Source organism: Choloepus didactylus, chromosome 11, assembly GCF_015220235.1.
Source record: "Choloepus didactylus isolate mChoDid1 chromosome 11, mChoDid1.pri, whole genome shotgun sequence".
Lineage (NCBI taxonomy): Eukaryota > Metazoa > Chordata > Mammalia > Pilosa > Megalonychidae > Choloepus > Choloepus didactylus.
Window position 1 is genome coordinate 50223887 of NC_051317.1, and position 72089 is coordinate 50295975.

At 36.9% G+C, this 72089-nt stretch overlaps 1 long non-coding RNA gene across 1 annotated transcript; it reads left to right on the forward strand.

The window, feature by feature from the left end:
* Positions 1–38774: 38774 nt before the first annotated feature.
* Positions 38775–43687, forward strand: LOC119505900. Its single transcript, XR_005210898.1, has 3 exons — positions 38775–38916; positions 43035–43281; positions 43408–43687. It is a non-coding gene; the product is annotated as an uncharacterized LOC119505900 (long non-coding RNA).
* The last annotated feature ends 28402 nt before the right edge of the window (positions 43688–72089 follow it).

The window sequence follows — 72089 nt, forward strand, 5'->3', positions numbered from 1 at the left end:
GTCCCAATATAGGCATTTAAAAAGTCAGTGTATAAACATTTGGAAGACAATATACTTGAATCTCAATGAGAAGTAGATCATTAGGATGGGCAGGCACCATTTATTATAACTGAACTCAGTGATAAATGTAAGTATTAGAATATTGATTACTGGGGTAGTTTAGTTATGTATTAACTCAGTTAAGCTGAAATCCTTTTGGCAACCCTTCCTTCCCAGTATGGTCCCATTTGATGGTGGGCTACAATAAAAATGTGCACAAGATTTAGAAGGTAGGAGTGAAGCAGCAGCAAGTAGTCTCTGAAAGACTGTGCAAGAGTTTACGTGTATAATTTCTTGCTCAGCTGCTGTCTCATATAGTTTCCATGGGATGTCAACTCAGACCCCAGCTCATCCACCTCATGTCAGGACTCTTCATTTAGCTTCAGTGATATTTGTGTCAGGTGCAGCTCTGTGGTAAAAGCAATCAGATTCTTCTGCAGGTCACCCAGATCATCAGTGTTAGAGCTGACAAGCAAGGATGCTCTGTTGTTGTGGATTTCAGATTATTCTTTTGGGTTCCAGTTTGTCCTCGTGTGTTCCAGTTTTCTCTTATTGGTTGCGCTTTTTCACTGAAGACGCTGGTTTGTTTTCACAGGCTCCAGTTTATCCTTGTAGGTTTGGTTTGTCAGCAGTTCACGTTCCCCACTTCTTGCCCCGTTTTCTGTGCAACTGTTGGTCATGATGACCCATAGTAACTGTAGGCCATCTCCCAGACATGGAAGCAAGGACTTCCCTAGATTTCTTCAGCAGTTCCTATAATCATGCAACATTTACTCCCTAAAATAAGTTCTGTACTCCATATTACTCATGGTGGTTGTGCTTTTTTAATCCAGCCCAAACTTATTTGTCCCCTTACTTAACAATTTCCCTGCTAGATTATTTTTTCAAATAGGGTGGCAATAATGCCCAAGATTTTCCTGCCTATTAATCAGAGTCAACTTTATTGTGGTCTTCATTTATAATCTCACCCTCCACTACTTCTGGCCTTAATACTTGTGATTGTAATACTCCCATAGAAGTTCTTTCCAAAAAGCTAGCCTCTGAATTCCTGTAACATTTTATGGTTCCAATGATCCTGTAGTCTAGCCTAATCATTCCAACGTTTCTTTTTACATCACTCATTATCCATAAACTGTTTCAAGCAACACATTTTTTAACCGCCACCTCCTTTCCTTCTTATATTTTGGTTTCAACAATGCAGACAATACTAAACCATTCAACAATTTGACACTAATATATTTTTATTATTGTTCATCCTCATTATGTGAATAATTCCATGTTCATTTAGAAAAGCTGCCAAGAATACTTATACTCCTTTGTACATACCAGAAACTCACTCACTCTATACCCTTACTCGCAAATTATCTGAAAAATTTAACTCATGTCCAATTCTTCATCTGCACCTACAGAAAAACTCACAACTCTGCTCTTCCATTTCATTTAAAATTCCATGAGCCCTGATTTCAAGGCAGTCTTTGGCACTGCCTTGGAATTTTTCTGTACATCCTAGTTCTTAAACTCCACATTCCCTGAATCTCTCTTTCTGCTACCTTCTCTTTTTTCCATCTGCCAACATCTCATCTTCTTTTCTTACATTCTTCTGGTGGATTTTTCACTTTATTGACTAAAAATATAACAATAATTTTTATAATTATTACATTAGAGATGATAGCAGATAAATTCCTTTTGTTCTCTTCTTACATTTTCCATTGTCTTTCTAAACCCATACCCATATTTTGTGCCTTCAGTTCCATTATAATGATTAAGTTCTCCATGATTCTAGGTGAAGAAGGCACTTCTTCTGTACACAAAAGTCTATTCCTCCTCACATTTCTCAAGTACTCAGTTGCTACAATAATTTCTTCTGTCATCTACATCTTCAGATTTTCGCATTTTAATGGATTATTCTCATTGGTGCACAAATATGATGTACTGTCTCCCATTAGAAACACACAAACACACAAACACACTCTTCTACCCAGATACTGCTTTCTTTCTCTGTGTTCCTTTATAGCAAAAGTCCCTCAAGAGAGATTCCTTTATTCAATCGATTCACTTTCGCTCCTGACATTCTCTATCGAGCATTGAGATCACCCCTTAATTACTGCACAACACTGAAACTTTTATTATATGATTATTAGTGATTTCATCTCATCAAATCTAAGTGTTAATTCCCAGTATTCCTCTCTCTCAACCTACCTGGATCTGATGGAGTTGACCATGTTTCTCTTACAGTATTTATTTTCTTGCATGCTAAAATAACATTACCTTTTGGTTCTCCATGTACCTTATTTTGTGTTCCCTTTTAAACATCTTTGTTTGATTCTCTTCATTTCCCCAACTTGATTTTGGAGTAGCCCAGGAATCAGACCTTATAGAATTTCTTTCTATCCATGTTCATCTACTAAGTTGTCTTCATTAGTCCCATGGTTTAAAATATGATTGTGCTGGTTTCCTGGGGCTACTTTAACAAATTATCATAAAATGAGTGGCTTAAGCCAACAGAAATTTATTCTCTGTCAGTTCTGGAGACGTAAAGTCTGAAATCAAGTCATTGGGAGGGCTACACACTCTGGAGGCTCTAGGGGAAAATCCATTCCTGACTCTCCTAGCTTTTGACTGCTAGAGGCTTTCCTGGACTTGTGGCCTTTTGATCTCATCACTCCAGTCTCTTCCTCTGTAGTCACATCACCTCTTCCTCAGTGTTTCTCTGTTCCCTGTGTGTCTCTTGTAAAGATCCTTGGATATAGGGTCCACGCGAATAACCCAGGATGAATCATCTCAAGATACTTAATTTAATAGTTCTGCAATAAAGCTATTTCCAAATAAGGTCACATTCACAGGTTCCAGGGATTTGATGTGGGTATCTTTTCGGGATCATTTTTTTGGCCTATTACAATGATTTATAGAACAATGATTCCAACATGTAATCCTGCAGTATATACCCCTCCCGTGAATTGCAAATTCAGTTTTCAAATATTTGTCTGACATCCTGATTTGTAAGAATCATAAGTATCTCAAGAAGAAGAACAGTAACAATACCCATCTTTATCGGTCAGGGTTCAACCTGAGAAGCAGAATAAGAATATAGGTATTAGGAGAGTTATCGCAAGGAATTGGCTTACATAACTGTGAGGGATAGATTGACAAGCTACAAACTGTGTGATAGAATGAGAGGACAAACTGGAACTCCCAGGTATAAGCTGAAGATGCTCTCCATAGGAGAATTTCTTCTTAATCAGGAAAACTTCAACTTTGTTTTAAAGGTCTTTCAGCTGAATCACTCTCACTAAGATTATCTAGCATAATCACCCTTTCACAAAGTGAACAGATTACAGACTTTAATGACATCTACAAAATTCCTTCATGACAACACTTAAATTAGTGTTTAATCAATAACCGACTATAGCCTAGCCAAGTTGACACGATCATCAAACTAACACTATTCATGATTAAATCTGCCCAATTTAAGTGCATTAGAACTCAATTTTTTCTCTTTCTCCTGCTAAAAAACAGGGCCTCATTCTTGACAATTGTCTTGTTCTCACATCCAAATCACCAGCAAATGCAAAACATATCTAGTAATGCACAACTTCTTAGCATCTTATCAACATCTCTGTTGTCCAGGATTCCATAATCACCCCCCTTAGATGATTAACTATTATTTATAAATTATATATAAACTCCCACAGATTATACACAACTCAGAAGCTGCTTTGATTCTTTCCAATGATTTTTTTCTCTTCTATTTCAAAACCATCTTACAGGGTCCCATTTCATTGAAAACAAGATTTCTGACCTGATGTCATATCACTCTTCTCCTTCTCAAACTTACTAAATATGAGCCTTACTCTTCTTATAAAATTTCCATCCTTTGCATTAATCTCTTACCTAATACATTTTTTTTATTTTTAATATAAATTATTTTTCCTGACCCTTTACAGATGGAATCAATTGTTCTCTATTTCACAGAAATACAAGAGAATCATGGTGAGAGCTGGGTTGTTGATACTTTTTATACTAGTTATGTCTCCAATGCCTAGAAAAGGTTTTTCAAATTAATAAAATAAGTAACAGCATTCAAAATCATATTAAAGAAAGTTCCTACATGCAGTACACTGTTCTATCAAATTTAGCCTGGTCTACATTGACAGTAACATAGTATAATACATGTGTTAGATCCCCCATATAGGACCATGGACTCATTTTATCCCTAAAGTGTGATGCTAAATTTTGTTATTTTTAGAATATTTAATAACATTGTTATTTTATCTAGTGTTTAATGTAAATAAATAGTAAATTTTGTTTCTTCTTGTATGATTTACAGACATAATTTATAGTTAAGTAAAATTTTGTGTGCATGCTTGCCTTAAATTGAAAACATTAAGATTTATTAGTTGATTTTTCACCTTAATGATAAAAAAAAACTACCCCATAATATTTTAATTTGAATCTCCTTTTAAATTTCCAAGAATTTCAATATCCACAGTGACTTTAAGCATTATTAACTTTCTAATGCTCCTTTCTACATTATGCTTTCCACTTTAAACATTTTTAATTAAGAAATTAAAAGTAGTAAATAGGTAATTTTATAACATTTAAACATTTACAATTATGTATCTATATGCAGAAAATTACAGTACTGTAAGTTATTCTTTAAAGATAATTTGGAAAATAGAACCTACACCCCCCTTCATCTGTGCATCAAATAATCATTGACAGTTTATATGAAAAGTCTGTTTCAAAAGTCTGTTTCATGAGAACTTATCCATCCCTTCCATGGATTAAGACAGGTAAAATGAATGACACAGATGCTATGGTGGATGTAAGTTAATGTTTTATAGTTAAAAATACATCAGATAAAATGGATAAACTGTAGAAAGTTAGTTGTTATTTCATATAACATGATCAGGGATGGCATCTGAGATACACTGACATTTGAAAATGAAACTCAAGGAAGATAAAGATTGAACCATGACATATCTGGGGTCAGGAATAGCAAAGAGAATAGTGTTACTGGAGAGCAAGTTTGAGCAACATAGCAAGAAATGAAGTCAGAGAGGTGCAGGAGGAGATTCTGATCATAGAGGATCTTGAATATCATTTTAAGGATTTGCTTTTAGACTTTGAATTTTGACCAAAGGCCATTGGATGGCTTTGAAAGGGGGGGGGGTGACATGATTTATTTCATATTTTGAGATGATAACCAGCTGTTAAGTTATAGATGTATGATAGCAAGTGTGGAAGAAGGAAGATTTGTTAGGAGTTTATTGTGATATAGCTAACTAAAGTGGTATTGATTTAACAGGAGTCACTTATATAGGCTAATAATAGTATATTATTTAATAATATGATCCTAGCAGTTCATAACATATTTGGTATTTTATTTTCCAAATTTTGGTTTTAAAATAGCAACACACTGAGCATTGGGTCAATAATATTTAAACACATGATAAGACATATTGAAACATTTATTCAATGCGGGTGACTGAGCTTGTACCTCGGCTTGCCAGGCCTGGGCCAGGGGACCTGATATCACCCCCTGGGGAGGGTAGTAGGTACGGGCGTTAGTGCCCTCTGCAGCCCCCCCGAGCCTGAGGAGCGAGGTCAGGGCAGCTCCCTTTTCCTCACCCAAAATGTCACGGGCAGGGGAGGCTTGCCGGAGGAAACCGCCTTTCTCCCAACCGCCCTTTCCTCACTTCCTTATCTTGCCCACACACTCCCTTGTGCCAAGGCCACTCCTGCCACCGCCAGCGCGCATGCACCGTGGCCAGAACAACCCCCGCCCGCTGCAACGGCTCCTGCGTCCTCTCAAAACCAATCCTAGCCTTTATCCCCTCAGCATTGGCTTGTAACAACCCCCGCCCTCTATGCCAGCCCATATAACCTGTGCTCACCCCGGAATAAAAGTCCTTTTGTTCTACCCTTACTGGAGGAAGAGTGTCTTATCTTTCCCTTCTCGCCGCCCTCCACACCTTGCACGCCTCCCGCCGGGGACCTGGCCAAGTCCCCCGCCTCGCCCTCGCCTCCGGGAAAGAGCCCCCGCCGCCGGTACCCTCCAAGCAACGCCGATAGCCGAGGGTTCAGCAACCGGCCGCCCCCCCCCCCCCAGACGAATCAACTGCGACCGCAACTGGCGCCCAACGTGGGGCCCCTGGAATTAAAAGTCCTCTCCACGCAGCGGTCCAGTAAAACCACCCGCTCGCCCGGACGCCTCTCCAGCTTCCCTTCTCCTCGCCTGCAAGGTAAGGGCCGCCTCTCCCTCGCCGCTCCCGGAGCCGCTCCTCCCTCGCCGCTCCGTGTCAGGGGCCGCCTCTCCCTCGCCGCTCCGGAGCCGCTCCTCCCTTCCCCAATTATCCCGGCTGCCTCTCGTCCTTTTCTTCTATGTCCCCCATTCCTCCTGACACTCTTCCTCCAGTAACTCTCCCTCTTCCCCTCCATTACTTTGCTGTAGTCCTTTGTGTCTTTGTTTCTTTGTTTGGCGCCCTGTGCCTCTTTGCAACCGCCCCCCCAGACTGCTCCAAGATGGCGAACTTCCTCCTTCTTCTTCCATCGAGGGGAGGAAGTGCTCTAGTAATGACGTCAGCCCTAAGCCCTGCCGGAAACTGCATGCGCTTTACCCCGCCCTTTCACAGGGCGGAGCTAGTCCGCCATCTTGTGCCTTGGGCCCTGCCCTTTCGCAGGGCGGAGCTAGTCCACCATCTTGTGCCTTGGACCCCGCCCTTTCACAGGGCGGGGCTGGTCCGCCATCTTGTGTCTTGGCCACGCCTACCGCGCCGCCATCTTGCGACGCTTGGGGCCTCCCATTTCCGCCTTCCCCTTCGACAAGCTCCCCCTCGGAGCCGCTACCGGCAGCTGCCGCCGCTCCTCCCACCCTGCCGACTAACAACCCCTGGCTGCCTTCTACACCTCAAGGCAACCCTTGGGGCAACGCTGCCCCTACCCCCACTCCCGCGCCAAGCCCTCTACAAGCGCGTCCTCCTTTCTCTCGTGCTTTTCGCTGCTTTCCTCTTAACCTTGCCCCCACCCCACAGAAACCGTATGACTGGTATCCCATTAACTCAGATACTATCAAGCAGCTTCGCAGGGCCGTCAAGGAGGACGGGTTAGGTAGCCCATATGCTTCCCAAATACTGCAGGATCTCGCCATGAACTATTGCCTCCCCCAAGACTGGGCCTCGCTTGCCTGTTCAATTTTTAACCCCGGTCAGTTTGTTGACTGGCGTGCTCACTTCCAGGCAGAAGCAGCTAAGCAAAGTGAGCAAGACGCAGCCATTGGAGTCTATCATCCCCCCGAAGCCTATTTGGGCACTGGAGCGTTTCTAAGTGCGTCTGCTTATATTAATGCCCCTGCTGCCTTCTGGACTGTCCTCAGAGGCATCGCCTTACGCGCGTTTGCCAACTGCTCTGCCCGTCGACCTGACAAATTTACCAAGCTCCTCCAGGAGCCAAACGAACCTTTTGCCACCTTCGTTTCCAGGGTTGAAGAGGCCTGTGCTAGAAAAGTTACTGACCCCCAAGCCCAGCTAGCGCTCACCCGGGAACTCATTCTAGAAGGGACTAACCCCCCCTGTAAGCAAGCCATTCTCCCATTGCGGGAAAAAAGTCTAAACGACTGGGTTCTCGCTTGCAGCGCCTTTGACCCAGCTGCCGCGTCCCTAGCCCAGGCTGTCTCTGGCGCTGTCACTGCCGCCTTAGCCGCCACCACCGGTTGTTTTAAGTGCGGGCAGAGCGGTCATTTTGCCCGGGAGTGCCCCAATACAGAGGTCAAACGCCCGCCTCCCATGCAACGCAATGGGCGCCCCCCTCCCACTCCATGCCCGCGCTGCCAACGTGGTTATCACTGGGCGCGCGATTGCAAAAGCAGCCACAGAGACCTTAACGAGAAAGATTTAAAAAAAATTCTGCTATCCCTGGTACCCTGATGGCAGTCAGCGCCAGAGCACTGGGCAAGCTTTAAACTCCAAGCGGGGCAAGCCTCAGCCCCGCCCCTAAGAGGCAGCGTGCCGGCCGGTTCTAATAAAACTAATCACTTCACCGGCAGTAAAACGCTTCTCTGGACAGTCCCCATCACTCCAGAAAAACCTACTCGTAAGTTAAGAATAGAGGGGCAATGGTACACAGGCACGCTCGATTCAGGGGCAGAAGTCTCTTGCGTGCCCGCTCAGTATGCCACCATGTGCATGGTTCTTGATGGTCCCTCGGTAGTGGGAGCCACTGGTACCTCTACTTCTCTTCAGGCCATAAGACCCATTAAGTGGGAGGATGGAGAAGGCCACTCAGGTACCTTCCGCCCGTTATTTCTACACACCATAGACCAAATTTTATGGGGCCGTGACATCCTCGCCGCCTCTGGGGCAGTGCTTACCACGCAGCCCCCCCAATAATGAGCGCCACTGCTCGTTTAACACCTCCAGCACCCGTTCCTCTACAGTGGAATACTGAGAAACCTATATGGGTGGAGCAGTGGCCCCTTCCCACGCATAAATTGGTAGTACTCCAAGCCCTTGTACAAGAACAATTGGATGCTGGCCACATAGAGCCTTCTACTAGTCCCAATAATTCGCCAGTATTTGTTATTCATAAAAAAACCACAGGGAAATTTAGGCTCCTCAATAATCTGCGGGAAATCAATAAGCATATTCTTCCCATGGGTTCCCCACAGCCTGGCCTCCCCCATCCGGTGGCCATCCCGGCCCATTATCATGTAGCCACCATTAACATCAAAGACTGTTTCTTTTCCATCCCGCTACATGAGCGAGATCGCCCGCGCTTTGCCTTTACAGTCCCCGTCCCAAACCACGCGGGCGCAACTAGCAGGTACCAATGGAAAGTCCTCCCTCAAGGGATGCGTAACAGTCCGGCCATCTGCCAAATGTATGTTGATCACGCAGTGGCCCCCCTGTGAAAGCGGGCCATGCTCATCCATTACATGGATGACATCTTAGTGGCCTCTGAAGACGCCGAGGCTCTTCCTCTAATCCTAAAAGACCTTACTACTAATTTAGCTGACCTCGGCCTTACGATTCAACCCGATAAAGTTCAAATTGTGCCACCATTAGCCTTCTTAGGGTTTAGTATTGATAAAACCATTGCTCCGTCCGCTCCCCAGCTGGACATACCGGACCGGGTCACTATCACTGAGCTTCAACAGCTCTGCGGTCAGATCAATTGGCTCCGCTCTGCGTTGCCGATCACCACAGCACAGCTACAACCACTCTTTATGCTACTGAGTGTCCCCGAAGCCCCGCCGCTAGCAATCTCCCGGTGCATTAAGCTCACCCAGGAGGCAAAGGAAGCCATTGCCGCAATTAACAAGGCACTCGCTGCCTGCTGTCTCAACAGGTTCAGCACTAAAGAGGGCAATCTTATAGCACTCATCCTCCCTACGCCCGGCACACCTATGGGCTGCCTGTGGCAGGAAGGCCCTCTACTTTGGGCGCATCCCGCTAAAAGTCAACTTAGGAAGATTTGCCCTGCAGTGCGGCTCTGGATCAGCCTAGCTTCAGATCTAGTTACCTTGGCTGTTCATGTATTCGGAGAGCCGCCAGAAAAAATTGTTTGGCCCCTAGACACAGGCCAAACCCGCCTGCTTATACGTGACAACCCGGACATGCAAATCCTTTTAGAAGGATTTCAGGGGGAATTCAGCTGCCACTATCCCAGCCATCGGCTGTTACAGGGACTCGCCAAGCTTCCCTTCCGCAGCCCCTTCCATCCTTTCCCCTCCTCTGCACCCATCCCGGGTGCCACTACCGTCTTTACTGACGCCTCCAAAACCCGTTTCGCCTTCCTCTCTTATTCGCAGGACCATCCAGAACCCCGCCTATTCAGTTATGTCAACCTTCATTCGGTCCAAGTGGGGGAAATTCTGGCAGTGTCATACGCACTAAACGCCCACTGCAACCACCCAGTGAACATTTTCACTAACAGCCTCTACACGTATCAAGTCTGCCGAGTCCTTGCATTTTCCACCTTTTTCCCCGGGAGACTCGGCCATTGATAAAGCACTTTCTGACCTCAGAAGCATCTTAGAGCATAGACAGGATCCTTGGTTCGTTAGCCACATTCGTAGTCACTCAGGCCTTCCGGGGCCCTTGGCTAATGGCAACAGTATAGTAGACCAAGCGGTCTCAGCTCAGACTACCCAAGCTATGCTAACCCACACAGCGGCCCCTCCGGGGGACGCTGTTAACCAGGCCAAGTTATTGCATTCCAGGTTTCACTTTTTGGCTACGTCGTTACATCATTTATGTGACCTTCCCCTAGACACCTGTAAACATCTTGTCCGCAATTGTACAACTTGTGCGCCCTTTGCGCCGCTTGGCCCCCTGCAACCTCAGGGAGTCAACCCACGAGGCCTAAAACCAAATTCTAGATGGCAAATGGATGTAACTCATGTTCCGTCCTTTGGGCACCTTAAGTATGTACATGTAATAATTGACACCTTTTCAGCTATGTGTTATGCTCTCCCCCTCGCCGGGGAAACGGCCAAACACTGTATCAAGGCCCTGAGACAAAGAATTCTCTTCATGGGAATCCCCTGGAACCTAAAAACGGACAATGGGCCTGCCTATCGCAGTGCCTCCTTTGCGGCCTTTCTTCAGTTATATAACATCACCCATCATTTCGGCATCCCCTATAATCCACAGGGGCAAGCCATTGTGGAAGCAGTCCATCGCCGCTTAAAAATACAAATTGAAAAAGAAAGGGCAATGCTCCCCCAGGCAACTCCAGGGGACCTTGTTATAGCAGCCCTTATTCACCTTAATCTACTCACATTCAATAAGGAAGGGCTTTCGCCCCTACATAAACATTGGGGGCCCTCGTATAGGCCCACCCAGGCCCCGATGGTTTACTGGAAGGACCCGGAGAATAATACCTGGAAAGGTCCCTCCCCACTTCTCGCCCAGGGGCGCGGGTTTGCTTGTGTTTTCCCAGATGATGCAGCACAATCAATATGGATCCCAGGAAGGGCAATCCGGCCCGCCACCAGCAACCACGCGTCCAACGAGACGAGAACGCCGCCAGCTCCGCAGCGTGACGCACCAGATGACAACAGTACACCTGGGCCTAGACCCCAGTCCGAGTGAACCCTCTTTTTCCACAGCCCTCCAGCCGCACCTCAGCTCCAACCAGCCGCACCTCAGCTATATCGCAAACCCCACCACCCCAGCCTCCTCTACCCCCCTCTCGTTATTCCTCTCCCCTCCTCAGCCTCATTCAAGCAGCCTTCACCTCAGTAAACTCCTCCAACCCCAATCTTACCTCCTCCTGCTGGCTCTGCCTCTCCACCGCCTCCCCCCTGTATGAGCCAGTTGCCTCCAACCTCTCCTTTTCAGAAAACACAGAGGACAGCCCCTTGGAATGCAATTGGAATACCTCTGCCGTCCCCCTAACCTTTCATTCAGTCTCCTATACGGGAAAGTGCGTCCGCCCTCGCTCCAGTAACTCTCCCAACCTCACTGCCTGTGCCAGCTACTCATCTCCCAGCAGCTCGGCAAAATTTCTCATTCCTCATAACTCCTCCCAATGGCTCTGCTCCTCTACAGGACTTACCCCCTGTCTCAGCACGAATATCATCAGTGAATATAAAGAAACTTGCCTCCTAATTGTCCTTATCCCTAGGGTCTTATACCACAGCGAAGAAGACTTCTTCCTCCGCCTGGAAAGAACTGCAGCTCCTGCCCTTCTGCAAAAGCGAGAGCCCATCACCGCCCTCACAATTGCCTCCCTCCTAGGTCTTTCCGGCACTGGCACCGGAATCGCTGCACTAGCCAGTCAAGGCTCCGCCCTACCTCACCTCAGGGCGGCTGTTGACGAGGACATTCGTCACCTACAAAACGCTATTTCCCATCTAAAAGATTCTGTCAATTCCCTCTCTGAGGTAGTGCTCCAAAACCGCCGAGGTCTCGACCTTCTCCTCCTCAAAGAAGGAGCCCTCTGCGCCGCCCTAGGAGAAGAGTGCTGTGTATATGCCAATTCCACAGGTCTCGCCGAGGACAGCCAAAAGAAGGTCCGAGAGGGACTGGAACAACGTAAAAGAGATCGTGAAGCCACCAGTTATTGGTCCAGTTTTTTCACTCCCATCCTCCCATATATCCTTCCTTTTCTTGGCCCCCTATTAATAATTATTCTAGCTCTCATCTTAGGACCCTGCCTCATCCGCAAAATTGTCCAGCTTGTAAGGAAACAAACGGATGCCATTTTTTCCTCGTTCGTGCAAATCCAGTATCAGCGACTCGCCACCTCTGACGCCCCCCACTCCAAGATGACAGCCAACCCTCCGCGACCTCAACGCCACCGGTCAACCCGCTGACCGCGAGGCCCTTCTCAATCACCTGAACATCGCTCTCGCCTCGAGTTCCAGCTTCTTTAAACCCCTGAACTTTAAACCCCTCACCTTCGCCCAGCCCGCTGCAGCGAAGCCCTTGTCAAGCGCCCGGGCACCACACCAACACTAAGCTCCAGCCTCGCTGAGCCACCGTCAACCCCTTTTTTCCCTTCCCTGACCTCCCCCTTCCCTCACCCTTAGCGGGCCTCTCCGGTAAAGCCTCTTCCTCTAATTAGAAAAGAAAGGGGAATTGCGGGTGACTGAGCTTGTACCTCGGCTTGCCAGGCCTGGGCCAGGGGACCTGATATCACCCCCTGGGGAGGGTAGTAGGTACGGGCGTTAGTGCCCTCTGCAGCCCCCCCAAGCCTGAGGAGCGAGGTCAGGGCAGCTCCCTTTTCCTCACCCAAAATGTCACGGGCAGGGGAGGCTTGCCGGAGGAAACCGCCTTTCTCCCAACCGCCCTTTCCTCACTTCCTTATCTTGCCCACACACTCCCTTGTGCCAAGGCCACTCCTGCCACCGCCAGCGCGCATGCACCGTGGCCAGAACAACCCCCGCCCGCTGCAACGGCTCCTGCGTCCTCTCAGAACCAATCCTAGCCCCTCTTCCTTCAGTATTGCCATTTAAGGCTACTTCACCTCTTCTCCAGCCCTACCCTTCTTACCAGCCTATATAACCTGTGATCACCCCTGAATAAAGCCTCTTTGGCGCATACTCCTACTGGATGAAGAGTGTCTTGCCCTTATCGCCGCCCTCCACACCTTGCACGCCTCCCGCCGAGGACCCGGCCAAGTCCTCCGCCTCCCCCTCGCCTCCGGGAAAGAGCCCCCGCCGCCGGTACCCTTTAAGCAGCCCCGAGAGCTGAGGGCTCAGCTACCGGCCGCCCCTCCCCCCAGAAGCAGTAACCCCGACCGCAATTCAACACCCACATTGTTGCACTTAAATACTTTCTTTTATGTCTGCATTTATTAGTAGGTTAATAACACAAAATGGTAGTTATGATATGCAATAAGGAACAATTTGAAATGCTACTTTCCATAGCTACAGAATAGCAGATTATAACAGACTGGTATAGGGTGAAATCATTTAGCCACTGGATTTGATGTTATAAATTCTTTTCATTATAGTTTAAATGGGTACATTCAAATGATTAGAGTGGCTAGTGGGGTAAATTGATAAATGAGTGAATTTCTCCACCATCACCAAATTTTCTCATTATGCTTAAGTACTTTACAGATCTCTGAGCAGCGTATACTCTTTTGTAATCATAATGTAATTGGCTCTTTTAAAGCTTTACTTTGGTTTCCAAAAATACTAATATTGAATGAAATAAATATAATATTACTCACATCCTTCCAGTATATGAGGTACTCCTTGAAAATACATAAATAAGTTTACAGGTTGCTTTAAAATTTTTGAACTAACAGGACATCATTAAAAATGGATGTATAAGTACAGAAATGTTCTCTTTATATCCCAAAAGAATTAAGCTACCTCTTGAAGCTCTAACATTTTTAATGGAGCGTGAATCAAAACCAGACAAAATTACTGTGACTGAAAGAAAGTACTCTTTAAAAACATTTAAAAAATCATGACATCTACATTCCAGTTTGTTCATTTATTAAAAAAAAAAATTTCTTACACATTATCCTTAAGGTTAAATACAGGAAAATGGGAGGCTAATACTGACACTACTAAAATTAATAATATCAAGTATTATAAAGTTTATTAATAACTTATAGTCCACATATAATGGTAAGCAATATACATGTGTGCTTAAGTATGTAAAATCATGCTTATTTCTTACAGTAATAATTTGATGAGGCCTTGTATTGTTATATCCAATGGTGACTTGACCTGTGATTTGACCAAGACTATAACTTTAATAAATGCCAACTCTGGAGTTAGGACTTTAATCCAACTTAATCTGCCTCTAAAATTCTTTCTCTGGGTACTATCTAAAATTACTGGATGGAAAGTGGAAATATATTTCTGCATGTTTTTCTTTTTTTTTTTTTTCTAAGTTCAATCAAATTATTAAGCACTGAAAACTGCAAATTTGGCTGAAACATCTTTTTTTTTTATTTGATCTTGGTAAATTCTCAAAGTACATATTATTGAAAAATAATTTCATGAAAAATCATATTTTATACTGACTCAAAAGTCCATGTAAGAGGAAAGTCTCCTTCCTTTATTGACTGAAGTTCAGAATTTGAGCAGTGCACTGATTGTTCATTTGCTTAGAAGATGAAATTGGCAGAGATGTGGGTCTACATTGATTCATGAACTGTGGCTATTGCTTTGGATGGATGGTCAGCAACTTGGAAGGAACATGATCAAAAATTTGATGACAATGAAGTCAGGGGAAGATGTTCATGAATAGACATTTGCAAATGAGCACATGATATAATATTTATGTTACCATGAGAATTCTCACCAAAGGATAAATACAGCAGAGTTTTAATAATCAGGTGAATAAGGTGATCCATTTCATGGATATCAGCCTGATTCATTCATTGCTCATTGGACATATAAATCATAGTGGCAAGGATGGAGATTATGTATTGGCTCAACAAAATGAACTCACACCCACAAATGCCATAGTAGAGACCAACATAGATCACCCATATGACGCTATTCCCTGGTGAGATAAGCCAGGTACCTGAAGACACGGTGATTACATTGGGCCACTAGTATCATTGAAGGGGCAGCACTATTCTTAACAGAATAGAGACTTACTTTGGATATGTACTTGCCTTCCCTGCTTGTAATGCTTCTTACAAAACTATAGCGTATCATATCCACCATTATTGTATTCCACACAGTAATGCTTCTTAGCAAGAACTCATTTGACAGCAAATGAAGCGTGGCAATTGGCCCAAGCTTACACAATTCACAGGGTTTACCATTTTCCTATCATTCTGAGGCAGTTGGCTTAATATGATGGCGGGATAGTCTTTTGAAGATTCACTGATGGAGCCAACGGGGTGGCAACACCTTGCTGGTTGGAGCAATGTCTGCCAAGATGTTGCATATGCTCTAAATCAGCATCCAATATATGGTATTATCTTTCTTATAGCCTGGACTCATGGGTGTTGGAATCAAGGATGGAAATGGGAATGTATCTTCTTCCCTACTAGTGATCCAGTAGCAAATGTTTTTTCCTCTTCTCATGACTTTAGACTCTGTTGGTTTAGAGTTCTTAGTTCCAAAGAGAGTAAGTAATACTTTCATCTGATGACTGAAAATTGGAAATTGAGACTGCTTCTTGGACAGTTATTGCATCAACAGGCAAAAAGGGATTATTTTGATTCTGCCTGATTGATTCTGATCATCAAAGGGAATTGGACTGCTATGCCACAGTGGTATAAGGAGAAGCAGTGTTTTATTCATACTCCCAGAGGTGACCATGATTGTCTTCCCAGGAATTTATTTGGATGTCAACACAGATGGTGCAATACACTCATTCATGAATGTTTTAGTTTGCTAATGCTGCAAAATGCAAAACACCAGAGATGAATAGGCTTTTATAAAACGGGGGTTTATTTCGCTACACAGTTACAGTCTTAAGGCCACAAAGCATCCAAGGCAACACATCAGCAACTGGGCACCTTCACCGGAGGATGGCCAATGGCGTCCAGAAAACCTCTGCTAGCTGGGAAGGCAGCCGGCGTCTGCTCCAAAGCTCCAGCCTCAAAACGTCTTTCTCCCAGGACGCTCCTCTCTAGCAAGCTTGCTGCTCTTCAAAACATCACTCCCAGCTGCACTGAGTTCCATCTCCTTGAGCCAGCACATTCATATGGCTCCACTGATCAAGGCCCACCCTGAATGGGTGGGGCCACGCCTCCATGGAAATATTCCATCAGTTATCATCCACAGTTGGGTGGGGCACATCTCCATGCAAACAACCTAATTCAAACGTTCCAACTTAATCCCCACTATTCTGTCTGCCCCACAAGATTGCATCAAAGAATATGGCTTTTTCTGGGGGACATAATACATTCAAACTGGCACAATGAATATGAATAAAGTGTATTTAGTACTTGCAAGGAGCTGGGAATTCCCAGCAGGGGAAGGGCTCATGCCGGGATCTGATAAAAAGGAGGATAAAGTACAAGGGGCGGGGAGTGGCTTTGAGTTTTTATTATGGTTAGGGGATAGAGCTGCCTGGCAAGGGGAATTCTCCTGTGTGGGGTAGAGATTGTACTAATTGAAACTACTATCAATAGGCTAAGGGCATTCATGGCCTTCTTTTCCTGGTTGCCTAGTTGTGGGACAGACAGGGATCTTGATATTGATCAAACACAGGGTTCTCTGATGCACATAACAGCCAATCTATGACACCAGGGTTTCAAAGAGAGTAAGAGTTTATTGCTTAGCATGAAATAAGAGATCAGTTTGCCTACTGGCCTAAATATCTGTCTCCCCAACTAACTCTGAGAGATTGAATATCAAAAGATGAGCAGGTTTTAGGATAATGAGTAAAATGGTTCAAGATGACAAAGTTAAAGATGATCTGATTATTGAGCAGGCACAAATTGATTACATGCTTAGTTACAGAATATATGTAAGAAAATGGCAGCCTTACTATGAAGATGGACATGACTTTTAGTATTATAATGAGGTGTAGGTCACTAACAGGTTAAAGTTTAAGCTACTGCACATTTCAGGTGGGCCAATTTTGGTTAGATCCAGCTTCATCTAGTAAGATAGTTAAGGAATTGAGGTTGTTTATTTCTGAGCTGACTCAAGTTCCTTCATTAATAAACATCAGTGGCTGTCTTTTGGGATCATAAGACTCTAAAGTTGAAAAACAGGATAAGGGGCTACAAGTGGGGCCAGTCGTAATTTTTTTATAATCATACGGTAACAGTTATATAGTTATTCAATTATTATCAAAGATTGAGGGTGTTGGGTTACAGTTCAGTAATTTCAGGTATTTCTGTCTGGCTATTTTAATATTCTAAAAAGTAAGAAGAAATATTTATATAATGATTAAGTTATCATAATAATTTGTTAAATCCTAATTTCTTGATTACAATTTAAATGCTGACAATTGCCAAACATCAAAAGTGGACTCAGTCTCTTTATTACAAGGACATGCCCTAGGACACCTATTAGTAATCCCGTGCCTGTGGTTAAAGTCAATGAAACAGTACAACAATCCATTTCATGCAGGGCTAATAATGGCTCAGAACCTTTAGGAATAAGTATTTCGTTCACCCTACCAGGTAAGGAATTACAAACCAACTAAGGTGATTGCTGTGAGTATCATAACTATGCAATGAGTCATGGAAGATGGTAGTTATAAATGTGAGTTATGACAATGTAACCAGTTGCAATAATGAGCACTGTAGTAGCTATGACTACTTCTTCCTTATTTTGATTTGAAAGTGTCTATGTATAAAACATATATATGTAATATTTTCTTCCTGTCTCTTGTTACTTTATCATATATCACAAAATCTGTTAACAGTAGATGACTTTCTTCCTCAATACTTGTTATAGGAAATCAATGTGAGTCAACTAGAATAAAAGAAAGTTTCCAAAGAGTAAAAGCAATTTGTATCCTCTCCAGGGGAAAATAATAATAATAATAATAATAATAATAATAATAATAATAATAATAATACATATGTGTGTTTGTGTGTGCTTTCAATTGTACATGGGATATTTGTGTCATGTAAAGTGAGAGAATGACATTGCTGTCCTTATTTGGAGAATAAGTTTAGTTTGAATAAATGTATATTGGTACCACATTGCTAAGGGGTGGACTGTAGTGTGTTTGTCACATGACAACTTGTCTAGGCTGGACTACATTTCCCAGAAACCCCCTATCTGTATATTTCTGTTTAGACTGGGTCACAGTAGATATTTACTTAAGAAATTGGGATTGTGTTTGTGAAACAGCAGCCATTTTTGCAGCACACACAAATGTTGTCACCTCACCAACTTGAACAGTGACCAGGCCTGTGACTGTCCAGCCTTTCTAAGATCTTCTTTCAGTTTCCCTGAGTCCTGGGCAAAAGCAACATTTTTAGCTCCATGATAAAGTTGCCTGGCTTCTGCAAGACATGTATGCCAACCAAACAGGGCAGGGGCAATCAGAACTGATATGGATTTGAGCTCATACTCATGAACTCCAGCTTGTGTTTGTGAGTTCAGCTTCCTTTCTTCCTTTCTTGCTCTTTACATTGATCTTTTCTTTCTCATTTTTAGTCTGTGGATATATAATAATAATATAATAATATATAATAATAATAAATTATTAATATCAAAGATATTTTGATAGCTAGCTCACAAAAAATATATACAAATAGTCAACAGGTATAGGAAAAAAAGATGCTCAATATCATTAGTCATCAAGAAAATGCAATTTAAAACCACAAGTTGCCACTTTACACATTCACCAGAATGGCTAAAAAGAAAAAGTCTAACAATGTTTGCAAAAAAATGTTCAGCAGAAATTCCTGGGAATTTAAAATAGTGCATCAATTTTGGAAAACAGTTAGGCACTTTTTTATATGATAGATATACATGAACCATATGATCCAGCAATTTTACTCCTAGGTATTTACCCAAGAAAGGATATATACATAGGTCTGTGGACAATTTATAAAAACAAGGTTTCATTGCCTATTGGTCAAGGAAATGACTTCTATAATTCTAGAAAGGCTTGACATCCCAGAGTCACTCAGAGTTTTTGCCCCCTTCTCACTTTCAGTTTTAAAGCCAGTTGTGAGGAAACACCACATTTGATTTTAATATGTATTAGACAAATGCTGCTATAGTGGCAAATTTCCTCATTTTATACTAGGAAATATTTACTATACAGATCATCGTCATTTTACTTTAGCAAATTATTTCAGAAGTTTTTTTCACCTTGACATTTGTTTAGTTAAACAATAATGCCAATAGAGATGTATAACACTTTCAGTTGGTTTCTGTATATTTAATTTTAAAAATTATTAAACAATTACAAAATTACATATAAAAAATGACACAAGACTATTTATCATGCATTGCCTGAAATAATTGTCCTTTTATTTATTGTTTATTGTTTTTGTTGTGTTAAGATGGATAATACCTCTGAAGTTAAATTTAAAACTTGAGTATAGAAGTAGAACTTTAGACCATGATAGATAAATGTTAAAAAATATTTCTCAATATTCTTGAGTGAGAAAATGTGGGCAAATATGGATTGAATTGTGTTCTCCCAAAGGACACATTGAAGTCTTAATCCCCAGTACCTCAGAATGTGACCTTATTTGAAAATATGGTCCTTACAGATGGACTTAAGGTGAGTCAAAACGAGGTATTCTGATTTGCTAATGCTGCCCATTATGCAAAATGCCAGAAATGGATTGGCTTTTTAAAGCATGCTTATTTGGCTACACAGTTCAAGTTTTAAGGCCATAAAGTGTCCAAGGTAAGGCATCAACAGTTGGATACCTTCACTGGAGGATGGCCAATGGCATCTGGAAGACCTCTGTTATCAGGAAAGGAACGTAGCTGGCATCTGGTGATCCCAGGTTGAGTTACAGTTCCTCTCTCAGTTCCTGTGCATCCTTCAAAAAGCAGACTTTTGCTCCAGAGACGCTAGGAGAGGACAAACACCCCAAGAGCAACATTTTGAAGAACGCACAGGAACTGAGAGAGGACCTGGAAATGTCTGTCTCAGCTGCAACTCCTCTCCAAAATGTCACTCTCAGTTGCTCTCTAAGATGTCACTCACATCTGCTCTGTGTCTGGGCCTGTGTGGCTCTTTTTAAAGTACTCCAGTGATCCAATAAAGACCCACCCTGAGTGGGTGGGGCAAAAGCTCCTTGGCAATAATCCAATGAAAGGTCTTGCCCACAGTTGATTGAGTCACATCTCAATGGAAACACTGAACCAATAGGTTTCAGCTTAATTAACACTAATAAGCCTGCCCCCACAAGATTATATCAAAGAACATGGCATTTGGGGGGACACAATACATCCAAACCGGCACTTGAGGTCATACTGGAGTAGGGTGAGCCCTTAATCCAATATGACTGGTCTTCTTGTAAGAAGGAGTTTGGACACAGACGACAAATGCAAATATGTCATGAGATGCTCAGGCAGCTATCAGTGATATGCTGGGTGGATTGCTGGCAAGTCACCAGCAGAAACCAGAAGAGCAGCATGGAACAGACTTCAGAGGAAGCTTGATGTTCCTTAGGTAACTTCCAGAATTGTGTCTATAAATTCCTGTTTTAAAACATCCAGTTTTTGGTACTTTGTTACAGCATTCCTAGGAAACCAAGACAGACATCTATTGAATATATTAGATTCAGCTTGTTTTATAAGAGTATATAGTGTAGCTGACAGAGAAACATCAAACTGAACCATATGCCTGAATCTTATTTACAGCGTTAAAAATAGATCATCATGCAGTATTCACATTTGAATATTGGTTCAAATCACTGTAAGTCCATCAGCTAGAACTTACAGAATTCTGACAAATTTTTATTTACTGCTTGGATATTCTGAAAAGAACAGGGAGGAAAGACAAACTGTAATGAAAAGTGTATTTAGATATTTAAAATATATAACGCAATAATTAAATGTAAAAATAATATTTTTAAGATTTGCAAATATAATATGCTCCTAAAACTGTACATAAGAAATCAAAATTTTAAAGTATCAGATGCAATTGGGATGTATGGTGTGTGTAGATTATAACTGATTTATGTTAGGTTCTCAGAGTAAATCTATATTTCAAGATTATTTGTGCAACTCAATTTCTTAGTTTCAAAGCAAGAGGGTATTTCTGTACTTGTCTAGGCTCTTATGATTCAATCCCAAGTCAACGTTACTAAAGAGATGGGGATATTCAGGCTTTGATATATATACATATATATTTTATGTATGTACATATATATACATATACATATATATATACTGGCAGTATTCTGAGAGTATTTATGAATTCATTATCATTCATGCAAAAAGGCAACATGACAGCTCACATCATCAGGGTAAAGTTGATCACAGAGAGATCTAGATACTCATGGCAAGGACACCAGTTTCCTTGCATAGTTATGGAATAAAACTTATGGTGTACACTCATCAGGACTGAGATTCAGGACTTTATATAGTGGAAAATCGACAGTTAGTGAAACTCCCAGGTAGAAGCAACCATTCAGTCTTTGGGCATTTTCTTTACCTTTCACATTTTTCTCTCAAGGCTCCAATGACATTGTATTACCCCCTTTATTTAAAGGTGTGTTATCTCTAGTGATTAGTGAGCAGCTAGAGAACAAGACTTCTTTTTATTCATTTTTAAACTCTACTTATAATGCAGTGTCTTGCCTATAGTTGTGCTCAATATATCCTTTGTTAACTAAAAGGAAAAGTAGATAAATGAATAAATTTACAGACATTTCTTCAGGCAAAATAGGAGTCTTATTTATGGAAATATATATTTTTTAATTTTTAAATATTTTTATTAAAAAGTTTGTAGGTTTACAGAAAAATTAGGCAGAAAGTGCAGAGTTCCCACATACTATCCCTCCCAATGCCACAGTTTTCCCTATTATTAATATTTAGCATTAGACTGGTACTTTTGTTACATTTGATTAAACAATATTATTATAATAATAATTATATTATTAACTGTAGTCTGTAGTAGTCTGTAATTTACCTTAGGGGTTATAATGTTGTACAGTTCTATTTTTTTCTCTTTAATTTGTTCTGGTAACATATATACTTGGTACAGCATTTCAGTTTGGGGTGTTGGAAAAGTTTTGGTAATAGAGCATAGTGATAGTAGCACAACATTGTGAACGTAATAACATTACTGAATTGGATATTTGAAAGTGGTTAAAATGAGTTTTTTTTAAAACTATTTGCTCCATGATTCATTTGAAAGATTTCAAAAATAATAGAAACTTTTTTCTTTCTTTTGGAAACTAACTTCATTATAATAGCTTATGTTAAATTATTTAAATTACAGAAAAAAAATCTGAAACCAGGCTTAGTTCTTTCTTCAAATATTGACTCTTAGAATTTCTACAGGGATAAAGTAAAATTAGAAACACATGCACATGCACAGGGAATTCATATTTATCCTCAAAATTTTATTTAATTATTTGTAAATTTAATGTATAAATGCTAAAACATCCTAGGAAAGAAAGCAGTATACTGTTTAAACACCATAGTTTGTGCTATAATATATACAGTGAGCTGTATAATTATTTGAAAGTATGCTTTTAAATATGGTGTAAAAGGTCATGACTGTTAGACATTAAAATGTCACTAAGTTTTAGTTCAGATATCTGCTGTTATCAAGACAAGTTTCTTTTAAAGACTAGATTTAACCTCTTGGCTATAATTAAATAACCACTTCTTATCTTATGTCTACAATACTGCAAATTTTTAAAACTTCAGTATTTAGACACCCTGTTGCCCTACAATAATTTCCTTTTCAGTCAAAAGGGTTTTAGACTGCAAGAGCTAGAGTTGATCACATAAGAAGTACACCATTAACCCACACATTTACTATGCTCTCAAGTATAACATATGCAAATCTGCAAGTAAAAATGCAGTGTACATACTTAAAATAAAGTAATGTAACTGAAAAGATGTCAAATATGTTTTGTCTCTCTGGAAGTGTGTAAGATAACAGTAGGTATCTCACCTACTCCCCACCAATTGAATTCTTAGGGCTAAGGCTAATACCTAGTGTGGTTTACTTTCCCCCAAACTATACTTTACAAGAAGCAAATTTTTCAGGATAAAATAAGCCCACAGGCCAAATATAATATAATATAATTTTGATCAATGACAAATTACTGGATTACAGAATCTCTCAGAAGTAGAAATATTAAAGTGGAGGATACAAATTTAAAATCAGTCGAATAAAAATTAAAGAAGATGAAATAATACACTTTTCTGGAAATAAAAATAACTAAAAATAGCTAGGAGAAATATTAGTTATGGAAAATTATAGTAGTTGAAATAAGGAGCACAATAAGTAGCAAAAAAAGCAGAGTGGATATCATTAGAAAAAAATTGGCAAATTAGAAGAGAAGACTGAAACAATACTTTAGAAAACAGAAAACAAAGAAACAGAAACAACATCAGATTTCTAACAGCAACAATGGATTCAAGAAAAACTTCTTCCAAGTATTAGGGGAAAAGATTTGAGAAACTACAATATGATAAACAGCCAAACACTGTTTAAATGTGATAGAGGAATAAAAGAATTCTCATGCACACAAGGTTTGAAAAGCTCTACAACGAAAGATAGACATTGAAAACAACTTGAAAGGGAATACATGAAGTAAAGAATGTTCAATTCCAGTAAGTTTTGCAAGAAATATTTGAAGTAAAAGTGATCAGAAACCTTGACAAAAGTTTACTGTTGCTGTTGTTAAATTTTTGTATTCAAAATTAGCAAACACAAAATAGAGACATAATGTTAGAAGATTACCAGTATTTACATATTTGAAAAATCTAAGTGTAAAATTGATTCCTAAAAATCAAATTAAAAATAAATAATACAATTTTAAATAAAATATATATGATTAAATAATGTGTTACATATAAGATAAACTGACATACTATATTAAGATAACAGAAACAAGTCAAAATATGAAAATATGTCAATAATAACACTAAATGTAAATGAATCAAATTCAAAGGCAAAATTAATATATTGAACAAAAAACAACCAGATTCAAATAGATTCAGATAGATGTTGCTGTTTCCACCTGTATTACTAGTGTCTTGAACAGTACCTGGAACATAGGTTGTATACAAATATTAACTCAAGATGGATCATAAATTCAAAAGTAAAATGCAGAAATCTAAAACTCCTAGAAGATAAGAGAGGAGAAAATTTAGGTGACCTTGAGCTTATTGATGAGTTTTTAGATACAACACCAAAAGCACAATATATGAAAGAAAAATTCATGGATTGTTAAGAATAAAAATTCATGATAAATTGGACTACATTAAATTGAAAAGCTTCCTATCTGCAAAAGACACTTTTAAGATAAGACAAGCCAAGCCACAGACTGAGAGAAAATATTTGTACAGCATGCATCTGATAAATGATTTGTATTCACAATGTACAAAGAATACTTAAAACTCAACAATAAGTAAACAGCAACCCAGATACAAAATGAGCAAAAGACCTGAACAGACACCTCACCAAAGAGGATATCCATATTATAAATAAGCACATGAAAAATGATCATCATATGTCATTAGGGAGTTGCAAATTAAAACAAAATGAGATACCACTACACAAATATTTGAATGATTAATATCCCAAACACTGACAACACCAATGAGGATGAGGATGTGGAGCAACAGGAACTCTCTTCTCATTCATTATTGGTGGGAATGTAAAGTGGTTCAGCCACTTTGGAAGACAGTCTGGGAGTTCTTTATATACCTAAACAGGCTTACTATATGATCCAGCTTCTAGCTTTCTACCCAGATGATTTGAAAACATGCGCATAAAAAAAACTACAACCAAGTGTTTATAGCAGCTTTATTCATAATTGTCAAACATTGGAAGCAACTGAGATGTATTTCAATCAGTTAATGGATAAGCAAACTGAGGGAAATTAGCTATCAAGGGGTGAAAAGACAAGGAGCCTTCTTAAATGTGTATTGCTAAGGGAAAAAACCTGTTTGAAAAAACAAATGTCAAAACCCATTAGAGGCAATGACTATGACAAGTAGCAAGAATTTTCATAGCAATAATGCTTACATTAGGAAAGAATAAACATAGAAACCAAACAACTGACAGAAATTGAAGGATTTAGGAAAACAAAATAGCATAGAAAAACAAAGAACAGGGAAGTCAAAGACAGAATTTGATGGATGAAATTATGTTGTATTAAATACTTTGTAAAGACTAATAAAACACTAAAATCTAAGGCTCTTCATATCAATAAAAGAATGCTATGAAGAACTTTATGTTAATGCATTTGAAAATTTGGATGAAATGAAGATATACATCGAAAGATATAACATATCTTAACAGATTTAAGAATATGTACAATGATTTAATATTTCATATATATATTAAAGAAGTAAAGCAGAACTTAAAAAAAAATATTCTCAGAATGAAAACACAAGTTCCAGATAATATTTCACATAATTTCTTCAAAACTTTAAAGGAAACAATCAGTACACTTTTATTTCTGTTCCAGAGAACATAAAAAGGAACATATTTTCTAAATTATTGTATACCTAATCTCATTCTTGAATATGATTAAAAATTGAATCCTGTAGTATAAAAAAATGATAATTATAACAAAGAAATGTTCAATCCAGGAATATAAGGGCAATATAACATTAGAACTTCATATATAAAATATACTTATATATACACATTGTGTATACTACAATATCTATTATATGTTTAATATAAAACACATAAAATATGCACATGATGAACTTATGGTGTGTGTGTACCTATACATATATTGGATGTACCATAAGCTCACCTCATAAATTCAGAGAAAGCATTTGATAAAATTCAGCACCTGGCCAAAATAAAATATCTTAGAAATCTAGATATATACTGATAAAATGTCTACATTGAATGAACAAAGCATCATTTATACCTGGAAAATATTAGATGTGTTTACTTTAAAGCATCATTTATACCTGGAAAATATTAGATGTGTTTACTTTAAAAATGAATAATGAAAAAAAAACCACACAGGTATCTTTCATTATTACTTTTATTCATCATTGCATTTGAATTCCTAGACATTGAAGTAAGGAAAAAATCAAGGCATAATTATACAAAAAGAAGAATAAAAAACAGTATTTTCAAATAGTATAGTTCTCTATACAGAGAAGCAAAGATAAAGACTGTATAAGAAAAGTTTTATAACCATTAAAAGAGTTAAGCAGGAGACTTTCTAGGATCATTTAAAAATGGCAACTTAGTTGTACTTCTAAACACTAACAACAAATAGTGTGAAAATCTAATTTTAAGCTTTTTAATTTAAATTGAAAAAGTAAATCTACCAAAGTACAGTTGAGACCTGTAACAATATATTTTAAAACTTGACTGTAAGATGTTATTTGAAACTTGAATATTGCTGACAGGGCGGTGCAGGAATGAGACACGGACACAAAGCTAAGAGTTAAGGGAGCAGGGGACCCACTGCCTCTAGGGCGAGTGGACGCCAACGCATTTTTGCTCCAGCTATTTATTAGAGCAGATCACGTGCATATGCTAAAGATCCCCGGGCTCCGGAGAGCCCACCAGATACCTACATTTACATCAGATGCATTTACATCAGGTGCGTACATCTTGTTTACATCAGGAACGTCAGTCACAAGTTACATCAGGTGTATATCATAGTCACAAGACACATACATCAGGTGTATATCGTTATCATAGTCACAAGGCTTACATCTTTACAGGGCGGGCCTGCATGGCATTCTATGCAGGCCTGCGGCTCCGCATTCTCAGCCACCACCCTAGATATGCCTCAGGCAGCATGGAAGACTCAGTTTCCCACACTTGAATAAATAACTAAGATAACTCAGTTATAATATTGTCATTTCTCCCCAAATTGATTTATACAGTTAATGCAATTTTAGTTTATTCTAAAATAAATGCATTAGCTTTTAAAAAAATTCATATGAAAAGTGAAAGGATCAAAATAGCCAAGATCCTTCTGAAGAAGAAGCCAAAGAAAATTATACTTTTAGCTTTCAAGATGTTAATAAAGCTATATTAATTTTTTTAATTAAATTCAGTTTTATTGAAATACATTCACACACCATACAATCATCCATGATATACAATCCGCTGTCCACAGTATGATAACATAGTTATGCGTTCATCACCACAATCTATCTCTGAACATTTTCCTTACATCAGAAAGAACCACAACAAGAATAAAAAATAAAAGTGAAAAAAGAACACCCAAATCATCCCCCCATCCCATCCCATTTGTCCTTTAGTTTTTATACCCATTCCTCCATTCATCCATACACTAGATAAAGGGGGTGTGATCCACAAGAACTTCACAATCACACTGTCACCCCTTGTAATCTACATTATTATATAATTGTCTTCAGGAGTCCAGACTGCTGGGTTGGAGTTTGGTAGTTTCAGGTATTTACTTCTAGCTATTCCAATACATTAAAGCCTAAGAGGTGTTATCTATATAGTGCATAAGAATGTCCACCAGAGTGACCTCTCGACTCCGTTTGGAATCTCTCAGCCACTGAAACTACTTCGTTTCATTTTGCATCCCCCTTTTGGTCAAGAAGATACTCTCAGTCCCATGATGCCGGGTCCGCATTCATCCCCGGGAGTCATACTCTGCGTTGCCAGGGAGATTTACATCCCTGGGAGTTGGGTCCCACGTAGGGGGGAGGGCAGCGAGTTCACCTGTCGAGATGGCTCAGTTAGAGAGAGAGAGGGCCACATCTGAGCAACAAAGAGGTACTCAGGGGGAGACTCTTAGGCACCATTACATACAACTTTAGACTCTCCTTTGTGGTAATGAGCTTCATAAGGGCAAGTCCCATGCTCGAGGGCTCAGCACATCAAACCGCCAGTCCCAATGTTTGTGACAACATCAACACCAGTCCAGGTGAGGATGTCCAACACATCCGCACCTTCCCCCATATCCTCGGGGCTGGGGAGGGGGAGGCTGTAAATATATTTTTTATTATCTGCCCAAATTACTCTAGGATGTGTCACTATTTCACTCCAGCCTATACTAACCTACCATATCTCACTTCCTATTCAAAGTTCCATGCAATTGTGGTGTTTGAACAAATCAACTGTAGAGTTGTACCATTTAGAAAATTTAGATCCTGTACCAAATAGATATCTATTCCCTTGGTCTCATATGAAAGTTGAAGTTTTAAAATGCAATCAGTTTCAACCTTTACCCTTTGGCCTGGCTTGCCCTGGTCTTAACCACACCTGCTTCATTCATATCACTAATTGAAGTCTGCGCTCTTTTTCAGCTTTTTTTTTTTTTTTTTTTTTGACAGTGGCTGTATGCACTAATACTAACATTCATATCTGCCAAGCTCTAGCTCTGAGTTTCAGGTGTCTCAGAGATATGCATTGTTCCAGAGACCAATCAGGTTATATGCTAGGGGATCAGCATCTCAAAGTTTAGAGATAGGCCTTACAATTCAGGGATAGAGTTAACTGCTGTAAGAGCTTACAATCTAGGGACTATTACAATTATTGTGTCCATGTTAGGCTATGTTCTAAGATTCAATTCTGAGTTTACACATTGTAGTTAGTCCATAGTGGTGAGGCATCATCCCTCTCACCATGTTTTCTCCAGCACTTTTACTCCTATATATATATTTTCCCACAATTTTATAGAGTTATGTTCACATACCATACATTTATCCACAGTGTACAATCAGTTGTTCATGGTATCATCATGAAGTTGTACATTTATCACCACAATCAGCACTTGAACATATTGATTACTACAAGAAAATTTTTTTTTTCTTAGCAATAAGAAAAAATGATAAAAAGAAAAATAACATGTCATACAATACAATATACTACTAAGGACAGCAAATAACACCACTACCAAGAATCCCATATTACTCCCCTATATCCCCCTCTCATATACATTTAGCATTGGCATATTGCCTTTGTTACATTTAATGGAGGTATATTACGATGTTACTGTTGACCATAGACTCCAGTTTGCTTTGATTATGTTTTTTCCTGAATACCATCCCTTTTTCAAATTTCTACATGGTTGACATTCATTTGCTTTCCCACATGCAAAAACATTTTTATATTTGTATATTTAGTAACAGTCATTGGCCACTCCAGTTTTTGCCACACTGTACAGTCCCAGTCTTTATCATCTATCTTTACCTGTGGTGTCATACATTCTCCTGTCCCACCTCTTTCAGAATAAAGCTATATTAATTTTGAAAGTAGGGCATTGATACAAGGGATTGATGCAAGGCAATTGGCCAATGCAGTGTGTTAGAGTGCCCAGAGAATGACACATTCATACATGATACTTAGATCTATAATTGAATTGACATTGCAGATGACTGGGGAAAGGATGGTTATATTATCCCATCTGCTGTAGATAACTATAGACAACTATAGTTCCATATGTAGTGTGATTTCCCTTACTGCAGCATGTAACAAACTTATCCCTCCTGAATGTATTGGTCTTTGGCTGATGAACATATATCAAATTATTAGAAAGAATATTTGATAATGTTACTGAGGTTACATAAAATACATCTTTAATCTGAGGTAAGGTCATGCTGAAAAATTTAGACTTGCAGTATCACCATGTGTTCAACCTTCATTTCCTTTCATTTCCTTATGATTGAAAAGAAGGATCTATGGTTTCAGCTGAGTCCTAGAAGCTAGTTAGTGCAGGCTCACACACTAATGCTAGACACATTTCTATGGCTCACAAGGTAGAGCAAAACTTATTGTATGACCTTTATGTATCATCTCTCTCCACCCTATTCTAGACATGGAATAGGTTTGATCGCAAGTAGAAAAAAAGGTTGGTGTGTTTCCCAACTCTTGTTCTCCCATCCACCTCTAGCCTTATGAAGATTTCCTCAGAAGAAAGTCAGGGTATGCTGGGAGGAGAATAAACATCTTTAGCAGTGGATGGATACTCACTGCTCTACAGAATCATGCAAACTCGGTGTGGTAGACTGTGAGTAGACTGTTGTGGGTTCCCTGGTGTTATATTCTTGCCTTTCCTTGGAAAATTCTAAAGGCAAGAGGCTGTTTGAAGTTCCCCATGACCACAGAGCAAAGAGAAAGTGCTGAAGCAGGACTTCTAGCTGCCATCTCCAAAAATGGCAACACTGCATGTAATATAAATGTACACCACACAAGCTATACATGGAGATACTCAGAGAGAACCTCCTGTTGGAACAAGCTGACAAAGGCAAAAAGGCTGATTTGGGTAGGTTGCTGAATCAGATTACTGAAAGGCAATCTTGGGAGGTCAGTTAGACACTCTAGGTCTCTGGACTTCAGTGTAGAAAATCCCAATCAAACCACTCAGATATAACTCAGGATAAAAAGAGCCAGTATTTGCTTTACCGAAGGAATGAGTGAATCTACCAGCATTCATCAAGTAAGACCTAACTTTTCATTTTATTGCTGGAGGAATCATGTTCTGCTAGCAATTTGGGGAGAATTAGAATGAGAAGTGGAAGATCCATGAGGAGGAAAGTGACGAAAATACATTCTACTTCCCTATTTCTGGACTCTGGAATTCTCCATGGAATTATAATAATTGCAAACATTGAGTGAGTTTTACTAAGTCCTGGACATTTGGCATGTATAAATATGTTTAATCCTTGCAACAATCCTTTCTGGTGGTAATTATTACCCCCATTTTAAAGTTGAGGAAACTAAGAAACATAAAAGTTGAATAACTTGCCCAAGGTTATACATATAGAAAGCATTATAGCTGGTATTCAGTTTTGAACAATCTGTGTCCAGATCGTATCTTTTTAAATACTATTCATTACTCTATCCAATAGTGATAGCATCTTTGAACAAGATGAAATAATGTATTTAAATTTTGTTTATATGAAGAAACAAGACTCCTCAAACATCATGCAGCGCCTGGAAAAGGTTCTTAGAATTGCCAAGAAATTATCAAGACAGGGTGGGAGACTCAGGCATGCCTTTTACATGCTATGGTGTAAAAAAACATAAAATAAAACCTTTGTTTTTTCCTATTAGTGTATGCCCAATATATTGATTTCCTATTAAAAAACAATGTGGTTCATAGGAATCCTGTATTTTATGCATGATTGTTCTATAAATCCAAAACTTCTTTATTAAAAACAAAAATGCTGCAAGGTTCAATGTTAATCTGTGCACTTATATTAAAATTAAAGTAGAATACTGCAGCACTTACACTGTAATGAAGCCTCCAACATTCTGTTTTATCTAATGGAGATAGCAAGTTCTTTTGCTACTTAGTGTTTTTTTTTTGTTTTTTTTTTTCAGGAAAGGGATTGAATTTTTCTTTAGTAATCCTAAGGGCTGATTTAAAAGGAGAAATATGATGGAATTACTGAAAACTTTAGTGCATAATTTCATTGTCTTCAATTTTACCCCTGAAAGATTTCTGAAAATACTTATTAAATCAATCACATAGAGACCTTTGTCAATCAAAATTTCAAGGTAGTATGTTTGTTTGTTGTGTATTTCAAAAGAAGCTTCTGCGAAGTTATCATTCTATGCACCTAAAACTAAGGATTTTGAGGATTCTGAGCCTGAGCCTATATATATCTCCTTTCAGATAGGAGCCGACACAGGTATAGAGAAATCATCAGGAATTCAAAGAGTGTAGTTACAGATAGGTCAAATGGGTGCATTTGCCCAGGGGGAATACAGATCTTCTTTATTATATCTTCACAGCCTGATTTCCTGAGTCTCCTTTACTTTCCCAACAAGCTATGTTGGGCATAGGGAAGCTCCATAACTGGTGGGCTGAAAACGTGATCACATTCTTTTGTCAGACAGTCAGCAAAAGGGTGGTGTGCACATATTGGAAGAGGCAGGCACAGAGAAGATGTAATTCTATTTAGAAAGTCTCACTAGTAAAACTTATGTACAATAAGCATCCCATAAATTTGGCCAGCATCGGCATTTAACCTGTATCTGGACGGTTGTCTCAGTTAACCTCACAGGCCCAGCTTTTGAGTCAATGCAGAGTCGCAAAGTAAAAGAAGTAGGAGAAAATGTCCAGACTCTTAAAGTGGGAACCATAAAAACAAACAATCAAACAAAACAAACAACATAAATTATATTTCACACACCACAGCTGGAAGCCTTTAAACAATTCAGGAGGAATGAATATCTTTTACTTTTAGAAATGGAAACCTAATATGGCAGGCTACTCCAGGGAAGGTTCTCCATGCATGTATCAATTTGTGATATGGTCAGAGACTTGACTGTATATTCACAGGGTACTTATTTTGACCTTGGTTTATTTATCACCCTAATCCTCTGAAGTGCTTAAATCAGGAATTGCTTATATGTATCTCCTGCAGAGAAATCAAAATTCTTAGCTTAGCGTGAACCTTAAACTGTTCCCACTTGTTTTTTTTCCTTCTTTTATTATACCTGTTTCATTCCAAAAAAATATTTTTGAGGCAGCAATTTATTGTTTACTTATAGCATTTTAAGTTATGTTTGAAAATTTAGCTTCTAGGGAGGTTGCTTTAGAGGTAAACCAAGAAATGAATGCTTAAGGATCTTCCTTACATGAAAGTATCCATAAATGTGTTTTAATATACTTTAAATGAATAAAATGAAATAAGCAATTCTAAAGAGGAAAAACATAATTCCTATATTTTTATCTTCTTTTGAACATTCATTATCACCTTTATACATGCTAATAAAGTTGAATCAAAATTCTGTTACCTGCAGTGATAGCTATCCAAAACGGTACCAGTTTTACAGTGTATTACAGTGTATTAAATTTTGAGAAATATAAATGTTTCTGAAGGACCATAAAGAGGTAAACACAATTTTTAGTAGAATTATTTCATAAAATATTACTCCCTTAAAATTTCATGTTTATTCCTCTACTAATCCTATTTATAAAAAATGTACAACTCTTTTTAATGCTTTTATTTTTTTGTAAATTTAAAAATAACTGCCATTTTTTCTCAATGTATGTTATTATATTTATTGACAATTGTGTTTCTGCAATTGTATTTTTTGTCACATTCCTTAAATTCCTCAGGGTGTTTTAAGAGCTGTCTGTTGGCTTTGTAATTACAGAAACTCAGTTTTATCTGTTCTGCCGGGAATTATCAATCTTTAGAGGAAGGGAAATTAACTAACAAAGTGAATCTGAGACTGGCTGTTGTGTTAGAATTCCAATTTGCCCACTTACAACATGATACAATTGTCATCTGATAGTCATCTTAACAAGAGTGAAAATCTCTAAACTTAAATTCACACACACGAGTTTTGCAATACCTGGACTTGACGTTTTGTAAAACCTGGAGATAAATCAATTGTGGTTTAACTGCACAAATATTTACTTGGTCTTTTAACTTGTAAAGGAGACATATACATATTTTAGATTTACAGTACATTTTAAAATTTGTGCTAAGGAAAGAGATTGCCTCAATTTATATTTGGTATACTAATGTCAAGAGAGCTTTAATGTGATGAATTAGATTGTGCTGGTTTGAATCTGTTATGTACCCCATAAAAGACTAGTTTCTTTTAATCCACTCATGTGGAGGCAGACCTACTGTGGGTGGGATCTTTTGATTAGGTCATTTCCATGGAGATGTGACCCACCCCATTGTGAGTGGGACCTTTTGATATAGATTATTTTTATGGAGATGTGACTCCACCTTTTAAAGGTGGGTCTTAATTAGTATTTGGAGTCCTAAAGAGAGCTCAGGGAGAGAGAGCTCAGAGATGACACAGAACCAGAGGCTTGGAGATGCAGACAGAAAGATGTTTGGGGATGCTAAGCTGAGAGATAAAGCTCAGAGTTTGCCCTGGAGAAGCTAAGTGAGAACCCACAGATACTTAATGAGGAAGCCACTGGAGACAGAAGCCGAAAACAATGTAATCTAGGAGTGAAGAATCAGCAGACACCATCCACGTGCCTTTCCAGCTGACAGAGATTTTCCAGATACCATCAGCTGTTCTCCAGTAAAGGTGTCCTCTTGTCGATGCCTTAGTTTGGACACTTTTGTGCCCTTAGAACTGTAAATCTGTGAACTAATAAACCTCCATTGTAAAAGCCAATCCATTTCTGGATTCAGCCACAGATTTAGAACCATTTATTCTGTGTCTCAAATGTTAGGTAACTGTTTTTTCTAATCAAAATTAATCTTGTGTGATTCTCTAAAGAGGGCTAGCTGATGAGATGAATTAATGACAGCATGTGCTGAAAACACCTAAGAAGGAAGCATTATTCTGAAATATATTTACAGAAGCCTACCCTAGACCTTTCTTTGGATTAAGAAGTTGAAGATTTCTATTTTGCTTTTACTCTTAACTCATGCTTAACATTCACAACACCGAGAAAAAGAAGTCAGACTGTGCAGTCATAGGCTGAATGAATTCAGAAAAAAATTGACATTTTTTTAATCAATAACTCTCATTTCTTAATTTAAATATAAAGACTAAGGCATGAGGAGACAATGAAATCTTTTCAATAGGAAGAACCTGTTAAACTATATTTATAAATATACCTAACACTTCTACTAAGTGTTAATTCTTTCTCTATTGAACATCTCCTATAGCTAAGCAGCCTTTTTCCTTCCCAAGTCAGATTAGTCCATGTGTGGGATACTCATACTATTTAAAGGGATTAAATGATTTACCAAAGATCAAAAAGAAAATTAATATCAGAATTAGTGCCTATTAGTCTTAAATAATTCACATCAATGGAAAGTATTATGGCAAAATTAAATATTAATTCTTTAATTTAAAATACTATATTGATTTGGAAGATGTAATAGTTTGGTTTGGGACTGGATAAGGAAAGAGCAATGAATTATTTTAATAATACCTCAATGTATAGATCAAAGTAATTTTACTTGAATAAGGATTTTAAAATAATATTGAAATCCATCAGAATATTGTCTATGCTATGAAGAAAGCATTTTCTAACAACTTTCATGCATACTTGGCTATTAAAAAAAAACTTTATTTGTAGTACTGGCTGAGCAGGGAATGTTAATTTTTAAGATAATCAGAATGGCTTTCTTATGATCCAATGTAACCATTTTCTGACCTTTTGTGTTGCTTTGGTGTGTTTCCATCTCCTTTCTTTTGCATTATTTGTGTATAACTACTTCTAGAGTGTCATGGAGGAGCACATTATGTCTTTTTTCTGCTCATGAAACTCTGCACGTGTTCTGTCATGAGGACCTAGGTTGCTGCAATGTTCTCTGAAATGCTGTTTTGTTGGAATAAACATTATTTGATACATAATTCTTAGAGGCAATTCTGGCAAAACTGAACTAGAAGTCACTGGTGATGATGGATGATGATCATACAGTTTAAAACAATTCTTTGTAATTCTCTTATATTATTCTCTAATTCTCTCTTCTTCCCTTTTCCTCTTCCCACCCCTCTCCTTCTTATCTTCTTCAGCAGGGCTTCTGTATTTGGCAATGCAGATTCTGAAATAAAATAACATACTTCTAAATGAACAGATGAGGTCCTAAGAAAATAAGCAAAATAACTGGAAGCAAGAAACGAAGAGGGAAACTGAAAACCAGAATAATAAGTCACTGTTCTCGGGTGTTTCTGGTTTGGAATACTAGGGGATTAGATTTACATTGAAGTCAGAGATGAGTTCTTGGGCCCATGGGGTAATTATAGCTGGAACAGAGACATCTGTTCAAAGCTAAAAACTTCAAATTGTTAAAATCTTTGCACATTTGTTGGGGGGTAGGTTTGGAAAAAAAATCTTTCCATTGGTACATAGAGAAAACAAATCTTCCACTTACAAATAGGAGGGAAAATCAGTTTCTCCTGCAATTCTTAACTTTAGATCATCCAACCAGTATCTTAGCTTCAAATACATGTAGGCCAGCAATGTATGCCAAGAAATGACAATAAAATACTGTATTTGGAGGATAGTAGCTGTGTTTTTCCTCGCAGAAAATGCAAAATGTTACCAGAAAAGACACAAAGTTAAAAAATTAAAATTAAAAATTTTTTTAAAGTTAAAATTTTAAAAATTAAAAATCCATATATAATGTTTCACTGCACATTCATTCAATTTAGAAATAAAAACATAAGAATAATTCTTATATCATAAATGAAAGTTAATAGACAAAAAACAAAATAGAAGATCTTTGAGAATCTTTAGGTACTAAAACTATCATGTATTGAATAGTTCATATATTCATATTTTGAATATATGAGTAAATATGTTTAAAATAAGGAGGCTGAGGACACCATTAAAATAGTCAGGTAAATTTGAAAACAAACTAAAAAGAACTCTTGTAAATGATGAATATTATTTATTTTTAATTAGATGTTAGATTTTAAAAATGTTTTAAATTAAATTGTGGATAAATTTAATGAACTGTAACACAGATTTGAGAAAATTATCCACAATGAACAATAAAGAGAAAAATGAGATAAATACAACAGAGTTATTATGCAATATGGAGGACAGAATGAGAAGTTGCAACATATATCTGAGTTCAAAAAGATGGAATAGGAAAGAAGCAAGAATTGATTAATTGAGGCTAAGAATTTTTGGAAGCAGTAAAATTACAAAATATTTGCGCTCCAAACAGAATAAATGAATGAAAGTAAAAATTAATATGTACCTGAAACATACGATTGAAAATGTAGACTACCAAAATAAAGCAAAGGGAGCAGAAAAGTAGATAATTACATCATAATATTACTTAGACTAGCAACACACTTTTCACTTGCAAGAACTGAAGTCAGAAAAGAAAGGGTCAAAAGGAATTTTCAACATGGAATTGTGTAGGCAAATAAACTATTTCAAGAGTTTGTATACAATTAGGAGGGAAAAATACATTGACATAAAAGAAACAAACAAACCAAAACATAAGATCATTTAAGAGGGGAGAAGAGAATAACACTTACCAAAATAAAAACCAGAACATCTATTTCATGAAGAAATAAATTGAACCCAGAAAGAAGAGTCAGACTCAAGGTGGAACATTATCAATGTAAAGACAAACATTTTGGCATTTATTCTTTATAACAAATGTTAGAATATTAGCTACACCACCTCCCTCCTAATCAACTATTTATTTGCGTGAACATATGGGTAAATCTAGCTTGTCTATCTCTGCACATGATGGCATCAACTTGTTTTGAAGTCAGGGTTAAAACGTGGCAACTCAGATTTTCATTCAGATCCTAACACCCAGAAAATGCATATAGGCTCCTTAGTAAAATGCTTCAATCATCCTGCCCCAGGCACTGGCAACAACACTTTTTGTAGACAGGGAAGATAAACAAATAGTGAAACTGCAGCAAGTTATAGAAACCAAGGCCAACATTTTCTCTCAGATTCAAGTACTTGTTTTTATATTAACCAGAGTTCCTGATTTTCTGCTTTCGGTAAAGTGCTCCTTTACCTGCCTGTATTCTAGACCTTCCGGGAATGAAACTCCAGAGGACTAAATCATTCTAGAGATTTGACTTTGGCTATCTCATTGTTAAACTATGTCACTCGCTTCTCTCACAAATACACACTCACCCCACACATACACACTCATATATACATACTTACACACCTTATAATGCCAGTAATATCCCACCTTCCATTCTTCCTAGTGCCTGATGTCAAACACCTCTGCAGCTGGGCACTCCCCCACCCCAGGCCCATCTTCCTGCTAGACCACTGTGATACCAACCACCCTGATTGCCAAGGATGTCCCTAGTCTGCTTCCAAATTACCCTGAAATACACAATCTACATGCACAAAAAGGCTATCCCTATTGTGTGTTGCTCAGAGTCTCCTGGAATACTTCCCCACATCCTGGTTCTTGTCAGCATTTGAATCCCAGACATTCCTGAGCTGTCTAAGCCTTCTGCCAGTGGAGCCCTAGTTGTGTCTGCGAGTACAATGGAGATACTTACTGAGCTCCAGAAGTAAGAAACGGAAATATTTTTGAAAGCAAACATCAGGAGAACTTTGGAGGAAAGGAGTGGACAATTAATACATATTACTCCCTCCTGATTTTATTTCTAATCCTGTGATTGGACCTTATTTGTGTCCCTAATTATTAAAAGGAGGGTGAGAAAAGAATGTACTAAACATTATTAAAATGGACATTAGTATAGTCTCTTTTGGATTTGGCTGTAGCTAATATTTTCCTATGTAGCTGGCAGGAAAAAGAGAGGCCAGGCTCTCAACTATCCATGAAGTTGTTCTTTTCCCTGCTACCCTCTAAAAACAAATCAGGCACCAGTCACAAAAACCGATGCATAGAAGGATAGTTTAGGCTAATGTCTCCAGTACAAACAAAATGTACTTTTCCCCTCAATGTTCCTAATTTGGATGTCTTACCTTGCCTTTGAGACAATAATGTTATACAAACTGTGATTGCCATATGGACTCGTTGAACAGACCCAAGGAGGCCACTGGTTCTCTTAGGCTTCAGGCTTGCCTTTTGTCTACCTAGAGAAGTATTTCTTACCACAAGAGATCCAGCTGTATCTTTAGAAATTAAAAAATATGGTAGTTTAAGGACATAGTCCAAAAGAATTAATTTGCTAATTGTGCAATTGCCTGGAATGCCGTCTGGTTAATATGTGACAGTGGTAGATGACAGATCAAGGATTCAATATTTGGAATCAAAGCCACATGCTTTTCATCATTGGATTGCTAGACCTGATTTTTAAAAGCATAGAAAAAAGCAGCATCATTTTGAACACTCAAAGATATATGGGGAGGACAAATAGAAGTTTTTTTTCTTATTTGCTTTCAATTGCTATGTTAAATATTGTCTTCCCAGAAAAAGAAAATCTAATTGTATGAGAATAGGAGATATTACCGGTATGTACAAAAAAATCTATCTTGCTAATGCAGAGAAGTAAGTAAAATTGCCTATGGAAATTTCCTATATGATAATACTGGAATCTTAAATTATCTTGGAAAGGATGGTGTTTTTTATAAATGGTTCTGGAATAACACAGTTAAAATTAGATCTGTTCCTTGTATCATACGTAAGTAAATATATTTCAAGTGGATCAGAGATTTTAATGTAAAATAAAGTCATGCAAGTGCTGGAGGTAAAATTTGGTGGATTCCTCATGGAAAGTGTGTGTGTCTGTGAGGGGAATATGGCAGTATTTCTCAAACTCACTGGTGCTATTTAAGAAAAGGGATTGGCAAGTTTGACAACATACAACTTAAAAATAAAAAGAGGTCATCATAGAGTTAAAAACCAAATAAAAACTGGGGAAATAATTGTAAATTATATCCTTATTATATACGAGCTTTTAAATGCTAGAGTATAACATGGATAAAAATATGCCAGATTACAAACATATAATGCATAGAAAAATAAATGTAAATTGCTAATATGTGTGTGATTGTTCATTCCCTCTCAAATTAAAAGAAATTCAAGTTAAAAATACTGCGAGAAATGTGAATGCTTTAATTTTGGGAATAAATGAACTAATTGAAAGAGAAATTCTGAAAGTGTTGAAAAACACTAATTACAAGTGATCATGCTAATAAGTAGAAATTTTGAAAAATATGTTTTTAGCAATTGCTGCCAGAGAAAATTTTAACTTTTTTCATCATTGAAATAAATTAACATGAAGAATTAAACAAGTCTTATACACACTACATAGTTATGTGAAGAAGACTTAAGTGTAGAAAGCACTGGAGATATTTAAGAGGATGGCCTTAAAATGTTTATGCCATCATCAGTAATTTAAATACATATTGATGTTGAAACCAAAACATACATAGATACCATATAATGTTTTTAAATAAAAAAATCTAAGAAAATTACCATTTCTTTTTTTTTAAATATATGTGCTATTAAAAGAACATTCATTCTTATATATGGTACATATTTGCTAGAAGAAAAAGTATGATCCTTCCTCAGGAATTGGATTTTTATTTTATTTTAGAGCAGGAAGAGATTTAAATATAAGTTTCATTCAAATTATTTTAAGTTAGCTGGTATACCAAGAGCCCAGCTTGTTCAAATTTCCACACAGAAACAATGCCTAAATTCAGATTAAGGTATTCTAAACTTCTGGATTCCTGTGTCTTCTTCATTAACTGGCTTGCCTCTCTTCATTATACACTTATTTATGTTTTCTTAAAATTATTTTCATTAATTCTGCTAGTCACGTATGTCTCCCATGCTTTAGCTGTAAAGTTCTTTTTGAAATATTCTTGGCTAATAATATCACCATTTGAATTTTTGCATGATTCCTTCTCTTGGGATCAACTTTAATACTGATAGAAAATTATCGCCTTAATTCTAACCTCCTCTAAAGAACTTGATACTTGTTTGGTGATATATTTCTGTGAAGTACAAAATGTGAAGTCATAGGAAATGTGAGAAATTACCATAGTACATAGTAGTTTTTGTTCCAAGAGTGTTTCATAGGTATTTTTTTTATATCAGGAGGCACCAATGTCTAGTTGTCTTTTATTTTTGATGTTGGAAACAATTGATGATCATGCCTTAGATCCATTTTTCTCATTGGAAATTGCAAAATCATGATATTCCTCTTCTAATTTTTTTAAATTCATGAATTCTAATAATTACATAAAGAGACACTTTTTTTTTTTTTTTTTTTTGGAAACATGGAAAGGATTTTTTTTTTTTATCTTCATTTTATTGAGATATATTCACATACCACGCAGTCATACAAAACAAATCGTACTTTCGATTGTTTACAGTACCATTACATAGTGGTACATTCATCACCTAAATCAATCCCTGACACCTTCATTAGCACACACACAAAAATAACAAGAATAATAATTAGAGTGAAAAAGAGCAATTGAAGTAAAAAGGAACACTGGGTACCTTTGTCTGTTTGTTTCCTTCCCCTATTTTTCTACTCATTCATCCATAAACTAGACAAAGTGGAGTGTGGTCCTTATGGCTTTCCCAATCCCATTGTCACCCCTCATAAGCTACATTTTTATACAACTGAAAGAGACACTTTTTGATTTAAAATATTGATGCATTTTGGGAGTCATTGATCCACTGAGCATGCATCCTATGGCTATCCCATCTTTGGAACATTGAAGTGGAGCACATCAAATAATGTAACATCCCAAGCCAAAAAAAGTAAGCGTTAGATCACTCATTTTAAATTAAACTACAAATGATTTACTCACACCTGTATTTTTCTTCATATTTTATCTTTCTGTTGAAATGGCAGACATGAATTTTCCTATATTTAATTTGCTGGTGTATATTTAAACAAATACCGCATTAGACAATTCTCTGAATAAAACTCAAGTGTCTAATTCTAAGATCCAACTGCTTTCATTAAGAAAACAAGGTCTGCATAATAAAAATGTCCTGTGGCAATTCATTTATCAAGAAAAGTCAGTGTGAGTCTTATCTTAGAATTAAGGACAAAACACTGTGATATTAGTTATGACATGAATTGCAACTCCATGGATGATCTTCAAGCAAATTTCAAAATACATTATTTCAATCATAAACATGTTAGTATATAGCTGTAAAAAATAAAGACCCATAAAATTAAATCTGGAACACTATTAACAAACCTAAAAACAAAAAAAGGATAACATAACACCATCAAAATCCACTCTTCGTGTATGCATTGAAATTTATTTGCTAAATATACTGGATATAGTTACCCCTAATATGTTTTTTTTGTTGTTGTTGTTTGTTTTTTTTTTTTAATTGCATCCCTGTAGAATTGTTAAAGAAATTCATTTGTTATCACACTATTTGTAAATTGGTAGTTGCGGTTAGGTATATTATAGGATACAATATAATAATATCCTTTCTCTCTCCCTTTTTTATTTTTGCTCCAAGAGTGTTTCATAGGTATTTTTTTACATCAGGAGGCACTAATGTTTAGTTGTCTTTTATTTTTGATGTTGGAAACAATTGATGACCATGCCTTAAATCCATTTTTCTCATCTGAAATTGCAAAATCATGATATTCTTCTTCTAATTTTTTTTTTAATTCATGAACTCTAATAATTACATAAAGAGACACTTTTTGGTTTAAAATATTGATGCATTTCAATCAAATCCATTGTTACTCTTATTGATAATAAAGTTGTCCCATCGTTGGCCAGTAGGAACATCTTCAAATTGACTCCTGAGAGCTTTATAAATGACTCGAGTACACTTTGATAACTTTCTTGTTTTCTGCTATGGCAAGATTTATGGGGATTAATCCAATCTAAATAATAAATTGTGTGTTATAAATAATAAAATTTGTGTTATTAAATAATTTAGTCAGGGCAAGAGGCATAAATCAGGAATTCCCTGGAACAACTGGATTGCCACTCTAACTTGCAGTTGCATTACCTTTTTAATTTTTTTTATATCCTTTGTGATAACTAAGAATTTTCTTATTCATTTAAAAAATGTTCTTTATTCCTATACTTTTCCTTTACAATCATCTTTGACAAGTCAGGGACTATATATCAGGCTTGTAAACAAATTCACCCTATCCTCAGAGTGGTTAAAGAAAATATTCTTTTTTCTCTTTTATAATTTATTATCATAAGCTCCCATTACTGGGTAATAAAAAAGAAATTGATTTTATTGCAATGAAGTTCAAAACTGGATCTGATTATTTAAATGTCCCTTTTAGTAGTAGAGGAAATCCATTTTCTACCTGTCCTCCATCCACTCAATCCCTCTGTGAAATAGTGCTGGTTTTTCACAATTGCATATTATATAGTGAAGGGCTTCCTGATCCACATGGCATACAGCTTTCTCCTCTGTCCTTTCTTGATCCTGAGACCTAATGTGTCCCCAAAGTTTAAGTGGACAGCTGGTATAACATAGTTTAATCTTCCTCCGTTTTATAAATGGCAGCTTCATATTTTCACTCTAGCTTTCTCATGAGCCATTTGAAACTATGTCATATCCTCCATGACTTCATTAATTCACCCAACTGACTCACCCTTTATCATTTTTTCAGTAGCTCCCTTTCAGAATTTCTTCATCAGAAACCTAGAGAGTTTCAAGAAAAAACTACAAAGCTTTACTCCACCTAACCACGCTGAGCTCCCAAGTTTACTTGGATATGGACATATCAGGTTCAGAAACAGAATATTAAGTGTGAATTGTAATGTAAGGTCCTCTTCCTTGGAATTGCTTCATCACTCTCTTAAAGACCAACTTCTGCGTAATTTTTACCAACGAACAGCAGATTTCAGAACGCAGAGGTATGGAATTTTCTTTGCCTTGCAATCATTGTTACATTTTCCTACCTTTGGCTTTGGCTCTTTAGGATAGAAATGGGTAGACATTATCTAAAATAGTGTCTCCTTTTTCCTCATTCCATCCCTAAGGTGAAGATTTAATGTTGGGCAGATGGAATCTTCTCTACCCTATGGGAAGAACTCTACGGCCCATTCTAGCTGTACCAGGTCTATTGCCTTGCTTAAGATGTCAAATCCTTCCTTCGTCTGATGACTCAGTCTCACAGACGAGAGCTGTGAGTAGAAGATCGTTTTAGCCAGGGTGGGGCAATGGGATTAATATGCATTTCTTTAAAATTTTCTCAAATGTAACACCCATGTTAATGGTAAATCCCAGAATACCATTAGTACAGAAGTCAATAAAGCTCATAGTCACAAAAATGTAGTGTGTGTGTGTGTGTGTGTGTGTGTGTGTGTGGCTATATTGTGTTAAAGTAAAAATTCCTACTAGAAATGACATCAGTTCTTCCATAGATTAGATTAGATTAGATTAATAGCAGTTTTTCATACACAATATCACATGATAAACTAGAACCAGGTGATGGTTATAAGAGAAAAACACAATCATAGCAAAAGAAAAGTACTCATATGATGGCCAGCTGAAAATTGGAATTGTAATCAAAATGAGGGCTGTGAGCATCATTCTATCCTATCATAGTATTAAAAATATGATGGTTATGAAAAAAATAAATACAGCAGGATCAAACACAGTTATAAGATAAATTATAATGCTGTATTTAAAAATAATTTCAGAAGCAGAAAAAGGGGAATAGTATTTGGGAGGTTCAAGCAAGGATATATCTCTCAAAATGATGTATTATAGAATAAAATAGAAAAGATCTACAAAAACGTCATCAACAAAGAACAAGAAAGCATCACTGTTATAAAACAGCAGCAGAATAACGTTGAAAATCCATCAAGATGAGAAAAAAGATAGATAAGAAAAACAGGGAAAAAATAAATTTAAAATAAACAATCAAGAATTAACAAATGAAATCAGTAAAGGGTAGAATTAGGATTTAAAACAAGATTTGAACAAAGTTCTAGGAAGGAAAGACATAATGTAATAAAAAAATACAACAATTCTCCAAATTCACGTATATTAATGCAATACAATTATAAATAGAACACCAATGAGATTTGCTTGGGGAATTGAATACAATGATTTTAATGTCCATGTGAAAGAATATTATCTCAGAGTAATTTTTTAAATATTTTGAAAATAATAATGAGAGCTATCTCAAGGCAGATGTAAGAAAAGAAAATGCTGTAAGACAACGCCAATAGCAAGATTTCAGTATTGACCCAGGAACAAATGGATCCTGGGAAAATAATAGAATACTCAAAAATATATACAATAGGGCCTCATTGTATGTCAGTAAATGTTCCTTTTTTTCCATATGGGAAAATTAATTCCAATTTATTTAGACCCTTACATCATACGCTATAAATACCAGGAGATTAGCATTTAAAATGTAAAACATAAAACAATGAAACAATTAGCAGAGGATTTAAAAGATTATGCATATATTATATAGGGAGGAGAGATTTTTTATAAACAAGCCAGGAAAATCAGAAGTCCTGAGAACATCTTCGTGTCTGACTCCATAAAAATTACACATTCTGCAGTGCAGTATTGTCCAGCAGAACTTTCTGTGATAGTGGAAATGTTCTATACATGAACTCTCCAATATAAAAAAAAAAAAAAATATTAGCCACATACAACTATTGAGCACTTAAATTTGCAGTGTGACTAATGAACCACATCTAGGAAATGGTTACTGTTTGGGACAATGTAGCTATAGACAATGCGACTACTATGTTAATAATAATTTTTTTTTAAATGTAACAAGTCATCTATCTGCAATTAATAAATTTTCATACTGTAACCAGCACCCTGCTGGCAACAGCGCCAGGCAGAACCATGTTACAGTTTCCAGACTTTTGCCATGGAAAGAATTCAGGGATAACCGGGGCTGGTAGGAATAACTAGTAAAATTTATTAAAGAGAGAAAGAATACATGTTAAAGAGATAACACAGGTGTGTTCAAGGGAGAAGGACACCCTGATTGGCAGTGGGTTAGCTTGTTACATAGGAAAGCTTTACAGTAATTTTCTGTTTTTGACCTTTGAACACCAGGTGTCTTCTTTATTCTAGGAGGAAATAGCTTATGGGAACTTGTGACCTGCCATCATGTATCTAAAATTTGTCTTTGGGCAGATGTTTTACCACTTTTATGACCCTGTGCTTTCTGTCATTAACTAAGAATTTACTCTGGGCCCATGATTTTATAAGTGTTTAAGATTTGGGGATGTTTCAGAGTTTTAGGGGTAATTTTTGTCCCATGAGGTTTGCAGCTGAAGTTTGTGGCTTTGCATTAACTCTTTCAAAGCTGAATAGATGACCAGGGACTACAGACATGAGGCCCTGTTCTCAATACAAATTGGTTAAGAAATTTTTCAATGAAATAGAGTAGTTGCAATTTTTTGAGAAGATAGTTCATAGAAGAGCACATACAGATGGCAAATGAACAAATGAAAAGAGACCCAACCTCTCTAGGAGTCAAATAAATCAAACTGAAGTAACAAACTAGGGAAACTATAAAATAAAATGTATGATGATACCCAGATCTATCCAGGAATTGGAGCAGAGGAAGTACACTCAGCCATTTCTTTTGCAAATGTTATTTATTTTAACTTCTTAGAAAGCAATCTGTTGTTTTCTGCTAACATAAACACAAATGTCATCTTGACCCAGAAATTCTACCAATCCCAGAGTCAGGAATTCATCTTACATGTCACAGTACCAGTCACGGTGGCAAACACACAAAGCTGCCAGTAGTGCCAAGAAATAAAATCAAAGCAAAATAAACCTGAAAAGAATGAATATTCATTATTATCTAAATTACTGAATTAACTGAGGATATATGAATATAATTTAAAATTTTTAAAATTGAGGTTAATCTGTACAGGTTGATTTGAGGGAATTTCTATAAGGAATCAGTTAAAGAAAAAACAACTAGATAAGTTCATATAATACATTTATGTGTTTACAAAACAAACACTGACAACAATAAAACTGGTATTTGACTATTCATAGTCCAGCCTTAACACAAACTCCTCCAGGATATAAAGAATATCCCGGAATTCCTTGTGCTTCTGACAAGATATCTCTTGCAATACCTCCTTCCTAAATATGGTCTAAAAATGGGGCTGATTATAAATTTCTCCTCAAAACCTATCAGTAAAAATCCCTTCCTTATTTCTTCTAGTCACCAAAGAATTCCAGGCCTTTCGGGACATCTCATTTCCCCCACAACCTTTGCTCAAATGTTTTTGAACATCCTTAAATCTCATGATATCTCTTATTGCTCCTGATCCTCAACTCTCAAAAACTTATCCACTGTATTCTCTGAAATTGAAGGTCTTTAATTGTTAAAATCTTCACTTCCTTACTCTAAATTTCATCATCAGAAACCCTCCCAAGAAGTTGCTGGTTGTTTGTGTGTGTGTGTGTGTGTGTGTGTGTGTGTGTATGTTTATCTTGTGAGGCTTTACCACATCCCATTGAACCTAGAGATGCGGTAGCCTTATCCTTTTCTTCTGCTTCCAAATCACATTTTTTTCTCTATCTGGTGTTAAAAGCCACAGCATTGCTGCGAGATTACACAACTCACTATTGCTCTTTGTTGCAAGCAGTTTCCTTGTTTCTGGGTTTATTCAGGGACTATTTTAACTGTCTTTCTTTCAACTATGTGTGAAGTCAATCTAATTTCAATGCCAAGTTGATGATTAACCAAATAACACAGTCTTTCAGTGACAAACACAGCTATTCATATGCTTATGCTCAATTTTTTTCATTACTAATAATTGTACCACCACTATTAAATCCATTTCATTCATTCTACTCATTGACTACCAACTATTGTATTTTTGATTTGCTTTTTCTACAAACATGGTTCAAAAATTCTTCAATTACAGTCATTCAATCCAATGACCCTAACACACATTCCTTTCCAACAGTGTGTGTGTGTGTGTGTGTGTGTGTGTGTGTGTGTGTGTGTACTCATGGACATATCACTATAGGAAAGTCTATAGAAGGATACATGTCAGTATGGTAACATCGCTTGCTTCTTGGACAATGTGAGAAGGAGCAGATGGAAGAAAGGAATGAGGAATTGGAAGAAATAATGAAATTTGAATATGATCAATCCGATCACATGCTTTGGAAAAATCCACAATGTAACTTGAGTTTAAGTTTATCTTATATCTTAGGCCTGATGGCAAACCCTCATGATACATGATTTTTAACCTTTCAAAAAAATTATGTATATGATCACTATTCCACCCTTGAGGACAAAACAAAACCATAATATTTACAATATCTGGACTCATGAAGCAGACACCTATTCATTTGGGGCTGAGAGTACATAGCCAGAAGTATGCCCCCAGTCTGTGCTTTTTCAATACTAAACTTGAGGTCAGAAGTCCCACATAGTCTGGATAGATATGATTTATGGCTAGACTGACATGGCAGCAATTTGTCTTACACCTTGGCTTGTTTTGGCAGGCCTTCAAAAGTTCTTAATTTGTGGAAAAGAAGGTATCAAGACATATATTGCCCCTTACTCATCCCATCCTGGAATAAAAACTCTGATCTTTCATACTTTTTCACCCCACTTCTCTTGTAAGAAGTAGGATGCTACTCATCCATTTTACCCAAAGTATTACAAGAAAAATGAGCACTTATTTCAAATGGAATCATTTGATTTTTGGTCCCTCTTGAAAGAAGCAAGGTATTTTAATTGACTCAGTGATATGGTAAGCTCCGGATAAGTACGGATTAGTTACATTTTGGGGTCTATGTTCAGATGACTATGAAATAATATCTAATTTGTTTATTGAAGATAAACATCTAAATCAATAAAAGTGAAGAGAGTAAAAATAAACATTCAGGAAGTTCAACTTCCAAAATGGCTATGTGAAAAGCTGCCTCCTCAAATCTCAACATGTACAGCCAAATACTTGGTGATACCAATTCTCCCAGCTCTAAGATGGGGGCCCTGGAATCTTGCTGGAAGGGAATGCTTCCAGAGTTCTCATCAACCCACAATTACATGTTGCAGAAACTAAATTACAGATGAGTTTAGCCAAGAATTTAAGGGTTCCTTTTTTGCACCCACCCCCCACTAATAAAATAGACGTGTTAACTCAGATGCATCATACTGAGCATACCAAGGCCCCAATAACTATCACACCAGCTTGCTGATAGGGTGAGGTCCTCACCAGGAGAGACAAGCCAAGAAGAACAGAGGCTTCTGCTGCTATACAGGGTCTTGTTCCTAAAGGAAGAGTGTTATTCAGAAAGAAGTGGACCATTGTCCCCATCCCCAGCTTTAGAACAGTGGCAACTGTGATTTTGCTCAGGGGGAAATGCAGGCCTTAATAAAAGTGAGCTCTGAAGTTCTTCCCCAAAGAATAGACTGTATCTGAAACCGAAGGAGGAGAAGATAAAGCTTAAATGGGGGAGTTGAAGCATAAGTACACTTTTAAAAACAATGCAGGCTTTGGTCTTTCTAAGCAATGGCATGGCAACTTGTAACTACATGACAGCAATAAACTAAATCACAGGGCAGCTAATCTGTAACATACAGTCAGGGAAAGAAACAGCTAAAAATAGCCTTCTAGGAGTCAAAACAAACACTGGCATCAAAAATTATTCAAGTAAAGGGGCATGAATTTGATTGGATCAAACAGTGGCAAAATTTATTCCCCAAGGCACTGTCGAAAACAATAGAGAATTCATCCAGACATTAGTGGAGGATAAGAGCTAGGTTTAATTAGAGAAAGAGATAGTCAAAGAGAGCCCTCCTAAAACTACTTTCATACCAGGGTGTCTTGTGGAGACATGGAAGATCCCCTGGCTCGATAGATTATACATAGGGCCCATTTCCCAAAATCTGGGAGCCTGAAGGTGGGCTCCAGAATGGGAAAAGGCCAAAAGCCTTGCATGTCTGAAAGTGGACTGCAATTTAGATAGGGGAATAGTCTCTGAGTTCCTGCTGGGCTCCTTCTGTGCTCCTGTCTCCCGCCCCCACTGTTTCCCATCTAGCCCCCAAAGAAATTGTCCCTTAAGACTAAAGATATGTAAATACACCTCATGGCTTTAGAAAAAATGTACCATCCCTGAAAAACCTGAGAACAGTCACGTAGAAAACTACCTTGTATGCTATAAAGACCTGCAGAAATGAGTAGGATAAAACTTTCTTTTGCATGGACACTGAGGACGGAGTGTGCTCCCCTTCTTTCACAGTGTCTGTGCACATGCCCAATACTGCACCTCCTGAGGGACATTGGTCTTCACAGTGGGGGAAATAGACTTAGCTGAAATCATCCAGCCAGTCAAAAATCTAATAAATTAACACACAACTGCAGAAGAGGGGAAGGTGGATCAGTGTTCAGGGTTGCTACAATATATTATCTAAATTTTCTCATTTTCAGCAAAAAGTTATAGACATGCAAAGAAATAAAAACTTGTAACCAATAAAAAGAAAAAAAAAAAAAAATCAGGCAACAGAGCCTGTTTTTGAAGAGGCCCAGATATAGACTATAACAGAAGAAGACTTTAAAGCAGCCATTATGAATATGTTCAAAGGACTGAAGGAACGTATGCTTAAAGAAGTAAAGCAAAATATGATGACAGTGTCTCATCAGAGAATATCATTAAATACATATAAATTATACAAGGAAGCAAATTGAAATCCTGGAGTTGACAATCACCATAATAGACATAAAAATTTACTAAAGGTGCTCAGCAGTAGATTTGGGCAAATACAAGAAAGAATCATTGAACTGGAAGACAGACTGACAGAGATTATTCAATAAAATTACTCTTTATTGAAGAATAAAGAGTAAAAAGAATGAAGAAAAATAAAGACCTAGAGAACTGTGGAACCACATTAAGCCAAACAAAATATGCATTACAGGAGTAACAGAAGGAGAGTAGAGAAAGAAAGAAATATAAAAAATATCAAATAAATTGTGGCTAAAATTTCTCTAATTTGATGTAAAAATTAATCTAGACATCCAAGGAGCTCAACAAATTCCAAGAAGGATAAACACAGAGTTCCATAAACAGATATAATAAAAATGCTAAAAGAAAAGGCAAAAAGAAAATCTTGAAAACAATAAAAGTGGTTCAATGTACAAAAGAACTCTAATAAGATTAACAGCTGACTTCTTATCAAAACAGTGAAGTCAGAAAGTGGTAGGGTGACATACTGAAAGTGTTGGGAGAAAATAAAAGTCAACTTAGAAGCTTATATCCAGCAAAGCTGTCTTTCAAAAATGAAACTGGCATTAAAATATTCCCAGACAATCAGTAACTGAGAAAATTCCCTGCTAGTAGACTCATCTTACAAGAAAGATAATAAAAAAATTCTTCAGACTGAAAGCATGTGACACCAGACAATATTTAAATTTAAATGAATAAACAAGAGCAACAATTAAAGTAATAATGTAATTATAAAACAGTATGAATGTATATGTATGTAATTGCACATACACAGTCTCTTCTCTCAGCTTAATATACATAGATTTATATAATTAATAATTATAACAATATATTGCTGATTGTGTAACATACATAGATGTAACATACGCAACAATAATAACATAACCTGTCACCCAGTTTCAATTTCTTCTGCTGTGGGTAATATTCTGAAGAGTCCATACAGTATATTTTTTTACTTCATACACTGTTTTTTTTTCAGTTACAGATTTCCATTTTATTATTTCATATTAATTTTTATTTTTCTGCTGAGATTCTCCATCAGCCCACTCATTACACTCATCCTATTAATTTTTTTTCAAACCATGTTTGACTAATTACAGCATCTGTTATGAACTATGAATTTCCCCCTCAGTTATCAGGCACATGTTCCTGCTTCCTCATGCATTTAGGTGCTTTTTACATCGTATACTAGAAATCATGGATACTGTATCACTGAGTGTATAAATTTTGCATTGATATTTGTTCTAGCAATCAGTTGATTTACTGGCAGATCTATCCATGTTTGAGTTTGTCTTTACCAGGGCAGATCTAGAGTGGCCCCTATAACTAAGGTAGAGTCATGGTGACATCTCACCTGAAATCCTGGAGTTCAGTGAGGGCTCTGCATTCTGGCTGGTTGGATTGCTCCAGCTCAGTGTAGACCTCTGAGTTCTCCACTGGAGTATAACTTGTGTGTCTAACTTATTCTGAGGATCACAGACCTGTGGAGTCTGTAGTTCAAAACCTGAAAACAGTTCCTTTATATGGTTTTCCTGGTTTTATAGTTGTTTCTCAGTGAGAAGGGTAATTTGATACCTGTTGCTTCATCATAGCTGGTCTTTATTACATATGTATACTTACAAAACTCAAAAAAAAAAAATAATAACAGTAATACTGATAATAGCAATAAGATATTGTTTTATTTTTAAAATGAAAATTAATGATCCTATATAATTTTTTCAATATAGTGAGTGTTGATTCTTATTTTATAAACATCTATTTCTATCCAAATAACATTTATTTTAGGTATTACAATATTCAGGTAAACTTGTCACCTGATATCTATTCTTATTACTAGCATCATTGCTTTGGCAGAGTGAAAATTACTGAATTCTCAAATATAGCTCAATTACTGAAAACACCAAGTATAGCACAGTTAACATGTAACTTATGCACTTCATTTTTTGAGTTTTGTAAGAAAAATGTTTTTATTCCTCTTCCTTACAGTGACAGATATGCATCAAGTGCCTATATGAAAAAGTAAAATTTCTGATACCATAACATAATACTTAGTTAGTTATTTCAATTTGTTAGTTCTTCACAAAGGCATACAAGTTAATATTTTCCAACTTTTTAATAATTCCCTTGAAACCTTTAATTTCTCCACCTTCTTTAGTTTTAATATAAAATAGTTATCAATTTTCCATGTATCAGAAAATAATTACCTAAAATAGACTATGAAAAATGCAAATATTCATGAGTAAATTTTATTTACACCATTAAATTGTTCTATAAGTAAATACTTTTTAAGGATTAGGATAATTTACATTGTGATGTCTAAAGAACCAGTATATATTATCTGATCTTTGAGGACTATCACTTCTCCCAGATGCTAGAAATTCTTAAAATATCTAAAACAGTTAGTTATAAAAGATACATTGAGACATAAATGAAAAACATTGAGGATTAGAACATCACTTATTTAGAAGTTTGTAATAGGTGCTTTATGTCTAGCTTTATTTTCAAATTCTTAGCATAATACTATTTCTTCCTCCTTCTGTCTAGCAATGAAAAGTAACCACCATTCGTCACTTTTCTTTTTTGTTTACATGCCATATGTCTATGAAAGAAACATGTAAATTGTTTAGAGAGTTATACTTGAAGTTGTCCTTGAATAACTGTCCGAAAAGCTACTGAAATCCACATTTTACATTTGATTATTGTGTATCCTGTTAATTTATAATAAGTTTCTTTATATCTTGCAGTTTCTTAAATACTAACAAATACAAAACTTGTATGTAAGAAAGTTAGCTGATAATTTCAAAATACATTTGTCCTTATGTAGAAACTTCTACTGAGTCATGTCAATTAAATGAAATATGGACTAGGCTTTAGTTTTATGTTTCTGTGGTAACTCCAAGTATATTTAATATTGTAGCTTATATTTAACAGTAAAATATTCTGTTATTTATTTTAAGACTTATTTCCTATTATTTTGATTCTTCATTTATTTAAAATTAGTTGATGTGGTTAAATCACAAGAGTTGGGTGTCATTATTTTTAACAGTTTGACTCAACTGTAGACTGTTTGTAGTTTTAAGTAATTAGCATTATAATATAAGGAGTTATAATATATTAGGTCTGAGCAGGACACTAAAGAATAGAAACCAGTCATTTATCACATGAAAAGGAAGTGGGATATATGAAAATGAAAAGAGAGAGAAAGAGAGAGAGAGTTCTTTGATGTTGAAATTAACATAAATCATGGAAAACCACAGCCAGGGTGCTTCAAAATATTCACATGAGCACTTCATTAAGGATTGGAAAAAATAGAAAATGATAAATTTAGGTCAATATTGGATGAGGCTATGGATTTCTGCTATTTTAGTGATACCAAAATCTAAGAGACAAATGCATTAAGAGCGTAGATGTTACTGTTAATAGAGAATTATTATTTTTTCCAAACTAGCCTCTACAATTCTTAAAGGAACTAATTCTGGACCATAATTCCACTGTTGAAAAAGTTTCTGATTTCAGTACTTCTCCTCCAGACAAGATGGCATAGATTCACTATTTTCCTTCTCCCTCCCTCTAGATACAACAGAATACCTCAAATATAGTCCAATAGGTCACCAAATAGCACCATCAAAGATGGGCAGGAAACTCATGGCTCCAGATGGTGAGAGAATGGGCCTGAGGAAACATTCTCTTTCCAGCATCCCCCATCCCTTATCTAGTGACACTGGGCATCCCAGGGAAGTGCCTTCCACACCCGCCCCACACCCCCACCTCCCCAATCCCGGCAGCACCAGCTACTCCAGAGAGGGAGCTCCTGAAGCAAGAAGACCAAAGCAGACCAGCAAAGCCTTGCAGGGACTAAGCAAGCTGAATTGGGGCTATAGTTACAAAAGGAGCCCCGGGGTTAAATCTAAACAGGACAAATGACAGCTGAAATAGAAGATTTAAATAGGACCAAAAATCTCCTAACATAGCCAAAGTATCCAAGATAAATCAAGAACCATTTTTCATTCCAAGAACCAGGAAAATCACAACTGACAATCAAGCAATGCCAAGTCTGGAACCATTTGACAAGGATTTTAAAACAGCCATCATAATACCGTAATAATGTTTCAACAAAAAGTGCTTCACTTCATTCTTGCTGAGCAACTCCCGGATATGAACTTGTTTTCTATTTCAATAATTATACAGAATTGTAGTTTTGTAGAGACCACCACTCGTATCTCCTCTTTGATAAGATAAACACACTGAAATCCTAGTTCACAAATCAGTCTATTTGAGTTCCAATTCTTATCCTGGTAAACATTAATTTCAAGAATCAAATATGCAAATCTGATTTTGATTTTGAACAGTTCTCAAAACTTGCCTGCACAGTTGAATTATCTAGTGAGCTTTTAACATACTATCAATACCCAAATCCATGACAAATGAATTAAAACAGAAGCTGACAATGTGGTATAATATCCGTCTTTTTTTTTTTTTTTGGCTTAAACAATGGGAATTTATTGTCTTACAGTTTAGAAGTCTGGGAGGTTTGTTTCCTCCTAGGGTTGGAGTATTTTGGTGGGCTGGCAATTCTTAGGTTCCTTGGCTTTTCCATTACATGGTGATGTCCTCTCCTTTCTCTTCTGGGTTCCCACTGACTTCTGGCTTCCAAGTACTCCCTATGGCTTTTCCTCTTACTATGTCTGAATTTCTTCTGCTTATAAAGGCTCCAGTAATCAGATTAAGGCCCACCCTTGTTCAGTTGAGCCACGGCCTAATTAAAACATCTGCAAGAGATCCCATTTTCAATGGGGTCACACACACAGTAATACAGACTAAGACTAAGAACACATGTTTTTTGGAATACATACTTCAACCTTCCACACCTCCCTTATACACACACATATACCACACACAGTTGAGTCGGATATTCCCATCTCTATTGTATTCTTGAAATCCTTAGCACTAAGTAGTTGCCTCTGCTATAACCCACATCTCGTCATTTTACAAGGTTGTTTACTTGTCTATCTTCCCTCTACCTAGGCTGTATTTTAATTCAGGGCAGGAATTCTTCTTTTTCACCTTTGAGGTTCCAGCATCTAGTTTACTGCCTGAGCCAGTGCAGATTTCAAATATGTTTGCTGATATAATAAATGAATAAGATTTTGTGTCTAATCTTGTGGTCATAAGTACTTAGTAGTGGGGGAAAAGAGGAGAGAAGGAAAAAAAAGAGTGTGTGTGGTGGGGGAAGAGGGCAGGGGAAGAGGAGGAGAAAGAAACATGGCCAGATGGCAGTAACAGGAACTTTTAAGGGTGAAGTAAATGAGAACAGGGATGTGGGAGAAAGCATAGATAAGAAAAAGGAGGCACCAAAGAGCAATTTGAGTCATTTCAAAAGACACTTCAGTATTCAATAACATTTTATTTTTGTTTTTTCTCTCTTTACTTGAAAGTCTTTGTTCTTTTGCTTATTCATTCTTTTTTTCAACAATCATTAATTAAGAACCTACTTTATATAAGGTGTTGTGCTAGGTTCTAGAAATATGAAGACTGAGGACTAAGCTAGTAAGCAAAAGTTAAGATACATCATGGTAAAAACAAGAATAGAAGTTTCAATAGAATAGAATGAGGTCAGGGAAGAGCTGGTGTCTAATCAACCAAGCCCTGTATATGGACCCCTTTCAGAAAGTCCCTCAAAGAACGGACTCATAATGTCAGTCTTTTCCTGAGATAGGTATCCAAATGCTACTTGAGATGAGAAAACATTCTGTGACTTAGAATTTCTTTTCATATTTCTCAGCGTTCAGATTTAGAGTTTTGTCTTTAATCAGCATTAGTAACAACAAAAAATACCTCAGACTTCTACTTTAAGATATCTTCTAAAGCCTACCCAATAGGTAAATGATTTTTATGTCATCCAAATAATTCTAATGTTCAGTTATGATAAAAAGAAAACCAAAAAAAATGCACCAAAATGCCCCTCAACAAATTGGCATAAAAATCAGCACTAATATGGAAAGACTATCTGGTTCCCTTCATTTCTTGAAATGTGAAAAATAAAACTATATTTATAGCTCTACAATACTTTGAAGGTAAGAATATTTTAGAATAGAGCTTTTCAACTGCTTGATAAAGGAGTAAAAGTAAGTCTTTGGCTTCCCTAAACCAGCACCTATTTCAATAATTATATTCACCCCTGATTGCTACGGGCAGTATGTTCACAAGTAAACTGACTTAGTTTGCCATAAAAATTTATTGGTGCAAAATTGAAAAAGGTTATGGATTGAAGTATGAAAATACTCCCCACCATAATCCCTCTTTCTCCCTAAGATTTTGTTAGAGAAACAGAATGAGAGAACTCGTGAGAATGTCTGCAGTTCTGTAAATCTCTCCACCTTCCTATCCAGCTAGTGTGGAGGGTTTGTCTTAGGCTGGAGGAAAGCAAAGAGCATTTCAAATTTATCGTTGACGCTCCTTTTTTTAAAAAACTTAACTAATACAAAAAGGTATTGAAATAAAACTCCTATGAGTTTAACTTTCTCTGGAAGATAGGTACTTTACTGTTATATTATTCGCTGTATATTATTTTTAGAATATTGATAAAAATATCTATTGATATTGAAGCGTATGTGTCAGCCACTTAGAGGAGGGGATTTGGTTCAGGGTGGAGGAGAGATTTCACCTTTTGCGCCATTCAATTCTGCAATTTCTTATCTCAAAAATCTTTGATTATTCTTGACACTTTTTGTTTTTTGCAGATGCATGAGGATCAGTTGCTTCATTTTAAAGTACTGTTATAATTTTAAGACTTTATATATGAAGCATATATGTCTCTCAATGTGGCACACTTCATATAAAGGATGCAATTTGTTTCCTTTACCTGGAATCTTCTATTTAGGTGGTATTTTTAATAAAAAATTACTTTTTATGTTTAACAGGTATCCATATAATGTACTGAAATCTAATATTAGGTGTGATATTTTGCAATTAGTGTCACATATGAATAATGATATATTCTGGAATATTCACAGTAGGTTTTGCCCTTTTCAACAGTTATGATTTTTGTTTATTTATTTTGCACTTACAATATAGTCTAGAACTGACAGTAAGAAGTTAAATAATAGGAGGCATAGTTCAAAATGAATACTTGTTCATCTTTTGACATTAATGGGAAGTTTTAACTCTGTAATATTTCTGTTGATTTTTTCTATTTCTATGAATACACATTCATGAAATATTTCTTCTATTTTTAGGTTTCTAAGTCTCTATTCAGGAATAGATTTTGAAATTTAATCAATGTTTTTGTCTTCTATTGAGAATAATATTTGAATTTGAAACAATGAGCAACCTTAACAAACTGCATAACTAGACATGTTTTTCTAGTACCTTTTGTAAGATTTTTCAACCTCTATTCATAAAGGAGATGGAAGATATCAGTCAAATTTCTGTCTTTTTAAAAAATTTCTATCATAGTTACACTAGCTTTTTATAAGGGTTTGGAGAATGTCCTGTCTTTGACTACTATTTGATAACAAGTGGCCTTAGTGAAGTTTAAGAGGGACATAGCTTTGAGTGTCTTTTAATTCCTCTGATGGCATTTTGGAATATTGAAATTTTCTTTCACTTCTTGATTAAATTCTAACAAATTACATTTTCTTCATAATCATCAATTTTACCTCATATTTCAAAGATTCATCATATCATTGGAATTCTCAGAGAAATAATTTTTGGTTTTTATAACTAAGTTTGACCTTTTATTTCTTTCCTATTGCATTACTTTGTCATTAACTTTTTTTTTTTATAAAGGGACTTTATTTGGTTACAAAGTTACAGTCTTTAGGCCATAAAGTGTCTAAGATAAGGTGTCAGCAATCAGGTACCTTCTCTAGAGGATGCCCAATGGCATCTGGAAAACCTCTGTTAGCTGGGAAGGCACATGGCTGGCATTTGCTCCAAATGGCTTTCTCCCAGGATGTTTCTCTCTAGGCTGCAGCTACTCAAAAATGTCACTCTTAGTTGCTCTTGGAATGTTTGCATCTCCGGAGCAAAAGTCTGCTTTCAAAGGCCATCTCTAAAATGTCTCTGTAAGTTGCAGCTCCTCAGTTCCTGTGCATTCTTCAAAGTGTCCCTCTTGGCTATAGCAAGCTCGTGCCTTCTGTCTGAGCTTATATAGTGCTCTAGAAAACTAATTAAGGCCCAAGATCAATGGGCAGGGCCACACCTCCATGGAAATTATCTAATCAGAATTATCACCTACAGTTGGGTAGGTTGCATCTCCATGTAAACACTCAATCAAAGAATTACAATCTAATCAACACTAATATGTCTGCCCACACAAGATTGCATCAAAGATAATGGCATTTTGGGGGACATAATACATCCAAACTGGCACATCTGCATTACATTTTTTCAACCCAAATACCAAGATTTCATGATCACCCACAGAAAATTAAGAAATACACACATAACCACATTTAAAGAGAAAACTAGAAATGAGTTTATAGTCCTTATGCTATTATGTATTTTCCTTTTTTTTGTTGGTCACTCAACAATAACAGTTTCCAGTTGTCATACTAAATGCACTCATCTAATTTCTTTTCTCTGCAAACTCTGATATAACTACAAGGGGATTTTCTTTTTTTCTTTTTTTAAATAATTCAATTTTGTTGAGATATATTCACATACCATGCAGTCATACAAAGTATACAATCAGTTGTTCACAGTATCACCATATAGTTGTGCATCCATCACCAAAATTGATTTTTGAACATTTTCATTACCACACACACAAAAGTAATAAGAATAAAAAATTAAAGTGAAAAAGAACAATTAAAGTAAAAAAGAACACTGAGTGCTTTTTTTCTTTTTTTTTTTTTTGCCCCCATTTTTCTACTCATACATCCATACACTGGACAAAGGGGAGTGTGATCCACATGGCTTTCCCAATCACATTGTCCTACCCCTCATAAGCTACATTTTTTTTTCTAGTTCGTGAGAGAGATTTCTAATATTTGTATAGTTAATCACGGACATTGTCCATCACAAGATTCACTGTTTTATTCTTTCCCATCTTTTAACCTCCAACTTTCCTTCTGGTGACATGCATGACTCTGAGCTTACCCTTTCCACCACCTTCACACACCTTTTAGCACTGTTAGTTATTCTCATTACATGCTACCATCACCCCTATCCATTTCCAAATATTTAAGTTCACCCTAGTTGAACATTCTGCTCATAATAAGCAACTGCTCCCCACTCTTTAGCCTCATTCTATATCATGGTAACTTATATTTCATGTCTATGAGTTTACATATTATAATTAGTTCATATCGGTGAGACCCTGAAATATTTGCCTTTATGTGTCTGTCTTATTTAACTGAATATAGTGCCCTCAAGGTTTCTTCATCAACCCATTTCTTTTAAGATGGTTTTGTTCAAACACTATACATTTCGTCCTAAGTAAACAATCATTGGTTCCCAGTATAGTCACATATTTATGTATTGCACATCATTGCCACTCTCTATATAAAGACATTTCTTCCACAAAGATGGAGAAACTGTCAAGGAAGAGAGGCAAAAGAAAAAGGCAAGAGAAAGAGAAAAACAAACAAACAAACAAAAAAACTTGATAGCTATAAGATGACAAAAGGAAAGATAGCATTGACCTAAAGTAGAATAAAGAGTCAGACAACATCACCAATGCCTGGAGTTCCATACCCTTCCCCTATTCCCCACCCCCCACCCCCCATATGCATTTAGTTTTGGTATATTGCTTTTGTTACATTAAAAGAAGCATGATACAATGTTTCTGTTAATTCTAGCCTCTAGTTTGCATTGATTATATTTTCCCCCCAATCCCACCCTATTTTTAACATCTTGCAATGTTGACATTCACTTGCTCTACCTCATGTAAAAACATATTTGTACCTTTTGTCACAATTGTTGAGCATCCTAGGTTTCCCTGAGTAACACGGTCCCAGTCTTTATTGTTTGTCTTTTGTTCTGCTGTCCCACATGATCCCAGCCTTCCTCTTTCAACCATATTCACAGTCATCTTTGTTCAGTGTACTTACATTGCTGTTCTACTATCTCCCAAAATCTCCAAACCTCTCACTCCTGTCTTTTCCTTTCTGTCTTCAGTGCTTCCTTTAGTGTTTCCTGTAGAGCAGGTTTCTTGTTCACAAACTTGGTCATTGTCTGTTTGTCAGAGAATATTTTAAGCTTTCCCTCATATTTGAAGGATAGTTTTGCTGGATATGGGATTCTTGGTTGGTGGTCTTTCTCTTTCAGTATCTTAAATATATCACCCCACTTCCTTCTTGCCTCCATGGTTTCTATTGAGAAATTCACACATAGTCTTATCAAGCTTCCTTTGTATGTGATAGATCATTTCTCTCTTGCTGCTTTCAGGATTCTCTCTTTATCTTTGATGTTTGATAATCTGATCATTAAGTGTCTTGGTGTAGGCCTATTCAGATCTAGTCTGTTTGGGATATGCTGTGCTTCTTGGATCCGTAATTTTATATCTTTCATAAGAGATGAGAAATTTTCATTGATTATTTCCTCTATTATTGCTTCTGCCCCTTTTCCCTTCTCTTTTTCTTCTGGGGCACCAACGACATGTAAATTCTTGCTTTTCATTTTGTCTTTAAGTTCCAAGAGATGTTCCTCGTATTTTTCCATTCTTTTCTCTATCTGTTCTTTTGTGTGTAGGCTTTCAGGTGCCTTGTTCTCCAGTTCCTGAGTGTTTTCTTCTGCCTCTTGAGATCTGCTATTGTATGTTTCCATTGTGGCTTTCATCTCTTGTGTTGTGTCTTCCATTTCCATAGATTCTGCCAGTTGGTTTTTCGAACTTTCAATTTCCACCTTATGTATGTCCTGTGTTTTCATTATACAGTTAATCTCTTTTGCCATATCTTCCCTAAACTTTTTGAATTCACTTATTAGTTGTTTCAATTCCTGCATCACAGTTGAAGTGCAAGTTTGTTCCCCTGACTGGGCCATAACCTCATTTTCCTTAGTGTAGGTTGTAGTTTTCTGTTGTCTAGGCATGGTTTCCTTGGTTACCCCAATCAGGCCTCCCCAGACAGAATGGGCTAAGGTCCCAGAAGGAAGAAATATTCAGTATCCGGTTTCTCTGAGGGTGTGTCTTAGAAAACTGGTACACCCTCTGATGCTTCTGGTCACTGTGCTTTTCTGCCCAGCAGGCAGTGCCTGTTAGCCTATAATTCTTGACTGGTGTAAGTTCTGAATGAAAGGCAGGTAGTAGATCTGGGTCCCACCCCTTTCCTCTTAGAGAAGATAGACACCCCTAGGGGGAGGTCATTAGCATTTCGGTGGTCTCTTTCTGCCTGTGCTATACCCTTGTCTGGGTCACAGCACTGGGAACTGAAAATGGCTGAGGCTTTCTTTGCTGAGTCAAAAAAGGAACAGAACTAGTCCGAGGAGACCCTCCGGCTCTCCAAGGTCAGTCGTCACCCAAAGCCTCTGTCTACTTGTTGGGGATTCATACCTTGTAGTGAGCAGTTCACATGCACTAATTAAAACCCCAGCTGGAGCTCAGCTGAGCTGTATTTGCTTGCTGGGAGAAAGCTTCTCTCTGGCACCACAAGGCTTTGCAGCTTGGGCTGTGGGGGAGGGGTCTCCCAATTTGGGTCTGCAGTTTTTACTTACAGATTTTATGCTGCAATCTCAGGCATTCTTCTCAATTCAGGTTGGTGTATGATGAGTGGACGGTCACGTTTGTCCCCCTGCAGTTATTCCAGATTATTTCCTAGTTATTTCTGAGTTTTTTTACTTGTTCCAGGGGGACTACTTAGCTTCCACTCTTCTCTATGCCACCATCTTATATCCCTGTCATTATATCTTTAATAATTTTATCTGCAAAGTAATTACCCTAATATGTTTGCCTTTAATGCTTCATAGCCAATAAATAGGTATAACATTTCCATTACTGAAAAAAATCTGTGAAAATTACAGTATATATTTTACTACTATTTTAAAACATATGGTTTCTGACAATATTGATATCAACATATTTGTTAAACTAATAGTTAAATGCATTTGGTCTATTATAATTATGCTATCATATATAAGATTAGACATATTCGTGATAGCTTAGCATATTTTATAGACATATTATGTATCAATTTTACCCAACTCTCTCTCAATCTCTGTGAGACTGTATATATATTTTGTATGTATTTTGTATATCTATTATATAGCTGGCAAAAATTCATTTCAGTTATTTTTATGCACTAATATAACTAAGTCAGTTGGAAAAAATCTCTCTCTCAAAAAAAAAACAAAAATAATAAAGTATGCTTCTGTCAGGTCATTTTAAAATTTAATTTACCAGTATTCTAAGGTAGCTGTTACATATTTTTAGTGATAGTAGGAATTACATCTTTAGAATTTGTTTTAACTAAAATCTTTCTCAGGGAATTGCTACAGAAATGTGTGCTTTTATGCAATTCTGAAAACATAAAAGAGGAAAAACAGAGCTTATTTAGAGATAAAGAGATTAGAGAAATAGAAAAATAATGAGAGAGAGGATTTAGGTAAAAGATACTAAATTAAAAGACTAAGCTCTTCATAGACTAGATGAAAAAAGGATCAACTCACTTATAGACCATTTACAAAATAAAAGAACCGGAAATAAAAGCTTGAAACAAAGGAATAATAATGTCAGCTAGTTTAGAAGAAAATTCATTTTGAGATATGATAAAAATATAGTCATTCAAAATATACTTTTAAAAAAGAAGGAAGTTCAATACTTTAAATAATTTAAAACTAGAGGAAAATATATAAATGCATCAGGAGAATCTATTTGAAACTCAGTTTCTCATCTAATCAAAAAAATGGAAAATATCTTTCTGCTTGAAATATTCTTCATTTGATATACCTAGGTATTATAAGAAGCTAAAAATAAAAAAAAAAAATTTATGAGATTACACTAATGACATTTGAAATTGCATAAAGAAATGATAAGATTACCACGAATAAAAAGTGCCATGAACTTTACTTGGAATTCTATTTCTTATTTTATGTGAATATTTCATAATAGCAAAGTATACTTTAAATGGAATATTTGGGGAACTGTACTTGATTAGCATTCTTGCAGAGAATTGTTTGACAGAACCTGTTTTTGAATACTGATACCTTCCATTTCCCATTATTTTCATGCATATATTTTTGTTTCAAACTTATTCTTTAGCTGTCAACCAAGTAATTCTCATTGTGCATTATAATAATCCCAAATGATCGGGACAAAATCAAATGTGTTATGAAAACATAAAGAAGCTAAATCAGTTAGATGTTATAAATAAAATAAATAATTAATAAATAATAAATAAAATGAAATAAAATGAAAAGCTTGGATAAATTTTTCTTGTGTATATGCACATTTATATGTCCAAGTATTCTGAAACAAAAATATGTTTGACAATACATTTTTCATTGACATATATTTTTTTGTATCTTGTTATCTAATGATGACATTTATACTTAACATTTCCTAAAATTCCTGGATGCTTACTGTGAATTTTATTGATTTGTGGAGAGGTATGATTTACACATTAATCTCTTTTGTTATTATTATTAATGTTCAACTGGCTTGTGGCTGGTGAAAAGAACCTCCTAATTTTTGAAAGGAGAATCTATCCATGATAGGATTTGGTAACTTTTAGCCAGAGTGAGAATAAATAGCATCATTATACCCAATAATTGTGTCAATTCTAAACAGAATTTGTAAATCAAGATCTGTTTTAAACTAAAAACATGAATTGAAAATATGTGAAAGTCTCCTTATATAGAAAACAATGTTTTTTAAAAAATTAGTAATACTTTAAAATTTCCATTTAAAATAAAGATGGAGCTAAAAAATGACCATGCAGTGGAGCTGGCTAAAATATGTTAAAAAAAAAAAAAAAAAAAAAAAAGAACAATATACCCAATTTTATTTTAACATTTTGAAATACAAAACTGTTTATCAGAAGAAACAATATAAATAAAACATATCCCTTGCTTCACGGCTTTCACAGTATGAGAGGTTACAGATTTGAAAACCAGTAATTGACATTAGATTAAGGAATACTTCAGGGAATTTAAAGAATAAAAGGCAAACCTTGACTACATGCCTAAACATATAAGAATAAGGGATGAGAACAGGAAAGTGGAACCCTAACAGAGACAAGAATATAATACATAAACTTGTAGACAAGAGGGTCTAGAAGATAAGAGAAAATGAAATAAGACTAGGTCACTGTAGAGATTTATTATAGTCAAACCTATCAAAGTTTTTCCACAATTGCATATTAGGTAGAAAATTAAAAATTAAACTCATAATATGGGCTAATTTGTTGAAAAATTTTCACATAAATATTGGTAGAAATAAACTGTTCAATCTAAACAAAATCCCAGTATATATAAATACATATTGTCTGCATTAAGTAGTATTTCTGAGTAATAAAAATATCTCCCAGTAATCTGAAGTAAGTGAAACTTTCTCACGACAAATATAATAGTCCTCAGATTAAATTAAATTCAGTATTTAAAGAATGCTCCTTAAACAAGGCCTATATCTACCTGGGAGTGCTATACTGTGCTTTGCATCCTAGAATGAAAACAATTATTGAAGTGATGCTGCTCAATTAATATGATTCTTTTAATATACTATATTTATCACTGGTAAGCTGAATAAGGTCCTTTTTTTTATTATGAGACATTACAAAGGAAAATATTTTATCTAGTTATTGAAGAATCAGTTTGGTTAATGCATGCAATTCTGACAAAAACAAAAGTAACTTCATTTTCCTTGAAAGAAGAGCAGTTTGTTTTCATTACCATTTAAATAATTGCAAAGTAGCCAGATTTTTAATTCATTGTATCATATTACCTTAGATATAATCTTTTTGGTGCCAATTTATAGTTTTATAGTATATATTTTGATATGGTATAAAAATTAATTGAGGAGAAGTTCTAAGATGATGGCATAGAGAGAAGTGGAAGCTGGTTAGTCCCCCTGGAACAACTAATAAACAACCAGGAAAACTAGTAAATAATCCGGAATAACTGTGGGGGAACAGACGTGACTGTCCACTCATCACACACCAACCTGAATTGAGAGGAATGCCCAAGATCACAGCATAAAATCTGTAAGTAAAAACTGCAGATCCAAGCTGGAGTCCCCTCCCCCAATGACCTGAGCTGCAAAGCCTCGTGGTGCCAGACAGCAGCTTTCTCTGAGCAAGTGAATACAGCTCAGCTGAGCTCCAACTGGGGTTTTAATTAACAAACATGGACTGCTCCATACAAGCTATGAATCCCCAATGAACAGACAGAGGCTTTGGGTGATGACTGAACTTGGAAGGCTGGAGGATGGCTGCGGACTGGCCTGGAGGGGGCTTTCTGTCCCTTTTTCGGCTCAGTGAAGAAAGTCTCAGTCATTTTCAGTTCTCAGTGATCTGATCCAGACAAGGGTGGAGATAGCACAGGCAGAGAGAGTCATTCAAATGCTAATGACCTCTCCCTAGGGGGATATCTTCCTGAGGAAAGAGGTGGGGCCCAGCTCTACCACCCACCTTCCATTCAGAAACAGACATCAGAGCCTGGGGGAAAACAACCATGGACCACACCTCCTTACACCAGTCTGGAGCTACAGGCTGACAGGTGCCACCTACTGGGCAGAAAAGCACAGTGACCTGAGGCATCACAGGGTGTACCAACTTTCTAAGACACACCCTCAGGGAAACCAGATATTGAATAGTTCTTCCTTCTGGGACTGGAGCCCATTTTGGTCTGAGAAAACCTGATTGGGGTAACCAAGAAAACCATGCCTAGACAACAGAAAACTATAACCTACACTAAGAAAAATGAAGTTGTGGCCCAGTCAAAGGAGCAAATGTACACTTCAACTGAGATACGGGAATTTAAACAACTAATAATAAGTCAATTCAAAAAGTTTAGGGACAATATGGCAAAAGAGATGAACTGTATAATGAAAACACTGGGCGTAAATAAGGTAGAAATTGAAAGTTCGAAAAACCAACTGGCAGAATCTATGGCAATGAAAGGCACAACACAAGAGATGAAAGACACAATGGAAATGTACAACAGCAGATCTCAATAGGCAGAAGAAAGCACTCAGGAAATGGAGACAAGGTACTTGAAAGCCTACACATAAAAGAACAGATAGAGAAAAGAATGGAAAATATGATCCAGGAACTTAAGGACAAAATGAAAAACAGAAATGTATGTATCATTGGTGCCCCAGAAGGAGAAGAGAAGGAAAAAGGGACAGAAGCAATAATAGAGGAAATAATCAATGAAAATTTCCCATCTTTTATGAAAGACATAAAATTATCGATCCAAGAAGTGCAGTGTACCCCAAACAGAATAGAACTGAAGAGGCCAAGACACTTAATAATCAGATTATCAAATGTCGAAAATAAAAAGAGAATCCTGAAAACAGCAAGAGGAAAGCAATCCATCACATAAAAGGAAGCTTGATAAGACTATGCATGGCTTTCTCAGCAGAAACCATGGAGGCAAGAAGGAAGTGGGGTGATATATTTAAGATACTGAAAGAGAAAAACCACCAACCAAGATTCCTATATCCAGCAAAACTGTCCTTCAAATATGAGGGAGAGCTTAAAATATTCTGTGACAAGCAGACAATGACAGAGTGTGTGAATGAGATACCTGCTCTACAAGAAACACTAAAGAAAGCACTGCAGACAGAAAGGAAAAGACAGGAGTAAGGGGTTTTGAAAACAATTTTGGGTGATAGCAGCATGGCAACATAAGTACACTGAGCAGGGATGACTGTGAGTATGGTTGAAAGAGGAAGGTTGGGACCATGTGGGACACCAGAACAAAAGACAAAGGATAGAGACTGGACTGTGTAACTCAAGGAAACCTAGAGTGCTCAATGATTGTAATAAAAGGTACAAATATGTTTTTACTTGAGGTAGAACAAATGAATGTACGTTGCAGGGTGTTAAAAATAGGGTGGTATTGGGGGGAAGATAGAATCAATGCAAACGAGACTCTATAACTAACAGAAACATTGTAATATGCTTCCTTTAATATAACAAAGGCAGTATACCAAAGCTAAATGCGTATGGGGGTGGGGGAGATAGGGGAAGGGTATGGGACTCCAGGCATTGGTGATGTTGTCTGACTCTTCTTTGTTCTACTTTAGGTTAATGCTATCTTTCCCTTTGTTACTTTCTAACTGTCATGTTTTCTTTTTTCCTCTCTCTCTTTCTTTTCTTTTTCTTTTGTGTCTCTGCCGCCTTTGACTCTTTCTCCTTCTTTGTGGAGGAAATGGAGATGTCCTTACAGAGTGGCGATGGTGCTGCATACATAAATACATGACTATACAGGGAACCAACATTGTTTACTTAGGAAAGAATGTATGGTGTGTGAACAAAATCGTCTTAAAAAAATGGGTTGATGAAGAAAACTTGAGGGCACTATACTGAGTGAAATAAGACAGACACGTAAAAGCAAATATTGCAGGGTCTCATTGATCTGAACTAATTATAATGTGTAAACTCATAGACATGAAATACAAGTTACCAGGATATAGAATGAGGCTAAGAATAGGGAGCAGTTGCTTATTATGTGTAAAATGTTCAACTAGGGTGAACTTAAAAGTTTGGAAATAGGGGCGATAGCAGGTTGTGAGAATAACTAACAGTGCACAAAGGTGTGTGAAGGTGGTGGAAAGGGTAAGCTCAGAGTCACGTATGTCAATGGAAGGAAAGTTGGAGGTTAAAAGATAGGAATGTATAAAACAGTGAATCTTGTGGCAGACAATGTCCTTGATTATACAAATATTAGCAATCTCTCTCATGAACTAGGACAAATGTATGACACTATAACTAGAAGTTAATAATAAAGAGGCATATAGGAAAAAAAAATATACCTATTGCAAACTATATACTACAGTTAGTAGTATTTTAACATTCTTTCATGAACACTAACAAATATACCATACCAAAACTATGAATCAATAATGGAGGGGGTGTGGTTAGGGGTATGGAAGGATTGGAGTTTCCTTTTTTTGTCTTTCTTTCTTTTCTGGACTAATGAAATGTTACACTATTCACTGAATTAATGCTATATAAAAGGGAGAGATGCATGGCCATGCATTTGCTTTTCACCAATTTTATTTTAGTAATCATGGTATATTTTAAAGGAAAATTGTTTTCTCTCATAATCACACAATACAAATATACATTAATTTCATAAACAAATAATACATTATATCATTTACCACATACATCACATCATGTATTTATTTTATTCAGTGTTGTAAAAACACTGCATCATTAAAGATTCAGTAAAGATTCCAGGAGATAGAGTGGACTTGGGTAAGAATAAAAATGTATATTAGAATAACAATTATTGTTGCAGAAGAAATATAATTGATAATCTGTTATATACATTTTCGAACTGGAGATATGTGGACTCAACACTGACAAAGGAGTCAGAGCTCTAAACCAGCATAAGTCTTAGAAGGGGAGAATAGTAATAGGTGCCAGGAAAGCCTAAAGGAAACACAAATCCATTTCAGTGATCTGATCTGACATCAGAATAGAATATGGAAAACAGAACAGAGAGGCAAGAACTAATCAGTGTCGTAGAGAAGCAAACAATGGGAAATAATAAACACATTTTATCACTATATGCTATTAGGTATGATTATAAGTCCTTTGGTTGGTAAATATAATCCAAAGAAAACCCAGATGGATGAAAGACAATATCTTTTTTACTTAGAGCTCCAACAGGGAGAAGGCTGTCACACAAGGCCACAATGGGTTGCATTCAGGGAGTGGGGAGGGTAACTTCAGCAAATTTGATCGGCGGGATGCAGCTTAAGTGTGGCAAAGGAGGTGAGGTTGCTAAATTTGGCAGGCTCCCTGTAAATTGGCCAATCCAAATGATTTTGCAGGGCTCCAGGACGTAGAGGCTGCCCCTAATTTTTTGGTACCTGGGCCCAGGGTGATTAGAGCTGGTGCCTAGTGGCCCAGGAGTGTGGAGTGTGAGGATCCATTAAGGGGACTGGTTGGCATGTAGACTTAAACAGCCACTCAAGAGGAAGTGACAGGCCTCTCTATCCAGAGTCTCCATACTGTGTAACAAACAACATTTCATAGAAAATTATATTATATCGCCTGTGGAGGAATTTGGCTTTGTGACATGGATGTTGTTCCTATGCAGTGTGTTCCTTCCATAAGGCTGTCATCCTTCAAATTATGGGTCTACATTGACGACCCTGAAAGGGTGAGGCACAGAATCCAAGGGCTGATACTTTTAAGCACAATCATTCCATTCATTCAAAAATTAGCCTGTAATTCAAATTCTATTCTTTTTTTTTTTTTTTTGGTAAGTTTGGTACAAACTTAACTAATTATTAGGATAACTGGTAGATGTCTAAATTGCAGTAGACTTAAGTACCCAGAATATTCAACAAATTATGCAATTGTCTGGATCGATGTGAATAAAAGCTTATTATCTACTTTCCGACTTTGATGGGAAAAGCAGCTGGTAATCCCTGTCAGTATCCCCAGGCAGCTTCTGCTTTACATCCCACTGTGCCTGTTCCCAAATAAGTCTCTTGCCTTGTGGTAGTCATCAGCAGGGCACTTTGCCTCTTCCTCAGAGAAGATAGAGACCTTCTAATGGGACCTCCTCAATTTCTTCTTCCATCCACCTATACATTTGTTTTCATCACCCCACCACTAAATACTTCTCTCCTGTCATAGCATGAGTGTATTTGGCCTTCTATCCAGGACAAATTACTTAAGAACATTTCAAATTCAATCTCCACCTGTTTATTGTTGGTGGTGGGCTGGAGGTTTTTGTTTTTCTGTGTGTGTTTGGTTTTGTTTTGGGTTTGGAAATACTTCATCACTAGTCCATATTCCTTTCTATGTCTACAGTCTCCCCACTCCCTTCCCCTTCCTCCCTCTCTTTCTGTTTGAAAATATATTGTGTTGTTTTAGCAAGAGGCATGAGAAGCCCTATTAGGGGAGGTACATACCTTGGGTATCTATTTTAGTAAGTTTTCCATAGTAGAACATGGAATCAAGGAACTGGATATTGGCCAATCCAAGGCCTATGTAAAAAGGACAATAGTCTAGATAATAAAAATGTGAAGAATTTAAAGTATTGAGTGCAGGGAAGAAGGGGAATAGAAGCGAATTCCAGAAAGAAGTGAGGGAAAAAGAATTGCCTAAGGTGAGGGTAAAAGAGAATCCTTTCCCAGTCCTGCCTCCTGCCTTCCTGGTTATTTGACCTACATGTACTATGTTAACCTTCTTCCCTCTTAGGGGACTTGCATTTTGCTCTTTTGTGTATGCTCATCACACCATCAAACCAACCAGCAATCCTCTACTTTTACTCTTCCCTGTAAATAGAACACTGAGTTTTTTCAAGTGCTAGGTGAAAAATCCCTTGATGTTAAGAAAGGAGGTCCTCGTCCTTTTGATAGACAGAAAGAGACATATGGTCATGAAACACAAGGGACATACTGCTGGGGAGCTTACAAGGAAGTTGCCGGTCCCTTACAAAAGGGACATGCAGAAGAGGAGAGTTCAGGTCTGCCACTGCTTCCCTGCTCTGCTGTAAATACCAGCGACGGTTCTAGTGCTACAGCCACCATCTTGTGACCAAAAGACATGAACAGGTTGGCAAAGAACCGCCCCAGTAAAGATAACAGAGCAAATGTAAAGGTTCTGAGTTACTAGTGAGATTGTTAACCTGCCATCTGAACCTTGAGCCTGTCAATTTGCAGATGGCAGGTTGACTCTGATTCTTTCACTGAAGAGCATTTCTAACTGATACAAAATATCATTCGAATGTATACATTTTAGTGGTGAGTCCTAATAAATTGTAAGCAAATAATCCAGAAATAACCATAAATGAAGCTAGAAATTGTGAATCTAAATCAAAATTAAAGATTCGTTGAACAACACAGAGGGGAAATCTATGGTTAAATACCAGAGATCAAATCATGAGCTAGGAGGAACTTAGGTAGATATGGGATGCAAGCAACAGAGGCCATTTGGGGTGGGGCAACCCTTTATTTTGCTTTTTCATATCACCAATTAACCTTCAGGCATACCATGACATCTTCAGTTGATTTATTTTTACATGTTGGCTATCTTGTTTTTAATTCCTAAAAATTCTAGTTTCCTGCTACCTTACTAAATATGGTAGAATATAATTTTCCCATCGATGTGACTCTTTCCAAAATATCTTCGACGAAGCAAATTTGATTTTTCCCTCTGTATTTTATTTGTTTAGAGATTGTTTCCCCTGCTTGTTTTATTTAAGGATTTTGTTCCAGTGTGATGCCTATCTAACATTTTGAAGATTTTTTTCAAACATTTGATGGATTTGAACTGTTTGTTTATATTTATAAAATATATTCAAGGCTGTTCAAGGTTTGTTGTTCGAATTGGTTTCTCCACACATGTAAAATCATTCTTCCTCTACAGCAAACACAGACAATGATTTCAGGAGCCCTAGTCCAACTGAATGTTTGGGAATTCACAGCAAAACTGTTTTATTCTCTGTATTTACAGAGTTGCCTTCCAGGTTTGGAAGTTCTCTGTCCATCATGGTATTACATGATAGTATATGTGGCTTTGCTTTATTTTTTTTTCTGTCATGATCAAATGCCCAGAGTGCAGTTTCCCTACAGCAAATGTTCCTATAGTGTTTATTTATAAAGCATTCTTTCTACTTACTGGATTCTAGTCTAGTGATAAATGCTGCATTCATTCAAACTGCTAGCTAGGGATGGTGCTATTATTCTACATTCCTACTCAAAATTATTTCACCCGTTTCCTATTAGTCTATCCCTAACCAAAACCCTTCCTATTTCTGATCTTTGAATTTTTTTCTGTGCATTTGTAAAAGAAGAAAATTAAAATAAATAAATAAATAAATAAACCAAACCAAAACTCACATTTCACTTATT